The sequence below is a fragment of the Arachis hypogaea genome, chromosome 18, assembly GCF_003086295.3.
Source record: "Arachis hypogaea cultivar Tifrunner chromosome 18, arahy.Tifrunner.gnm2.J5K5, whole genome shotgun sequence".
In the NCBI taxonomy this organism is placed as follows: domain Eukaryota; kingdom Viridiplantae; phylum Streptophyta; class Magnoliopsida; order Fabales; family Fabaceae; genus Arachis; species Arachis hypogaea.
This window is the reverse complement of record NC_092053.1, coordinates 80,656,826-80,728,914: the sequence shown is the minus strand read 5'-3', so window position 1 is coordinate 80,728,914 and position 72,089 is coordinate 80,656,826. Positions and strand designations below refer to the sequence as shown.

At 35.3% G+C, this 72,089-nt stretch overlaps 3 non-coding genes across 3 annotated transcripts; 1 reads left to right on the top strand and 2 right to left on the bottom strand.

Annotated features, from left to right (window-relative positions):
• Positions 1 to 37,551: 37,551 nt before the first annotated feature.
• LOC112773758 (small nucleolar RNA R71) lies at positions 37,552 to 37,659 on the bottom strand. The gene has a single exon (XR_003188291.1). It is a non-coding gene; the product is annotated as a small nucleolar RNA R71 (small nucleolar RNA).
• Positions 37,660 to 45,730: 8,071 nt separating this feature from the next.
• LOC112774936 (small nucleolar RNA R71) lies at positions 45,731 to 45,838 on the bottom strand. The gene has a single exon (XR_003189389.1). It is a non-coding gene; the product is annotated as a small nucleolar RNA R71 (small nucleolar RNA).
• Positions 45,839 to 57,910: 12,072 nt separating this feature from the next.
• On the top strand, positions 57,911 to 58,018 carry LOC112773924 (small nucleolar RNA R71). The gene has a single exon (XR_003188445.1). It is a non-coding gene; the product is annotated as a small nucleolar RNA R71 (small nucleolar RNA).
• Positions 58,019 to 72,089: the final 14,071 nt, after the last annotated feature.

The window sequence follows — 72,089 nt, the reverse complement described above, 5'->3', positions numbered from 1 at the left end:
GAATTAATGCAAAGTACTACTGTTTTTCTATTCAACTCAAGTCTATTTCTTCTCCAAGATATTCATTCGCACCCAAGAACATGATGAATGTGATGATTATATGACACTCATCACCATTCTCACCTATGAACGCGTGACTGACAACCACTTCCGTTCTACATGCAAACAAGCTTGAATGTGTATCTCTTGGGTTTCTAATCTAGGATTGGAACCTTCGTGGTATAGGCTAGAATTATTGGCGGCCATTCCTGAGATTCGGAACGTCTAAACCTTGTCTGTGGTATTCCGAGTAGGATCTGGGAAGGGATGACTGTGACGAGCTTCAAACTCGCGATTGTTGGGCGTATGACAGACGCAAAAGGATCAATAGATCCTATTCCAACATGATCGAGAACCGACAGATGATTAGCCGTGCGGTGACAGCGTGCGTAGAACATTTTCACTTAGAAGACGGGAAGTAGCCATTGACAACGGTGATGCCCAACATAAAGCTTGCCATGGAAAGGAGTATGAATGATTGGAAGAAGGCAATAGGAAAGCAGAGGTTCAGGAGGAACAAAGCATCTTCATACGCTTATCTGAAATTCCAACCAAAGAATTACATAAGTATCTCTATCTTTATTTTATGTTTTATTTACCTTTTAATTATCAATCCTCCATAACCATTTGAATCTGCCTGACTGAGATTTACAAGATGACCATAGCTTGCTTCAAGCTGATAGTCTTCGTGGGATCGACCCTTACTCATGTAAGGTATTACTTGGACGACCCAGTGCACTTGCTGGTTAGTTGTGCGGAATTGTGACAAAGTGTGATTCACGTTTGAGAGCTCCAAGTCCTTTGGCGCCATTGTTGAGGATCACAATTTCGTGCACCAGGAACATAAATTCAAGAGTTGTAATCTGAGAAAGATGCACATATGTTGCAAAATGCGAAGCAGAAGAATCAAATCGCATAACTAGCTTGCTACGAATCATAGCACTCAAGGTTTCAAATTGCTTAAGAATTAAGGATTATGCATTGCATTAGGACAAATTCAAGATCAGATCAAAAGGTATAGGATTTATGAAGAAGTGTACAAAAAATAATAAAGATGGATAGTCAAGTTTGGTTTTATAAAGAATTGAAACAAGGGATGGAAGAGATGAAAAATAAATGAATAAACAGTATGCCTGTCGTGTGGCACGGTAAGAGTACATATTTTGATGCAAACTAATCAAGAAAGAACATCTAACGTCTTCAAAGACTTGAGAATCATTTTATGCGAAAACAAGTTCAAAAAGCCAAATCAAAGAACACATGGTTCATAAAGAGGAATATGAGCAATATCAAGGATGAATGTTTCAAATATATCAAGTAAATAGTTAGGATTACAATCGAGCAGAGATATGCAGGAGTGATAAGAAATGGTTGAAATATAGTCAAATCATCTTCCAAAAGGGAAACCATTAGTTTTAAGTTGGCCAGACTTAATACCATCAAGTATGTAATGGTAGACTAACAGCATTAATCAACAGATAGTCATGAACTCAAATTCTTGTCATTAAGGCAAGTCCAATTGCATGACAGACACTCAGAGTATGAAGTGAAGCATAGTCAGTCCATTTCCCAAGGCTCTACAGGAAGGACTGCTCTGATACCATATTGTAACGATCCAACTTCCAACACTTCATGATCGTACCAAAAGTAAGGCGTTTCTAACCTAATTCCTTTATTATCTATTTAATATTGAGCCTTTACGCAATAGTCTGTCGACAATTCTTCTAAAAAGTTAAACCTTCTCTGTCACGACCAAATATCGCATATTCACATACTTAATATTAATAATACATTATAATATTACATACAAAACCAACTACAAAACCTACCCCTCTGAATAAAACTTCAACTAACAAGGCGAGGAAAGAAAATTAAAATCTAACAACAACTCAACTTGCAAACATATTGATGGGTGGAAAACAAATTTCCAACACCTAAACTTATCGGCAAGTGTACCGGGTTGCATCAAGTAGTAATTACTCACAAGAGTGAGGTCGATTCCACAAGGATTGATGGATTGAGCAATTTTAGTTAGATGGTTGATTTAGTTAAGCAAACAGTTGATGATTTGAGTGAATTGTGACCAACAGAAGATAAATTGCATGAAACTAAAAGGGAGAGGGATAATTGACAGTAAATTAAAGAGCAGAAGAAGTAAAAGAGCTGAATCTTAAAGTGCAAGTAATATAAATGACTGAAACTTAAATTGCAAGAATTGTAAATAGCTGAAGCTTATAGTGCAAGAAATGTAAATTGCTTGAATAATAAAGGGGTGTGGGATGATGGGATTCAGATTTTAACAACAAAAAGTAAAGAAGATGAAGTCAGTGCAGTAAATCTAAACAGAATTGGAGAATTGTAGTGAAGAAAAAAACAGAAAGTAAATTCAACTCAATTGCAAGAGCTCAGAGGCTCAATGAGACTAGAAAACAAGTCTAGATCTCAATTTCTTCCTTGATCCAATAGAGAGCAATTTGCAGAAGAAAGGAAGATGAAAACAGTAAAGGAAACTCAGATTTGATTTTCGGAACAATTGAGAAGAGAGGTAAAAGATGATTCTCAAACTTAGAATCAATGAAGCTCTTCAATCTCAATTCAAATTCCAAAACAGAAAACAAAAGTAGCAAAAGAAATGAAAATGAAGACAGAAAGCTAAATCCAATTTCCAATCCTTAGAATTATGCAGAAGAAAACAAAGATGAATTGTAGATCAATGATTAAAACAGATTTCCTTCAATCTCAATCCAAAATTCAGAAACAAAAAACAAGAAATGTAAAAGAAAGAACTAGGAAGAAAAGAACTAAGCTCTCAATCCCAATTCAACAATTCAAAGCTAAAATAAAACTCATAATAAAAGAAAATTTAAAAGTGAAAGTCAAGGTTAAAAAAAAAGTCCTCTCTAAATCAAACTAAGTCCTATTTATACACTTTCTATTTTTGATCTTCAAAATTTGGAGTGGGCATTTCATTTGGTGAAGAATTTGATCCAATTTGGCTTTTTAATTAAAATTGGAACCATGGTGCACCTCCAGGGAACCGTTCGGTTAACTAAACCAACTGAGCGCTACCCATTGCCTTTCCTTGGCTTATTTTGGTTCGTGCATGGCTCCAGGGAAGCGTTGAGTTATGTTACTTAACTGAGCGCCCAAACCTTGTTTCCTTGGCCTTCCAATTTATTGCGTGCCAAGCTCCCTTGGGCAGCCTTCATAGCGCTAAGTTAACAAAGTTAACTGAGCACCCCTTTTGCTTGCATAAGGCTCTAGCTTCGAATCCTTGTGAGGCCATCTTGGCTCCTTAATTGATGCAACTAGCGCTCAGTTAACAAGCTTCCTTGAGCGCCCTTTTATTTTGGTGAGAGCTTCCTTGTTCAAATCTTGGTGGATGCAATTCGGTGCCAAATTATTTCCATGGTGGAGAGTAGCGCTGAGTGAAGGTTTGTAGCGCTTCATGCCTTGTTTGTGCGCGCCTCCCATTTCGAATCCTGGCTAAGCCATTTAGCATTTTCTTTTGTGCCAAGCCTTGTTTGTGTAGTGCCATGCCCCCATTTCGAATCCTGGTTCCACCCTTCCTTAATATTGATATTATGCTTTGATTTCTTTCATGGGGAGCCCGATAAAGGTAACAAAGTTAACTGAGCGCTACATGTTTTCTTGCTTCCTTGGGCGCTCAGTTAACTCTCTTCACGTAGCGCCATGCCTTTGCTTCCTTGGTTGATGCGCTTTGATTCTCCACTAGCGCTCAGTTAAGTAATTTAACTGAGCGCCCTTGCCTTCTTTATGCGTAACGCTTTTGTTTCTTTAGGTCACGCTTTCCAAAGCGTGGCCTAAGGTTCAAAGTGTGCTTTAACTTCAGAAGCGTGCCGAAAATCTCTTTTTTCACCATTTCTTCACCTACAAGTAATCAAAACAACTAATCAAAGCTTCAATAATTCACAAGGTCTACAAATCATTCAGAAACTAACTAATTCTAGCTTAAACCTCATGATTTAGTGTCAAATAAAGGATGGTTGATTGATTCAACAAACCCATGTAAAACCACTCCAAATTACTTACTTCTAATGCAAGAAAGTGCATAAAACCTAATGAAACAAGTGAAAACTGCTTGAAAAGCTAGCATAAGATGACTTGTCATCACATATTCTTCTATACTCATGCAGCTTCACAATAAGCCTTCGTGCCTGTAGCTGAAATGGGTGGAAATATGGGGTAAGAACTGTGGAGTTCTTAGTAGGGCCGGGGTAGTTAGTTAAGTTCATTTTAATACTATACCCAGTCAACAGCAACAACCAATAAACATAACAAACATAATAATTAAAGAACATAGAAAATCAAGCACAACACATACACAATCATAGAAAACAAGGTTCACTGGAAATATGCACAAACAATTATGATGCATGTTTATCCCTGGTGCAGTTAATGAGCTCATTTGTCAGTTTTGACCTGCACCCGATGAATCCAACTTGCATGTCGGATAAGGTATTCCGGCGACATAACCTCTGCAAGTTTCTACTTCTTGTAGGCACTGATTCTCCAGCTGAAGCATGTGACCCCTTCTCCTGGAAGCCATTCCATATTTACGAGCGTCCCCACACAATCATTCACATACAAAGCCTACGGCATGTTAACATTTATCCTTCGGCACCATAATCATACTATCGTTACCCTCTCGTGACCTTTCCATAATCACATGTGCCAATTCATCTTCTTTCTTTTTTCAGTCTTTGACTTATTTATCCTTAATACTTCAAACTATCTTTACACTATTCTCTCACCATCCACTAAGTTTTTTGTGGAAAAAAGAATCATAACGTTCTTTAATTAAGTCAGTGTTCTCTAAAACTTTTAAGATTACTCTGTTTACTACTCTCTGTTTTATTCTTCATAATACATATAATAATATTCTTATAAAATAATATCTTTGATAAATAATAATTATAATAATAATTTACTCTAATGTAAATGAGTAATTTTAAATAAATATTTAAAATAATATTTATAATACTCTTAAAACTTATTTTATAAAACCTTATTTTCAAACTTTTATTAATTACTTTCTAAACCACGAACTCCTTAATATTTTATTTTTGACCTCAATATTTTACAGAATTATATTTAAACCTTCACTCTTTATTTCATATTTATAAAAATAACCCTGAACTATTATAAAATACCCGTTTTACCCCTGAACTTTATTTATTACCCAAATTATCCAAAAAACTTATATAATTATAATATTAAACTCAATCTTTTCATAAAAATAAATTTATATCCCCCAAAAATAATTCTTCATATGATTGTTTCTTCTCTTCGCAAAGAACCGAATCCCTTCTTATTTTCTTTTAAAAATATATATTTAAATCTTAATCCATTTTTGAGTTTTATGATTACTGATTCGCCGTAACTCTTAACCACTTAAGCCTCATCAAATTTTACTTAATTTTTAACATTGTAACAGCCTAAATTTCATCAATGCATCACGGTTTAGGCTGCTCCTCCCTGGCCGAACCATCATCAATCACCAATTATCAAAGTTTCACAAAAATTCAACATAATCTCAAGTAAATTCAATCAATAATCAATTACAATATTAGTTCACTTATCAAATATAAATTTAATCGTTGAAAATTTACTAAAACCTACCTCCGTACGAAATCAAAACAACGAAAACTCTGGAGAAGCTTTTTGATTGAGCTGCTGAAGAAGAAAACATCAAAAATCGTCTGTGTCTCCTAGAACTCCAATTGGCCGAACTTTAGGGGAAGGGGAGCTACGTCACCGTCAAATTCTACCAAACAAAAGTAATGCCAGCATGTAGAGGAGGAAGATACAAAAGTTTTATCGGATTAAATTTTTTATTGGAGTTACGGATCCCAAGAAATCGGAGCCAAAAGGTTCACGGTTATAGAGGTTCTCTCTTCCTCACTCTTGGTTTCTTTCTTTTCTTCTTTTATTTTCAAGTTCAGTTCGGTGGTGAATGAAAGAAAATGAAGATAACTAAAGGCTAAATGGTGATGATTATTGATTTGTGGTAGTTGATAAACCACTATTTTATGGTTTATCTTGTGCTTAATTGAGTGGATTTTATCAACTCTTTACCCACTTATTCATACTATTTGCATGGTTTTACATTTGCCTTCCTAATTATGTGCTTTGATTGAAAACATGCTTCTTTGGCCTTAAGTTCCCTATGTTTAAATCCTCTCTTATTACCATTAGATGTCTTGATATGTGTGTTAAGTGATTTCAGAGATTATAGGGCAGGAATGGCTCAGAGGATGGAAAGGAAGCATGCAAAAGTGGAAGGAATACAAGAAGTTAGAGAAATAGCTAAGCTGTCCAGCCTGACCTCTTCGCACTCAAACGACTATAACTTTAGCTACAGAGGTTCAAACGACGCGGTTCTAGTTGCGTTGGAAAGCTAACGTCCGGGGCTTCAATTTAATATATAATATACCATAGTTTTCCTGACTCTAGGCGACACGAACACATGCTCCATGCGGCCACATTGCAGTGACGAAAAATCAGCGTGTTTGAATTCACAACCAGCAAATTCTGGGCTGTTTTCGACCCAGTTTTTGGCCCAGAAAACACAGATTAGAGGCTATAAAGTGGGGGAATGCATCCATTCATAATCAAGCTTTCACATTCACAATTTTAGGAGTAGATGTAGTTTTTTAGAGGATTATTAGGATTTAGTTTTAGGATTTATGATTATTTCTTATTCATCACAGGTTCAATGTTCCTTTTATTTATTTTCCTAATTTGATTTATGAACTTTTCCATGTTACATGTGATATCTTTATTAGTGCTAATTGAGGTATTTCAGATTTATGATTGTTCTCTCTTTTATTTATGATATAAATAATTTGAATTTTTCCCTTTTGGCTTTGGTTGAGTCATTGGAGACACTTGAGTTATCAAACTCATTGTTGATTGAAAATTGGAATTCTTCAAGAATTAATTCGAGTTCTAATAACTCTAACTTTTCCCAAGGAAAGACTAGGACTTGAGGAATCAGAATTAATTCATCCACTTAACTTACCTTCATAGTTAGAGGTTAACAAGGTGGGAGAAAAATCCAATTCTCATTACAATTGATAAGGATAACCAGGATAGGACTTCCAATTTTAATACCTTGCCAAGAGTTTATTATTACTATTTTTCTTATTGTTCAACATACTGCTTCCTTACTTTCAAAACCCCCAATTTACAAACTCATAACCAATAATAAGAACATACCTCCCTGCAATTCCTTCAGAAGACGACCCGAGGTTTAAATACTCGGTTATCAATTTTAAAGGGGTTTGTTACTTGTGACAACCAAATGTTTGTAAGAAAGGTTGATTGCTTGGTTTAGTAACTATACTTGCAACGAGAGTTTACTATAACTTCTAAACCATCAATCTTCAGTTCTTCAGTAGTAAAGCGTTAGTAGGTGTCATGGATATATATGCTTACAAGCCACGTTTCATTTTCTTTCTTTGTTCCCTTAATGGCTTCGGCCAATTTAATGGAACTAATGGCAACGATAGTGATTAATGATAATATAGTGGCTAGGTGTCAAGTTCTGGAACTACTGAGTCAGCGGTTCAAGTTATAAATATCATAAATGAATAATTATGAAAACTGAATATATTAAAACACAAATAATATATATATATATATATATATAGGTTTAAATATACATGAGTAACTAATATAAATGACATTAGTAACTTAAGAACGAAAGATATTTGAAGAAGTATTAGCAATTCTAAACTCATAAAAAACTACTAATAATTTCTTGTATCGGCAAATATCGGACTTGATAATAATAATAACATTATTATCTATGCTCTATTATAATTATAGCATATAAAATAAATTAATAACATAATAATAAAATTATATTATCATTTATTTTACTTCGAAACTCGGAATTGACTCATCGAAATAAAACTAATTGCTAAAAATAACATTTTTTGAAAAACATCGTGTTGGCATAAAAATTGAGGTTGTTACAATCTGGCACATCAAGACATATATTTGGGCCATATCCACCTCAAACGTTGACTTGGGGTCACTCTTTTTGTGATTTTTCAAAATTTTGCATATCTATGAGGGGTGGTGATAGGGTTAATTTTGTTGTTTTTCAGATGTCTTGCAGTCTCTTTCAACTCAGGATTGAAATAAAGAAAATTTATGCATTCAATCATGGATTTTAATAGAATTTGCTCATCTCGAATATTATTGTTACATCTTTTTCTGTCTTGCTAGTTTCAGATACAATAGATGTAATTTAAAACAAAAATACATTGAAATTTAAAATAGGACAGTATTATTGTGAGGTCTTATATGCCTCTAAATTAGCCATAACTCTCCTAAGGTATAATTCAAATAATAATGATAGGAAATGTAACACCCCAATTAAGCCAAGCCTTACCTCTAGCCGTAAGGCAAGGGTTAACCAAAGGTTACGACAATTCTAAGGCTTATACATATTTATATAGAAAGAATAATATAATCTAGAAGCCCAATGAAGGAATAAAGCTCAAAAACAGGATTTGAAAAGCGCAAAACGCATAAACGGAGTAACTAACCTAAAGCACAAGAAATAGATACAATTTATATCAAAATATCATAGTATAATATCATAAGGATCTAACCACGACTCGCAGAGTTTAAGCCGGCTAGCCATATATAGACCATACATGAAACCAGACAGTAAAAACAGCTTATACAAATTTTGTCCTCTCAAATAAAAGCCTTTAGGCAAAACAAAATACAAAAGTGAGAGTACAAGTTAAAAATAACCAAGATGACAACAAAATAGAATAAGATCCTCCGCTCTGCTACCATCACCCAACTCACTGCGGCAGGTCGCGACCTACATCTGAAAAACAACAACAACGTATGGAATGAGAACCGGAGGTTCTCAGTATGGTAACAGTGCCCAATGATGTAAGATGTAAGGCTCCGGGACGCCGAAGGCAATCCTAGAACTTCACATCACATACTGATATTCAAGCTTAGAACAAAATACATACAAGAACTTAAACCATAAAACAGGGTTATCTAATCTTAAGGGAATTCTAACTAAACTAGCCACACCGCTGTATCCCACAGTCCTCGCCAACCTACCCACCGTGTGATCCCATCGCCATCGCCTACCTAACCTCCTCAGCACCAGACAATCACAATATAAATGCAAGCAAGTAAAACACAAGTAGAAGCATATAGAGCAAGTAGTTCAAGTAAGCAAATAGGCATGTTATTCATTTAGGCATACAATTACAAGTCAGCAAAGCATACAAACAGATAGAAAATGCACATGATGAATGTCTATCCTATTGGCTCGTGATATCACTTGTCGGTCCACAAATGCCAACCCGACACATCCTTTCGGATGTCACTTTCTGCCACACCCACGAATATAGTATCGGTCACACTCTATTGACCCACGGATATAGTGTCGGGCACACGCTATTCACCCACGGTTATAGTGCCGGGCACACTTGCATGCATAACCCAAGGATATAGTGCCTGGCACATTCTTGCATCAGAAAAGATTATCAATCATAAGTCAATCTCAGGGACATAATTCCCTGTACACTGTCATACTCAACCCAAGGATATAGTTCCTGGCACACTCTCATTATTCAACAAGATCATCATCCCAAGGATATAGTGCCTGGCATACTTTCCACATTCAACAAATCCATCGACAACCCCAAATCATCACCAGTCATTATCATTCCTCATCTCACTTCTCCTTTAATTATCCATTTTCAACATTCCAAGGATATAGTGCCTGGCACACTTTACCTCAATAAACATCAAGCTCATAATACCCATCATCAGTTCTTAATTCCATTCCGAACTCATTAGTTCCTCAATTTCTCAATGAACTCGCCAAGTTCACTACTCTTCCTTCTCTCTCAACCACACTCATCCTCCATACCCCAGAAACCTAGACCTCCGTCTGCTAACTTTTCAAAATAATCACCAACTAAAACCCTTAGCTTATCTCTCATATTCCCATACTCAATATTACGCCCAAAAGCCTTAAAATGGTGTTATAGAAGCTTACAACCTTGTTGGGAAGGTGAAATAGTTGAAAACAAAGTTTAAAATTATGAAACAAGGAGTGTGCATCCGCACAGCGGTGTGCGTGCGCACGCCCAGGAAGATTTTGAAAGTGTGCGTATGCACAGGGGTGTGCGTACGCACAGGTACGAAAATTCACAAGCCTGTTCAATCGCACATGCTGTGCGAGCGCCCCCAACAGATGACCCTTCCCGACTTGTGTGTGCACACAGGGCTGTGCGTCCGCACAGGTCGTAATTCTTCATTGATGTGCACGCGCAAAACCTAGGCTAGCGCTGCCACTAGAGCCCCTTCCCCTGCTTGTGCGTACACACAAGTCTGTGCGTCCGCATAGAATAACATTTTTACAGGGTTGTGCGAGCGCACAAGGCTGTGTGTGCGCACATATCAGAAAATCTTGAGATTCTGCAACTTAGCAGAATTTTAGATTTTCTATACCAACTTTGAATGTTCATAACTTCCTCTACAAAATTCCAAATTTCACAAACTTTATATTGATTAAAAGGATTTTCAAAGATCTTTAATTCTAGATTAGTTTCATCAGATTTTGAAAACTGAGGCAAAAGTTATGATCAGACAAAGTTCACCAAAAATCCACTTTTACCAAGAATCTCAAAACCTCAACATTACCAACATTTCCAACCAAAACCACTTAAAAATCCTAATTTCTATCATCACCTACCCTTTATAGCATATTATACCATTTCCAACCGCCAAACCTCAACTATATGATACCAAAGTCAATCCTCCACCAACACTTTCCTCAATCCTAATTCAATCATTATCCAATATCAAAATCAACCCTATTTCATCCCAATTACAATCTCTCACACCATCCTTACCAATTTCAACATCATAAATTCATCAACATATTCCAAAATCATCAACTCATCATAATTCACATCATGTATCAACAATCTTAACACTCACCTTCATTATACCCACAACATCACTAATTATCATCAATTACCAACCACATCAACAACAATAAATCACATATCCAACATCAAACATCATAATCCCTCAATACCACCCATCATTATCAAATTCACATATTTCTCATCAACTTTCATAATCATTAAATACCAACAACCTCATCAAATCATATAATCAATATTACTAGTATTTGAATTCGTTTCACACAACACCACCACTTCATTTATCAATCCTCATTAACAGCACCAATCATCAACACTCAATAACACCAACAATTCCAAATACATCATCAACCACAATAATCCAATACAACCCACAATTATCATCCATTCACATATAAATATTCATACAACAACAATATTCAATCCTATCTTAGGGCCAACTAGCCTAAGTGTCCATGAACATTACATATTATATAAAAGAAACACCAAAACCATACATTGGCCAATTTCCAAACGCACCAAACACCAAAACGAAGCCACCAAGCTTGATCCAAGGCCTCAACCAACTTCAACCAACATCAAAGCTCAAACTAACAACACATATATATACCAACATCAAAACCTAAGAAACATAAAACAACTAAACACAAGGGTTTAGTGAAACCTTACCTTATCCAACGTGAGTAGGGTAAAATTCAACAATTACTCGCTACTAGAGATCACCTAAACAACCAAAACCACAAAATCTACCCAAAACCATAACCCCAAAACGCAGAATTCTAGGGCTTGAAACTGGGAAGTGAGACACAATTTCTTACCAGGTTTGCTTTGATAATAACGTAGAGCTCAACAAGAGCTTCGCGTAGCCGCAAACGGCTCGTCAATCGGAGCTCCGTAGCTCAAGTTATGGCTCCCGGAAGTGCAGGATGAATAGTGCTCCCATGGCTTCTCTTCTCTCTTCTCTCATAACCGAACTCTCTCTCTCTCTTTAATGAAAATGAGCTGAAAGCTCATTAAAGGAGACTTATATAAGTTGGGCTTAACTTGGGCGAGGTCCAACCCGTTAGCATTTTTAGCTCATTCGGCCCAACTTTGGGCCAAACCTTTAACACTAACGCCCGATTTTCCATTCCTAATATTTCTCTAAGGTTTTTGACTGTTTTTCACTTTTCTCGCACAATACCGGGCAGACTTGAACCGGTTCAACTGGTTTAACTGCCGGTTCGTAGTTTTTCACAGTTTTTCGCAGATACCACATTTCTGACTCGGAAAGACCTACTGAGTCCAAAAATCATATTTAAATCCCCAAATTCTCATTCTAATTTTTCGAAACTTAATTTGGGCATTTAAATTATTTTATTCGTAAAAAACGCGGTTCTTACAGAAAAAATAATAATAAAAATAATGAATTTAGTGTAGACCCTTACCCATGGCTATTAGTAGTTGCCGTTGAACAGAGCAATTCTCCTTCTATTATTTTTCCTCTTTGTTCTGACTCCTTTCTTTTAAGATGCCATCACTTTCTTAATCCATTTGTCAATATAGGATCATTATTATGATTACTTACTACAGACATAAAAGCATAATTATCAGAATCGAACAGATGATCGAACCAACCAAGCTAATATATTTCTGCTTTACTGGTTCAATCGATGACTTACTAGTTAAACTGGTATAATCGGTTACACGTAAATAAAATATATAATAGTCAAAAATATAAAATTAAAATTTAAAATACATGTCTTCACTAATATTTTAAGAATAATCAAGTGTCATTAAATTATAATTGACAAGTTACAATCTAGTTATTATTAAATAATTATATAAACTTCTAGTATTTTTTATAACACAATTTTTAAGTTTATTGTTACATTAAATAACTTTTTTTATTTTAAAAACTAAATAATTAGTTTAATTTTATTATATCATTAGATACTATATGTATTTATTGAAAAAAATAATATTAATAAATCATATAATCATAAAAATAATTATTATGTTGTAATTAATAAAAATATTTGATATTTTTTATTTATACATGTTTAATAATATTTATATTTATATTAATAATTAGAATAATAATATTTATATTTATATTAATAATTACGAATAAAAATATATTATATAATTTTATTATATAATCAATAATTAACATATAGAATAGTGTGAACCAACATAGTTTAGTTGGAGAGGAAGCATGTATTACCAAAGAGGATTTAGGTTCAAATCATATTTTCATCAATTTTTTATAACTATGCATGAAAGTCTCTAAATTATTAAAATTCTTATATTAATCATTCCAATTTAACACATAAAATCAAAATTTGGAAATCAATTTGATAATAAACTATGCAGCATTATCATTGGTTCTTCACAAGGAAATGTATCAATAAATATACATGCATGTCAGAAAATGTGGACAAATTGAATATACTATGAAAGAATTTCTCATTCATATTAAACAATGAAAGGAAACAATAAAAGAATATGAATATACACGCAAAGAAAAAAATACAATCAAAGAACTTCTTATTCATATTAAACAATGAAGGAAAAGTATATGGAATCAAGAGGTTACCAGTAAAAAACTAAACAAAATCACATTAATTTATATTAATAATTAATTTAAAATTTTTTAAATTCAAAATTTAAAAAATTTAAAATTGATTAAGTAAACCTAATTAAAACCTACAAAAATTTTTCTCTTCTCTCTCACATTAACCTACCCACCTCCAACAATTACACATACAGACCTCTTTCACCGTCAAGCTCTCTCCGCCTCCCCACCGCGACCCACTCCTCCGATCGCTTCCGTTTCTAGCCGGAACTGTCTTTACCAGATTGAAAGCTCGTGATGATATCTCAGTAATATCTGCACTACTAAATCCATGTGTATAACGAGCAAGAGCCAAAATATCGACGTCTTTTGAGATTGGTGACTTCCTCAAGCATGCCTTAAAGATCTGGAGACGTGAACTCTCATCTGGTAAAGGAATGTATATCAATTGGTCAAGACGTCCTGGCCGAAGCAATGTAGGGTCTATAATGTCAGGTCTGTTTGTTGCTCCAATGATGAACACTATTTTCTTATCAGACATTCCATCCATCTCTGTTAGTAGTTGGTTCAACACTCTATCAGCACCGCCGAAATCTCCTCTTGAACTTCCTCGCTGCAGATCCGAAATGTCAAAGCCTTAGAAAAATAATTAGTGGCAATTTTTGTGAAATATAAAAAAAATATTCATTTAATATGAAAAAAAATATCTTAATACTTAACAAAAGAAATATCCAGTTATATTTTAGCAAAAATAATTAAATATCTATAAAATTTAAAAAAAATATGAAATTCTTAAAGAAATAGAGACATTCACATTTGTAATAACAAGAAATTCGAAAAATATATAAAAGAACATCCATTTTGTATAAAAAAGAAACATTCTGATACTTAACAGAAAAAACATCCATATATATTAATTCATAGAGATTTTGGATTCACCCAAAGGTATTTTGGCTGGCTTTTGGCTAATCCCCTTTTGGTTCCCTAACATTGTTCAACAATGAAAGGATACAATAAAAGAATATGAATATAAATGCAAAGAAAAAAGATATCAAAGAACTGCTCATCATTCTATTCGTTAACTAACTCATACTCTTCTTGATATTACAAAGTACTTGATAACTCCAAAATTGTACCCTTACGTGGAACACATCAAGAGTTAAACCTCCCACCCCAAAAGAAAAGAAAAAAAACTATGAAAAAGGGGAAAGAGATGTATATAATGTTGCCAATATACACATTAACTTATTTATTTTAACTGTTTTTTGTTTTCTCTTTTGCTGTGATACGTTGTAATTATACAGTGGAGGCCTCCAAGATAGCTGGATAGGAACAATAAGTCACTGACCACCCATGCGTGAATTCTTGAGGTACCATATAGTCATAACAAGCTTTTGTCTTTCACCTTCTACTTCTACAAATTTTAGACTCATTTCAGAGTATTTTTTTGTATCTCTTTTAGATCATTTTCCATCTTGTTTCTTTCCTTCTACAACGATAATTTGGTTAACATGTTGCTACAAAGGTTGCCATCCCTATTCTCCACTATAGACATATTTGCTTCTTTCTTTGAGGAATTTGCATCACTACCATGACAATAAAATGATCAACAATTACACAATTCAGTTGCAAGACCAGTACTAACAACTAACAAGGTAAAAAGAAGGGTATTAAAGGAAAAGTGAAAAATTAGCCAGACCTTGTGGATAATGACAATGCAGGAGCAACACCGTTTTGTCTAGCCACAAATGCAGGATCATTAGGAGGATCAACTATAACACACTTATCCTCGACAACTTGGTTGAAGTGTGTGCCAATGTATATAATTCGTTACCATTAGAAATCAACAATTTGATTAAAGCTTAATCCAATACCAAACAACAATATGAAGAAACTTTCATCCACTAAGACAGATCATGAATAAAACTATAGTTGATAACTAAGGCTAAAATTTTTCTTTAATAATGTCAAATTACTCAATTGTTGCTTTGTGTTTGTAATCAATATACCTTTTGCAGTGCAATGTTCTTACTGAACTCCTCCACCTTGTCTTCTAGTTCCTCAATTTTGGACTGCAGTTCCCTTTCCTTCTTAAAAAAAGTGAAAGTTGACATTTCCAATGTAGTTTTCTTTAACTAGGAGCTTATCAAGAGCCATGGCACTGAAACTAACTTCAATTCCAAAAGTAATCCACTTTCATCCATTAGAAATAATAATCATTGCCAACAAGTTATTATCAGAGAAAAGCATATGATGAAACTTTGAATGATGATAAAAGAAAAAATAAAAGAAAGAAGTTTACAACTTCAATTGAGTTGAAAAAGGGCATAATAGAAGATAGGTGCACAAGCCAAACCCTAAACCCTAATCCTTACGCGAAAAGGATTGCAACAGAACAAATTGAGAAACACGAGCACCATGAAGCTGGTGGCAGATTAAATAAAAATTCACCCAATCACAAATTGAAACAAAACAATCATCATCATCAACATACGTTAATTATAAAATGCACAGAATTGAAATTGTGAAAGTATAAAACTTTGAAGAGTAGGGAGAGTCATGACGCCAAGGAGGATTCCCTTGATAATTGTGTCAACTTGGATAGTAGAAGAGCACCGAGAGTCATGGTGTCGAGGAGGCATCTGGAACGAATTCACGAGAATTCGGTGGATTGAGAGAAAAAAAAAAACAATAAGATTCGCAAGAATTTGGATGAAACCGAGAAATTGAATAGAAACATGGAGGTACTTGGTTTGAAAGAGAGAAGAGGAAGAAGCGGCAGGGTGGTCTTCCATTGTTGATAGGTTTTTTTGCTGGAAAAGTTCTTCTGGTAGCAACTAAGCTGAAATGAGGGCTTGATTATTGAATTTGTCAAATTTTATTATTGGGACAAATTTAAAATATTGAAAGACTTGTTATTTTTTAGTATAAATTTTAATAAATTATTTATAGATTAAATATAAACTATTAGATCTTTTATCAATCTAATCTAATGCTTCAAATTTTATGATGCATCAGATAAACTCCAAAAACTTAGACTGATTTTAGACTGACCTCCTAATGGGACTATACTTATCTTCATTTTTTTTAATGATTTTCCTTATATCGTTTTCTTTCATATAAATAGGAACAAGGCCTAATGTTAACCAAATGCATAAGTACTATTTATTTTGGTATCTAAAATTAAACAAATAAATCAATTTGATCCTTAATTAATTTTTTAAAATGATTAAATATGTCTTTACATTTAAAAATACGACTCTAATTAGTTTTTAGTAAATTTGTGTTTAATGACCCTTAATATAGTGACAGTTAAATGCTATTATAGCACTGTTCTCAGAGGCGGATTTAAGGGGACTTGCATGGGCCGTGGTCTCCCTAAATTTTTAAAACTTAAAAATATATTTAACATAATATGTAAAACTTTTAATAATATACCTTCTAGTTCAATAGTTAAAGGGAAACATTTTATACTCCAACACATGGATTCAAATCCCATTTCATGCATTTTAAATTTATTTTTTTTATTCTTTCAATTTTTTTTTATTTTTATTTTTTTTTTTGTAATTTTTCTATCTATTATTATATAAAAATACTTTAGTTTTTATAATAATTCCTAATTGAATGTAATAAAAAAAATATATACATAAAAATAAATTAGATTAAATTTTATTTTTTATGATATTAAAATTAAAATATATTAAGTGAATTATTTATTAATATGAATATATCTTATATATTATATTCATTAATTTATTTTAAATATATATATATATATATATATATATTAAAAGTATTAGAGAAACAAATTTTATTATTTATGTTATATCTTTTATAATATGGATAAAAATTAGAATTTTATGAAAAAAAACTTTGATATAAATAATTTTTTTAAAATTAATTTTAGTTTAAAATAATATTAAAACAAGTGTATTAACCCGTGCCATGCACGTGATAAGATTGAAATTATAATTTTAAATTATTTTTTTAAGATTAATTTAAATAATAATAATTTGATTAATAAAAATATAATATCTTATGTATTATTTATTTTTTTTAATCTAGTGTTAAATATATTAACTCTAAAATAGTTATTAATTAGTTTTAGTAATCTACTTTCTTCAATAAATCAAACATATATACTCAATGTGACCATAAATAACTTAATAATACTTAGATCCACTAACAAATTTTTATATGTTGTTTTACTGTTAAGTAAGAACATATCAAAATTAGCTCAAAATAAATAATAAATTATTAGAAAATTCTAATGCACAAAATTCTCTAATAAACAATAAATAATTTAAATCTACTAAAAATAACTCAACACTTTTCTTTGATGCCTACAAAATATATACCTGAAATAATATTATATCAATATTAGTATACAGTTTTACAATCATCGACCGTATTTACTATACATGACTCCTTCTTAAAAGTTATTCTACACACATGTGCAGTCAGAAGATAAATTATTGGATTTTATTTTAATTTTCTAAATTTTTATAGTTATGCATTATTCATTAAATGCTAATTGTAATAAAAATACTATGATACCCAATTATCTTATTTTAATTTCACACTACAATATTAAAATAATGTCATACCCAATTATCTTATTTTAATTTATTTCTTAGATTTATATATCATAAAAATTAAATCAAATAATTAATATACATAATTTTAAATTGTTTGATACTTAAATATCTATTCAAATCAATTAGTTGATATAATTAATTCATCATCATGAATTATCTTTAATGAGTTAAACAAAATAAAGCAGAAGCATGCTACGTTGATTCTATCATTAAAGGTAAAAATTCGATTTTTATATAATAGAATAGAAATAGAATAGATAATATAATAGAAATATTTTTAAGAATTAATCAAATCAATTAGTCAATACAAATAATTAGTATAATTAATTTTATTTGATTTATTGAATTCAAAAAATAAATTAAAAAATAATTGATTGAATTAATTAGTTGATATAATTAATTTATTATAATTGATTGGATTTAATGAATTAAAAAAAATAAATAGAAAAATATAGGAGACAATGATTTTTTTTAACTAAATTAACATGTATTTATTGTATTTAATCAGTATAAGTAACAAATCATCTATGTTATTATTTACTTTATAAATTAATGAATTAAAATAGTTGATATAATAAATTACAATTATTTGATTGATATAAATTATAATAAATCGTGTGATATTTAAATACCTAATCAAATCAATTAGTTGATATAATTAATTTACTGTAATAAATTGTATTTAATGAGTTATAAAAAATAAATTAAAAAACACGCTAAGAAGTATGCCATGCCCATCATGAAGTGCAAAAATTCAATTTTTATATAATAAAAATATACATTCTTATATATGTTATAGAAATATGATTTGATTCCATTAACTTGCTTATTTTTTTTAACTTGCCACCTATATTCAGCATGGAATTTTAATTTTTCTAAAATAAATTTAGAAGAGAGAATAGTACTTTTATTTTGGAGAAAAAATAAATTCATGAAGAATTGACACCTCGCTTTCATTAGTTGATAATGCATTAAATATTAATTTTATATAATTATAATAAATATATTTTCCTAAATTAGTATAATCATACATTATTCATTAAATGTTAATTGTAATATAAATATAATAAAGATACTTTTCTAAAATAAATTTAGAAGAGAGAATAGTTCTTTCATTTTAGAAGAAAAATGAATTTATGAAAAATTGACACCTCACTTCAATTAGTTAGGGAAAAATACAATTTTAGTATATTAAATAGAAGTATATTATTATTATTATTATTATTATTATTATTATTATAATTAAAAATATTTTTGATTGATAATTGATAAGTAGTTTAATAATGTATTAAATATGGATTTTATGTAATTATAATAAAGATATTTTCCTAAATTAGTATTGTAATACCCGGTCTAACTGAAATTAATTAAATAATAAGTTAAATAGGAGCGAATACGGTTGAAAGATTTGGCAATTTGAATTTGATGATCTAAATATGATATTTGGATTCAGTGAATTTTTCTGAGTTGGAAGACATAGTTTTCTGCGTAAAAGCGCGCAGTGGAATTTTGACTGGCAGTACCGGCTGAGACCTGTCTAGTACTGCAGCTGAGAAAATTGATTATGAGTAAGTAGGATTAAGAAATGAGGAATTATAATTAGGGGAGGTAGAAATATTTGAAGTGCGATTTAGAGCGCTAATCTTAAAGGTTTTGGTCCAAAATTGGGCCAACGGACAAAAATAAGTGAACCGGGCCTAAGTGGGCCCAAGACCCAACATATATAAACATTAGTTATGAGCATTTCAGCTCATTTTGCCCTAAAGAAGGGGTGTTGGGCGCTGAAATTGGGAAGAGAGAAGAGAAGAGAGAAAACCTAACTCTCTTTGATCTTCAAACCACCATAACTTGAGCTACGGAGCTCCGATTGACGAGCCGTTTGCAGCCACGCGTCGCTCTTCTCATCCTCTACAATTCTATCTAAGTTTTGTGGTGAGTATTCCATTCATCTCTGCCCAGTTTTCGAAATTCCCCACTGTTACACGTTTTTGGGTAATTAGTGTTGAAATCTTGTGATTTTGGGTGTTTAGGGATACTCCAACATGGATTCTAAGTGGGTTCTATCCCTACTTCATATGGGCTGAGGTAAGAAGTGCTCAAACCCTTGTGACTTGTCATTTTTATGAGCCCTAGGTTGATGTATGTATGTGATATTGGTTATGTTAGTGTATTTGGTGATGTTGGTACACAATTGGGAGATTGGTATTGTTTGAGGAGCTTTGGTGAGGCTTGGAGCTAAGGTTGGTGAAGACTTCCAAAGAAGAGGCTCAATTGGTTTGGCTACAAGAGGTACGGTTTAAGTTTCATTTAAGTACCGTGTGTTGTGATGAGAATTCCTAGGCTAGATGCCCCTAGGATTAAGTTTGGATTGTGTAAATGGTTGGTGCTAATATGCATAGTTGGTATGTAATGTGAATTAATGATTTGGGTTGAGAATTGTGTGGCCTTGTATGCTTGATGTATTGAGAATTTGATGTACTGGGTAATGAGTATTGATTTTTGGTTTATGCATTTAAATTATGATATTGGGCCGGAGGCCGTGGATTTTGGGCCGGAGGCCGAAAAAAGGTGAGAAAGGTAAGTTGATGTGTGCATTGTATGATGACACAAGTGATTGGATGAATTTCAGATAATGAATATATGAATGATTAGGTTGGTTATTGAATAATAAGGTTTGAGGAGTTGAGGTGTGGGATTTGGTAAATTTGGGTGCAATTATATAGATGAGGTATGTTTGGATTTGGTTGAGATATATAATAAGGTCATATATGTGATTATGATTATTGACGCCTTGATGGTATGATGATGCATTAGAGATATGTTTGTCGTGATATATGCTTGAGGAATGATTAAGGTTGATTTGTGGGTAAAGCCATGTGATAGTGAGTACGATATTGATTATGTATAATGATGGTTGATTGGAAATAGTGTTGTTGAAATTTGGCATGAGAAAGAGTATATGATATGTAAATGTGTTTGAGTTTGAGTTTGAGAAAGTGTCAACGTGCGAGTTGAGGAGGCTTGATGTTGATTTTGGTATATTTTGATTGATTTCAAAGAAAAGGCTGAAATTGGCATGTTTTGATTGATTTTGAAAAGAGTTGAAAATGGCTTGTTTTGAAAATGGCACTTTGTGGTTTTGTATGGAAACATGGTTTTGGGGCATACTTTGACTGGACATAACCTGGACTACGGATCTCTGTTTTCTGCTAAATCTGTTTAGAAATGAAATTGGATCCGGGATGTCCATACCGTTCGAAGAACGGGTGAAAAATGATTTAAAATGAGAAAGTTATGTCCGTCGGAAGATTGGGGGTTGAATCTGTAAATTCTGCTAAAAATTTTCCAAGTTAAAAGCTGCAGAATTTACAGATTCAACCCCCAATCTTCCGACGGACATAACTTTCTCATTTTAAATCATTTTTCACCCGTTCTTCGAACGGCATGGACATCCCGGATCCAATTTCATTTCTAAATAGATTTGGCAGAAAACAGAGATCCGTAGTCCAGGTTATGTCCAGTCAAAGTATGCCCCAAAACCATGTTTCCATACAAAACCACAAAGTGCCATTTTCAAAACAAGCCATTTTCAACTCTTTTCAAAATCAATCAAAACATGCCAATTTCAGCCTTTTCTTTGAAATCAATCAAAATATACCAAAATCAACATCAAGCCTCCTCAACTCGCACGTTGACACTTTCTCAAACTCAAACTCAAACACATTTACATATCATATACTCTTTCTCATGCCAAATTTCAACAACACTATTTCCAATCAACCATCATTATACATAATCAATATCGTACTCACTATCACGTGGCTTTACCCACAAATCAACCTTAATCATTCCTCAAGCATATATCACGACAAACATATCTCTAATGCATCATCATACCATCAAGGCATCAATAATCATAATCACATATATGACCTTATTATATATCTCAACCAAATCCAAACATACCTCATCTATATAATTGCACCCAAATTTACCAAATCCCACACCTCAACTCCTCAAACCTTATTATTCAATAACCAACCTAATCATTCATATATTCATTATCTGAAATTCATCCAATCACTTGTGTCATCATACAATGCACACATCAACTTACCTTTCTCACCTTTTTTCGGCCTCCGGCCCAAAATCCACGGCCTCCGGCCCAATATCATAATTTAAATGCATAAACCACAAATCAATACTCATTACCCAGTACATCAAATTCTCAATACATCAAGCATACAAGGCCACACAATTCTCAACCCAAATCATTAATTCACATTACATACCAACTATGCATATTAGCACCAACCATTTACACAATCCAAACTTAATCCTAGGGGCATCTAGCCTAGGAATTCTCATCACAACACACGGTACTTAAATGAAACTTAAACCGTACCTCTTGTAGCCAAACCAATTGAGCCTCTTCTTTGGAAGTCTTCACCAACCTTAGCTCCAAGCCTCACCAAAGCTCCTCAAACAATACCAATCTCCCAATTGTGCACCAACATCACCAAATACACTAACATAACCAATATCACATACATACATCAACCTAGGGCTCATAAAAATAACAAGTCACAAGGGTTTGAGCACTTCTTACCTCAGCCCATATGAAGTAGGGATAGAACCCACTTAGAATCCATGTTGGAGTATCCCTAAACACCCAAAATCACAAGATTTCAACACTAATTACCCAAAAACGTGTAACAGTGGGGAATTTCAAAAACTGGACAGAGATGAATGGAATACTCACCACAAAACTTAGATAGAATTGTAGAGGATGAGAAGAGCGACGCGTGGCCGCAAACGGCTCGTCAATCGGAGCTCCGTAGCTCAAGTTATGGTGGTTTGAAGATCAAAGAGAGTTAGGTTTTCTCTCTTCTCTTCTCTCTTCCCAATTTCAGCGCCCAACACCCCTTCTTTAGGGCAAAATGAGCTGAAATGCTCATAACTAATGTTTATATATGTTGGGTCTTGGGCCCACTTAGGCCCGGTTCACTTATTTTTGTCCGTTGGCCCAATTTTGGACCAAAACCTTTAAGATTAGCGCTCTAAATCGCACTTCAAATATTTCTACCTCCCCTAATTATAATTCCTTATTTCTTAATCCTACTTACTCATAATCAATTTTCTCAGCTGCAGTACTAGACAGGTCTCAGCCGGTACTGCCAGTCAAAATTTCACTGCGCGCTTTTACGCAGAAAACTATGTCTTCCAACTCAGAAAAATTCACTGAATCCAAATATCATATTTAGATCATCAAATTCAAATTGCCAAATCTTCCAACCGTATTCGCTCCTATTTAACTTATTATTTAATTAATTTCAGTTAGACCGGGTATTACAAGTATAATTATGCATTATTTATTAAATGCATTCATTTTGGAGGGAAAATGAATTCAGGAGGAATTCACACCTCACTCTCATTAGTTGAGAAAAAACTCAATTTTAATATATTAAGTAGATTATATAAATAGAAATACTTGTTAAGTATATATAAAAGAGGAGATATATAATATAATTATTATATATGTAACAGATATAAATTGTTATAATTATAGAGACTTACTATAATTATATTAAATTTAATTATGAATATAAATAAATAAAAGTGATAATAATTAATATTATTTTTTTCTTTTTTTACGTTTAATATTTACAGTAAATATAAAAAATATTAAAAAAAAATAGATACTGACTTTATTTTATTTTATTTTACATCATGAATTTCTTTACTCAAATTAATGGAGGAAAAAAAATCTTTATGATTATATATCAATCTCAATCACAATAAATAAGATGAATGGGTTGAACAATTAACAAATTTAATGGGTAAATATTATTTTCCATTTATAAAAAAAATAAGGTAACATGCATGCGTATATTAATATATGAAGAATATATACTCACAGCTTTAAAATCTTCAAGAATATTTGATTGTATTATCCTTCAAGCCAAAAAATTCATCCTTTATTTTTTATTAAATATTTATATTAATTCAATTAAATGAGTGTTTTAATAAAAAAATAGTTATTATTATTATTATTAAATAATAACGATAATTATCGTTATTAATATTAAATTGGTTATATATATATATATATATATATATATATATATATATATATATTTATTGTTGCTTCTACAATCATGTAATAATATTTCTTTTCATTTGTTAATTAATTAAACTTGGTTATTTATATTAAATATATTTAATGATTATTAAAAATTAATCATATAATTATCATTATTAATAACAAATTATTAATAACTAATTTATATTTTTCTAAAATATAATTTTCTATCTTATTATTATTATTATTGTTATTATTATTATTATTATTATTATTATTATTATATAGGTTACCATTAAGATAATAACTTGTCACTAATAAAATTTTAGGATAATGAATAAAAAATAGAATTATATCAATATAATTAAAATCAATATAATTAAAATAGTTAAAAATATTTCTGATTGATAATTAGGTTAATAATGTATTAATTATTGATTTTATATAATTATAATAGAGATATTTTTTTAAATTAGTATAATTATGAATTATTCATTAAATGTTAAGTATAATATTGTTATATAATTATAATTAAGATAATTTTCTGAAATAAATTTAAAAGAGATTAGTATAATTATAATAAAGAGATTATTTTAAATTAGTATAATTATGTATCATGCATTCATTAAATACTAATTATAATATAATTATATCAATTAAAGATCATTTTTAAAAATAAATTTAAAAGAGAGAAATAGTGCAATCATTTTGGAGGAAAAATGGATTCACGAGAAAATGACACATCACCATCATAAGTTGGGAAAAAATCCAGTTTTAATATATTAAGGAGATTGGTATAAATTATAATAAATTATGTAACATTTAAAAAAAATAAAATGAATAAGAAGAAAATAAAAATAAATAGAATAGATAGAAGACTACAATAAAATAAATTGAATGTGAGAGTTTTTTTTGGTACATTTCATATTACATCTGTTTCAATAATAATAATAATAATAATAATAATAATAATAATAATAATAATAATAATAATAATAATAATAAATAAAAATATGTGAACTTGATATCTAAGAAAAAATGATGAGATAAAATCATAATACAATTCTAAAGTAAAAGCTTAAATTAGAACATAATATCATTACACAACACATATTAAAAGTAATTTCACACTACAATATACCACAAACAGGTAAATGACTTAAATTTAAATACCAAACATTATTTATTTATGCATACATGATAACACCATGGTCTATAAATACTTCATAGATAACATATCTTATATAGCTCCGAATGATGAGTACGAAAGTTGGAGAGTGTGGTAGTTTGTATCTACGATAGTTGCCTTCGTGTAACGACGCCTAAAAGGAAGAAAAAGAATTGTTATAAAAGCTATCAAAAGAAAGAGTAATTGGTAAACGAATGATATTTTCTTCTAGCATACATGGTCTTTTATAGTGGTAAAACAAAAATGGAAGGAATTAAATTTTATATTTTTATATTAAGAATAGAATTTGATATTTATCCTAATAAAATTATTATTATTATCAATATAAATGGGTTAACAACTTGCCACTAATAAAATCATTGGATAATGAATAAGAATTAGAAGGATATAAATATAATTAAAATGAATATAATTAAAATGTTTGAAAATATTTTCGATTGATAATTAGTTTAATAATGTATTAAATATTAATTTTATATAATTATAATAAAGATATTTTTTTAAATTATTATAATTATGTATTATTCATTAAAATAATTAATAATATTTTTGATTAATAATTGATAAATAGTTTAATAATGCATTAAATATTGATTTTATATAATTATAATAAAGATATTTTCCTAAATTAATATAATTATAATGCATTCATTTTGGAGGGAAAATGGGTTCACGAGAAAGTGACACCTCACTTTCATTAGTTAAGAGAAAACCCAATTTTAGTATATTAAGTAGATATACAATTATTTTTTTTATTAAAGCTTTTAATTTTAATATGGTACTTTTAATTTTTTATTTCCGGCTCCCTCTTTATAAGATTTCTGAATTCTCCACGGACTGGTCTTAAAATATATTAAAGAAAATAAATTGATTTATTCAACCAATTTAAAATTTCAGAGACTACGACCAGCATAGCATTTCTTATGTGTGTATCTCTTTTTCTTTCATTTATGGTGCATATTATAACATTATAAATCATGCTAGCGTCATATATTTCTTAACTAATTTGTTATGAATAAAAATAAAAAATAAATTCAATTTTATTAAGATAAAATAAAGATTTAGAATTTTGCAACTTTAATTAAAAATAAATTTATATGTAAGCATTTTTTACACTCAAGAGTCAAGATCAACTTAAGTGCATTGCAGATTAAAAAGAGCTTTAGAAGTCATTAAAGTTTATTATTTTTAATTATTATTTAGTTATTAATTTAATTTTTTTAATATAATTTCTTTAATTTAATAATCTAATAGTATATTTTATCTTATATTTTTAAATATTAATAACTAAATAATAACAAAAAATAACAAATTTTAGTAGTCCTTTATTATTCCTCTTTTTTGTCATATATAAGCCAATCAAATAGAGATATCCATTGGTTTAATCCAGAAACACTAGTACTGGGAGAAAATACAAAAACACTTATAATGGTAACGACTGACATGTAGCTTCCAAAAATATAATTGCAAAAATCTAAACAAAAGATACAAAATAAAAAATGGTGAAAAGATATATAGAAAAATATTGGAGTTGTCAAAAATAGAGGGGCCAATTCTATGATAACCAAGATTTTGAAAATTAAATCGGTTGTTGAACTATTTTAATTATTGATTTATTGGTTTATTAGTTCAATCGATGCAACCGTAGTTCAATCGAAAAAATTGTTTTATAAAACATTATAAATAAAATTTAAATAAACACACTAAAATATAATTATAGTCTAATATAAATTTAAAATATCATTCAAATTAAAAGTATTACATAAACCACAATGTTATGATCTCATTCAAATACAAACTCAAATCAAATAACAAAAAAAATAAAAAAAAAAAACAACCAAACATAAAATGTCAACATCCAAATTTATCACCAATCATCAAAATCTGCCATAAACCACAATGTTATTGATACTAATTAATACTGCATGCCATTAATACTGGATGGAGTCATAAATTAACGAATGGAATAATATATATCCTCCTGCTTTCAATTTGCTTATTCATTCCATAATATAGTATATATCTCTTCACCAATTTTGTAATTTATCATCCAGTAAAGGAAAATTACATTCCAGTGAATCCATAAAGATCTCAAACTTGTCAAATTTAAAAAATTTAACAAATACGGTTATATGTGTGAACTGTTCCCTTAATTATCTACACTGATTTACACATGAAGACAGAGATATTATTAACACTTTTTTTGGGGGAATAATTAATTTAAATATCAGATTGCAACCGTACTAAACGTAATGAATCAAGGGGAGTGCTTAAATGCCATTTGCTTTGCTTCTTATTCACTGGTCTTCCTTTCCTTCTGTGGACTCTGACATCAGCTATACCCCATGTGCAACACTTAGTTTCCATGTCAAAGGATTCAAGTCTGAAGAGCCCATCAACTTTTGCAGATAAATTATTAGAATCATTAACAATGGAGTAATTCACATACATAGGCCGGTCGTTGAATCGATCCAGATAGGTTGGAATCCGAACTATTCTTTCAACACTTGGAGAAGACACTTAAAGTAACTCAAAGTCAGATTTGTTAAGATAATAATCATAGAACCAACGAACAAGAAACTTTGATTAAGCCACTAGTGGAAATGATGCACCACTATTCTGTGGTACATCTTGTGCTTAATTGAGTGGATTTTATCCACTATTCTCACACTTGTTCATGTAAATTGCATGATTTTATGTTTTCCTTCCTAATTCTGTGCTTTGATTGAAACATTGCTTCTTTGGCCTTAATTTTGCTATGTTTAATCCCCTCTTATTACCATTTGGTGCCTTGATATGTGTGTTAAGTGATTTCAGGGTTTATAGGGTAGGAATGGCTTAAAGGATGGAAAGGAAGCATGCAAAAGTGGAAGGAATACAAGAAACTGAAGGAACTGCTAAAGCTGTCCAGCCTGACCTTCTGGTACTAAATTGACCATAACTTGAGCTACAGAGGTCCAAATGAGGCGGTTCTAGTTGTGTTGGAAAGCTAACATCCGGGGATTTGCAACGATATATAATTTGCCATTGCTGCCATGAAGATAGATGACGCGCATGTGTGGATCACGCGCACGCGTGACTTGGCAAAAATCTAATCCACGCTCACGCGTGACTTTGCCGCATACTTGACGTATCAGAAATTGCTGGAGGCAATTTCCAGGCTGTTTTTGACCCAGTTTTCGGCCCAGAAAACACAGATTAGACGCTATAAAGTGGGGGAATCGATTCATTCATTTATACAACATTCATAATTCACAATTTTAGGTTTTAGATGTAGTTTTTTAGAGAGAGAGGCTCTCTCCTCTCTCTTAGGTTTTAGAATTAGGACTTCTCTTAGAGTATGTTTATTTCCTCCTCAATTTTAGGTTCAATGTTCCTCAATTTAGTTTCTCTTCTACTTTTATTTATTCTAATGCTTTCACTTGTTAATTACTTATTTAGCCAAATTGGCTTATGAACCCTTCATGTTAGATTTGAATTTACGTTTAAATGCAATTTGAGGTATTTCAGATTTATGATTGCTTTCTTCTATTTATGATATAAATAATTTAGATTCCCCCCCCTTTGCTTTGGTTTAGTAATTGGTTACACCTGAGTTATCAAACTCAGAGGTTGATTGAAAATTGGAATTTGCTGATTGATTTGGATCCCTCTAAAGCTAGTTTTTTCATAGGAGTTGACTAGGACTTGAGGAATCAAGTTAATTAGTCCACTTGAATTTTCTTTATTTAGTAAGGGTTAGGTAAGTGGGAGCAATAATAATTCTCATCACACCTGATAAGGATAACTAGGATGGGATTTCCAGTTCTCATACCTTGCAATGGTTTTCATGATAATTAATTTACTTTATTATTAATTTATTTTTCTTGTCATTTAAATTACTTGTTCCTTATTTCAAAAACCCAACGATACTTTTCCATAACCAATAATAAATCATACTTCCCTGCAATTCCTTGAGAGACGACCCGAAGTTTAAATACTTCGGCTAAAAATTTTATTGGATTTTGTTACTTGTGACAACCAAACTTTTGTACGAAAGAAATTCTTGTCGGTATAGAAACTATACTTACAACGGAAATTTATTTGTGAAAATTCTAGATCGCGCGAGAGTTTCGCTCGTCAGGAACTAATATGGTAACATAGGGCTTCAAGTTTTGATTGTGATAGTCTCGCATTATATGTATTCAACATAGAACAAACTGCTATTAAGTTAGTTGAAATTGTATCTCCAATACAATTTAATCCAATTACAATATCACAGCAACCCACATCAAGGTTCACACATTAACTAAAAACGATTATTCACAATTATTCAACAATTATTCAAATCAGTAACAACAAAGTTCATGTCACTACAAGAAAAACACCCATTCAGGTACACTTGAAAAGTGTAGCCAAAAATGAAAAAAAAATGATGCCTTAGAAAAAGGCTATGCTTTTTAGGCTTCGGAGACACTTTTGTAGGCGATGCCTATACTAGTGTTGCCTATTCTCAGGCTACGCTTTTCTGTATCAAAAGCTACGCTTCTGGCCTTTGAGAATAGGGTACGCTTTTTAAGTGATGCTGTTCAGGACCTAAGGCTACGCTTTTCATCACTAATGGTTACCATAATTCTAAAGAATAGGCTACACTTTTCAGGGCTACTGCATCACTTTATAAATGTAGCAAATAGTATACCTATAACTACTTTATATAAGTGTAGCCTTTTGTCTCTCATTTTTTTTTAAATTTCTGTTTATATATATATAAACAAAAATTTCTAACAATTTTTTTTATCTAAAATCTAATATTTGAGAATATAATTATATATATAATCCCGTATTTTTAATTAAATTAGTTAATTATTATAAAATAAAAATGAATACATATATAATAATACCATACAATAATCTTTAAATAATAAAAATTATACTGAAACAAAATATAATTATATAATGAACCAAAAATATTGGGAAGATCATAATTTTGAGTATTCATACATCTCAAACTAGAATAAGTATACTCATATAATGCACTTAGAGTTTACTACTAATAAACTAGGAAAAACTAAAATATTATATCATATAAATGTATCTTAGCTTCTAATAACAGACATCATCATCAACCATACATCTTTCAATTTCCATCTTTGTCAATAAACCATCATGATAAGCATCTCAATCTTCACTCGCATCTTCAGAATTATCTTGCATAATTATATAGAAAAATAATTATAATTTGAAAAAGTACAACAAGAAAAAAGTAATTAACATATTAATAACACATACAATATCCGAGCGGCATAGGATAATTAAAACTACTCTTCTTTTCATATCACCAAAAACATAAAATAAGAAACAAAGCACATTCAACATGAATCTAATAATCCCCTTTGATAATGCCATAAAAAAATTTAGATTACATGGACTTAAATCTAACTCAGCACATTTAACATATTTTCCATTTTTTTAGTAACACCTACCCACCAACATTACAAACTGCAACAATTTTATGACTCATCAATCACATACATGCATATATTACATAAAGACACCTTATATTACTAAGTATCTATATCTTTTATATATATCATTTGATTCATGAACTCCATAATTTTCCCCCTACTAGCTTTATTTAAAGAAATCTACCCCATGGTCGGAACCATTTATCCTCCTTGTATACCACTTTCATATGTTGAAAAATATAGATTTTATTCTTTGTTTTGTTTCTCAAAAATAGTAATTTCCAACTAATGTGATTTTTTCCTTCAATCCATTTAACAATATTTTTATAATTAATTATCATTTGCTATGGCACCAACTTTTTTTAACAAAAATTGAATTGCATCTTCTCATTTTTGGAATATAACCTCTCCAGTCATGTTTGCTCTTGTAACATCACCCCTAAAGTGCTTTATCTCCCCAGTTAATAGTCAAATAACCTTCAACTACAAAACAATTTAAACTCTGTTGTCTCTGTTTATACTCTTAGTTGTTTTAAGTTTTATGAGACTTTAATCGATAAAATTCATAGACTTGTCCTATAGTTTTTGTAGGGTCAAGAGAGAATGAAAAAAAGAATGCAGTGGGTTAATTGAGAGATAATTAGCACACCAAAAGTTTAAGGTGAATTGAACTTTGATTTAAAAGTGTTTAATATGACCCTCTTTAAAAAATAGAACTAGAGATTGTAAACTAAGTAGCACTCACTTTCTTTAAAGTATACCAAAGTAAGTATTTTAGGTATTGTACATTCCTAAAGGCTGACATTGGAATAGGAGATTGGAGGAGTTTGCTAGAAGGTAAGAAAATAATCAAGTTAAGTCAAAACATACAAGACTCTTGGATCAAATGGCAGGGGATTGTGTGTGTGTAAGGCCCAAATGAAGGTGAAAAAGTAATTAATAATGGCATCCAAGGACGAGAAATTAAAGAAGGTGAAACTACTTTATGAGATATTCATTAAGCTTATTTGAATGGCATTACTTAGCATTCTAAATTCAATAACCTATTGACTATTGTAGCTCAAATCTGGAACAAGCAAATTATCAAATAGTTGGATTAAAAAAATTTTAATTTGTATAGTATCTATTCTCAAGCAATCTGATAACAGCCCAAAATTCAAATCTAAAGCATGAATCTCACGAGGAAAAAAGAAGAAGAATCCAAAGTATAAAAAATCAACAAGTTTTGAAGCAATGCACAAACCAAATAGAGTCCATACTCTGGTTTTTTCTTCAGAACACCAACTATAACATAGTATAATTTCTCAGGTGATAACATATTCTAAAGAGTTGAAGTCACAATTCAGAAACAACTATATGAGATATTCATTAAGCTTATTTGAATGGCATTACTTAGCATTCTAAATTCAATAACCTATTGACTATTGTAGCTCAAATCAGGAACAAGCAAATGATCAAACAGTTGGAATAAAAAAAATTAAATTCGCATAGTATCTATACTAATTAAATCTGACCACAGCCCAAAATTTAAATCCAAACCATGAATCTTGCAAGGAAAAAAAAAGAAGAATTCAAATCAGAAAAAACTAACAAGTTTTGAAACCAACTTGCATGCATCTAATCACTTCATGGGAAGTCAACAATGCATGTTAAAAAATTCTAAACTCAATCCACCAAATTGCTCAAGAAATGGTAATTGTAGATATGGATGCAAGTTAGATTCAGAATTCAATTATGTAATTTACAAAATTCGCATGATTAAATTTTTCAGAGAAACTCCATTTCACTCTCTGCTTTTGAACTGCTTCAGCTCATCAATTTGCTTCAGCATAAAACATCTACATTCAAATATTCCATTAGAAAAAATATATAATAAAAAAAAATACAAAATCGGCCACCAGATGTCTGAATAAGTTCATTTGATCAAGAAAAAAACAAAGTCAGATGAATTTTCAAAGTAACAACAACTCCAATCAGTAAGTAAAATAAATAAAAGGATACAAATTTAAGTTTTAATCATTTTTCAAGCCGTTAAATGATCCAAAAATGAAATGGGCGATAAAGTTGATCACAGAAAAGTATGAACTGAATCGAAATGTAGCTGAAAAAATCAGAAGCTAAGACAATAGAAGAACGGACCTAGGGTTTGTGGTGAACGAACGTACAAGAATGGATTCTCCTACGCCGCAGTTCATCAATTCATGAGTTCACAGATTATTGTACCAAACCCCTAAATTGAAACCCTAAAATCGGAACTATATTTTCTCAAATTTCAGAAACTAAATGAACCTCACAGCTTTATAATTTGCAATATCTGCAAACCATGGTGCTTCCTGAATGGCAAAAAGTTGCTCATCCGAAAAGGTCTCGGAGATCTCAGTAGGAGGGAGGGACGCCCCTGCTACTAGTTCTATCCAGGACAAGTAATCAGCTACCTGGTTCTCTGTCCCTTTTCTGTCTCTTATTTCTATATCAAACTCTTGTAGAAGCAACACCCATCTTATGAGCCTGGGTTTTGAATCCTGCTTTGTGAGTAGATATTTAAGAGCAGCATGGTCAGTATACGATGAGCGGATAATTTATACGCTTTTTGGCATTATTTTTAGTATGTTTTTAGTAGAATCTAGTTACTTTTAGGGATGTTTTTATTAGTTTTTATGTTAAATTCACATTTCTGGACTTTACTATGAGTTTGTGTATTTTTCTGTGATTTCAAGTATTTTCTGGCTGAAATTGAGGGACTTGAGCAAAAATCAGATTCAGAGGTAGAAGAAGGACTGCTGATGCTGTTGGATTCTGACCTCCCTGCACTCAAAGTGGACTTTCTAGAGCTACAAAACTCAAAATGGTGCGCTTCCAATTGCGTTAGAAAGTAGACATCCAGCGCTTTCCAGAAATATATAATAGTCCATCTTTTGGCCGAGTTTAGACGACGTAAAAGGGCATTGAACGCCAGTTCTATGCTGCTGTCTGGAGTTAAACGCCAGAAACACGTCACAAACCAGAGTTGAACACCAGAAACACGTTACAACCTGGCGTTCAACTCCAAAAGAAGCCTCTGCACGTGAAAAGCTAAAGCTCAGCCCAAGCACACACCAAGTGGGCCCTGAAAGTGGATTTATGCATCAATGACTTACTTCTGTAAACCCTATTAGCTAGTTTATTATAAATAGAACTTTTTACTATTGTATTAGACATCCTGGATTGTATTTTTGATCCTGTGATTACGTTTTAGGGGCTGGCCATTCGGCCATGCCTAAACCTTTTACTTATGTATTTTCAAACAGTAGAGTTTCTACACTCCATAGATTAAGGTGTAGAGCTCTGCTGTTCCTCATGAATTAATGCAAAGTACTACTGTTTTTCTATTCAATTCAACTTATTCCGCTTCTAAGACATTCATTCGCACTTCAACATGAATGTGATGAATGTGACAATCATCATCATTCCCCCACGAACGCGTGCCTGACAACCACTTCCGTTCCACCTTAGATTGGATGATTATCTCTTGGATCTCTTAATCAGAATCTTCGTGGTATAAGCTAGATTGATGGCGGCATTCATGAGAATCTGGAAGGTCTAAACCTTGTCTGTGGTATTCCGAGTAGGATTCTGTGATTGAATGACTGTGACGAACTTCAAACTCGCGAGTGCTGGGCGTAGTGACAGACGCAAAAAGAGGGTGAATCCTATTCCAGTATGATCGAGAACCTCAGATGATTAGCCGTGCTGTGACAGAGCATTTGGACCATTTTCACAAGAGGATAGGATGCAGCCATTGACCACGGTGATGCCTCCAGATGATTAGCCATGCAGTGACAGCGCATCGGACCATTTTCACAGAGAGGATGAAAAGTAGCCATTGACAATGGTGATGTCCTTACATAAAGCCAGCCATGGAAAGGAGTAGGACTGATTGGATGAAGACAGCAGGAAAGCAGAAGTTCAGAGGGACGAAAGCATCTCTATACCTTTATCTGAAATTTTCACCAATGATATACATAAGTATTTCCATCTTTATTTTCTGTCTATTTATTATTTATTTTCAAAAACTCCAAAATCAATTATTATCCGCCTGACTGAGATTTACAAGATGACCATAGCTTGCTTTATACCAACAATCTCTGTGGGATCGACCCTTACTCACGTAAGGTTTTATTACTTGGACGACCTAGTGCACTTGCTGGTTAGTTGTATCGAAGTTGTGAATGAAAAACGATTTATTAAGACGTGCGTACAGAGTTTTTGGCGCCGTTGCCTGAGATCACAATTTCGTGCACCAAGTTTTTGGCGCCGTTGTCGGGGATTGTTCGAGTTTGGACAACTGACGGTTCATCGTGTTGCTCAGATTAGGTAATTTTCTTTTTGTTTTATTTTCAAAAAAAATTTTTCAAAAAAATCTTTCAAAAAAAATTTTTTTCCTTTTGTTTTCAAAAATTATTCTATGGCTTCAAAACTTTCAAGAATGAATTCTAGAGTTTCATGGTAACATGTTGAATCCTATCTGGCTGTAAAGCCATATCCAAACTGCTTTGGGATTGGTCTTCAACTAATCACTTCAATGCATGTAATAGCATACTAAAGCTTGGCTGGCTATTAAGCCATGCCTAACCCTCAGATTGGAGCTTTAGACTAAGAGTACAAGATTCCTAGAATTCATGTTAAAAATTTTGAAATCCTTATTTTCTTTTTCCTATATGTTTTTTCGAAAATAATATACAAAAATAAAAAAACAAATTAATAAAATTATAAAAATTAAAAAAAATATTTTGTGTTTCTTGTTTGAGTCTTGAGTCAATTTTTAAGTTTGGTGTCAATGGCATACTCATCTTGCATTTTTTCGAAAATTGCATTCATGCATTGCATTCATCATGATCTTCGAGTTGTTCTTGATAAAACCTTCTTGATTGATCTTCATATTATATTATTTTGTGTTGTATGATGTTTTTCATATGCATTCTTGAAATCTTAGTGTCTAAGCATTAAAGATTTCTAAGTTTGGTGTCTTGCATGTTTTCTTTGCATCAAAAATTTTTCAAAAATAAGCTCTTGGTGTTCATCTTGATCTTCAAAGTGTTCTTGGTGTTCATCTTGACATTCATAGTGTTCTTGCATTCATCACATGTTTTGATCTAAAATTTTCATGCATTGAGCATTTTCATTGTTTTTCTCTCACATCATTAAAAATTCAAAAAAAAAAATATCTTTCCCTTTTTCTCTCATAAATTTCGAAAATTTGGATTGACTTTTTCAAAACTTTTTAAAATTCAATTGTTTCTTATGAGTCAAATCAAATTTTCAATTTAAAAATCTTATCTTTTTTAAAATCTTTTTCAAAAATCAAATCTTTTTCATTTTTTTATTTATTTTCGAAAATTTTAAAAATATTTTTCAAAAATCTTTTTCTTAATTTTATATCATATTTTCGAAAATATCATCAACAATTAATGTTTTGATTCAAAAATTTCAAGTTTGTTACTTGCTTGCTAAGAAAGATTCAAACTTTAAGTACTAGAATCATATCTTGTGTTTTCTTGTGAATCAAGTCATTAATTGTGATTTTAAAAATCAAATCTTTTTCAAAACTAATTTCAATCATATCTTTTCAAAAATATCTTTTTATCTTATCTTTTTCAAAATCATATCTTTTTCAAAAATTTGATTTTAAAATATCTTTTCTAACTTCTTATCTTCTTATCTTTTCAAAATTGATTTTCAAATTTGTTTCAACTAACTAACTAACTTTTTGTTTGTTTCTTATCTTTTTCAAAACTACCTAACTAACTCTCTCTCTCTAATTTTCGAAAATATCTTCCCTCTTTTTCAAAAATTCTTTTTAATTAACTAATTGTTTCAAATTTTAATTTTAATTTTCGAAAATCACTAACCATTTTTCAAAAAATAATTTTCGAAATTCCTCTTTCTCTCTCATCTCCTTCTATTTATTTATTCATCTATTAACACTTCTCTCCCATCCAAAAATTCGAACACTACCTCCCTCTCTGTGTTCGAGTTTTTTTTTCTTCCCTTCTTTACATTACATTCTTTTCTTCTTCTACTCACACAGGGGAACCTCTATACCTGGGTAAAAAAAGGATCCCTATTATTATTATTATTATTATTTTGTTCCCTCTTTTTCATATGAGCAGGAGCAAGGACAAGAATATTCTTGTTGAAGCAGATCCAGAACTTGAAAGAACTCTGAAGAGAAAACTAAGAGAAACTAAATTACAACAATCCAGCAAGCACCTTTCAGAAATTTTCGAACAAGAAGAGGAGATGGCAGCCGAAAATAATAATAATGCAAGGAGGATGCTTCGTGACTTTACTGCACCTAATTCCAATTTACATGGAAGAAGCATCTCCATCCCTACCATTGGAGCAAACAACTTTGAGCTGAAACCTCAATTAGTTTCTCTGATGTAGCAGAACTGCAAGTTCCATGGACTTCCATCTGAAGATCCTTTTCGATTCTTAACTGAATTTTTGCAGATCTGTGATACTGTTAAGACTAATGGAGTAGATCCTGAAGTCTACAGGCTCATGCTTTTCCTTTTTGCTGTGAGAGACAGAGCTAGAATATGGTTGGATTCTCAACCTAAAGATAGCCTGAACTCTTGGGATAAGCTGGTCAAGGCTTTCTTAGCCAAGTTCTTTCCTCCTCAAAAGCTGAGTAAGCTTAGAGTGGATGTTCAAACCTTCAGATGGAAAGAAGGTGAATCCCTTTATGAAGCTTGGGAGAGATACAAGGAACTGACCAAAAAGTGTCCTTTTGACATGCTTTCAGAATGGACCATCTTGGATATATTCTATGATGGTCTGTCTGAATTAGCTAAGATGTCATTGGATACTTCTGTAGGTGGATCCATTCACCTAAAGAAAATGCCTGCAGAAGCTCAAGAACTCATTGACATGGTTGCTAATAACCAGTTCATGTACACTTCTGAGAGGAATTCTGTGAGTAATGGGACGTCTCAGAAGAAGGGAGTTCTTGAAATTGATACTCTGAATGCCATATTGGCTCAGAATAAAATATTGACTCAGCAAGTCAATATGATTTCTCAGAGTCTGAATGGAATGCAAGCTGCATCCAACAGTACTCAAGAGGCATCTTCTGAAGAAGAAGCTAATGATCCTGAGAACCTTGCAATAGTAGAGGTAAATTACATGGGTGAACCATATGGAAACACCTATAATCCCTCATAGAGAAATCACCCAAATCTCTCATGGAAGGATCATCAAAAGTCTCAACAAGGCTTTAATAATGGTGGAAGAAACAGGTTTAGCAATAACAAGCCTTTTCCATCATCCACTCAGCAACAGACAGAGAACTCTGAACAAAATACCTCTAATTTAGCAAACTTAGTCTCTGATCTATCCAAGGCCACTGTAAGTTTCATAAATAAAACAAGGTCCTCCATTAGAAATTTGGAGGCACAAGTGGGCCTGCTGAGTAAGAAGATCACTGAAACCCCTCCTAGTACTCTCCCAAGCCATACAGAAGAGAATCTAAAATGAGAGTGCAAGGCCATTGAATTAATTACCATGGCCGAACCTGTAAGGGAGGTTGAGGACGTGAATCCCAAGGAGGAAGACCTCCTGGGACGTCCAGTGATCAATAAGGAGTTTCCCTCTGAGGAACCAAAGGACTCTAAGGCTCATCTAGAGACCATAGAGATTCCATTGAACCTCCTTACGCCCTTCATGAGCTCTGATGAGTATTCTTCTTCTGAAAAGAATGAGGATGCTACTGAAGAGCAATTTACCAAGTTCCTTGGTGCAATCATGAAGCTGAATGCCAATTTATTTGGTAATGAGACTTGGGGAAATGAACCTCCCCTGTTCTCTAATGAACTAAATGCATTGGATCAACTGAGATTGCCTCAGAAGAAACAGGATCCTGGAAAGTTCCTAATACCTTGTACCATAGGCACCATGACCTTTGAGAAGGCTCTATATGACCTTGGGTCAGGAATAAACCTCATGCCACTCTCTGTAATGGAGAAGTTGGGAATCTTTGAGGTACAAGCTGCTAGAATCTCACTAGAGATGGTAGATAACTCAAGAAAAGAGGCTTATGGACAAGTAGAGGACATGTTAGTAAAGGTTGAAGGCCTTTACATCCCTGCTGATTTCATAATCCTAGATACTGGGAAGGATGAGGATGAATCCATCATCCTTGGAGGACCCTTCCTAGCCACAGCAAGAGCTGTGATTGATGTTGACAGAGGTGAACTAGTCCTTCAAGTGAATGAGGATTCCCTTGTGTTTCAAACTCAAGGTTTTCCTTCTGTGAACATGGAAAAGAGGCACAGTAAGCTTCTCTCAAAACAGAGTCAACCAGAGCCCCCACAGTCAAACTTTAAGTTTGGTGTTGGGAGGCCACAACCAAACTCTAAGTTTGGTGTTGACCTCCCATATCCAAACTCTAAGTTTGGTGTTGGGAAGTTTCAACAAAGCTCTGAACATCTGCGAGGCTCCATGAGAGCCCACTGTCAAGCTATTGACATTAAAGAAACGCTTGTTGGGAGGCAACCCAATTTTTACTTATCTAATTTATTTTCATTCTTGTTGTTCTTTCATGTTTTATTAGGTTCATGATCATGTGGAGTCACAAAATAAATAGAAAAATTGAAAACAGAATCAAAAATAGTAGAAGAAAAATCACACCCTGGAGGAGGATCTTACTGGCGTTTAAAAGCCAGTAAGGAGCATCTGTCTGGCGTTCAACTCCAGAAACAAGCAGCATCCTGGCGTTCAGACGCCAGAAATGCACAGTAAGGAAAGCTGGCGCTGAACGCCAGAAACAAGCATCTGGCTGGCGTTCAACGCCAGAAATATGCTGCATCTGGGCGCTGAACGCCCAGAACAAGTATCAATTCGGCGTTTAAACGCCAGAATTGTATGCAAGGGCGTTTTACATGCCTAATGGGTGCAGGGATGTAAATCCTTGACACCTCAGGATCTGTGGACACCACAGGATCATCTCAGGATCTGTGAATCTCACTGGATCCCAACCCACCTCACCCTCTCTCTCTCCATTCATGGTCATCCCTTCTGTTTTCCATTCACCACTCACATCCATACACACATCCCTCCATCTCCTCCATACCATCTTTTTCTTCTTTTCTTTCTCCTTTTACTCGAGGGCGAGCAACATTCTAAGTTTGGTGTGGTAAAAGCATAAGCTTTTTTTTTCATTACCATTGATGGCACCTAAGACCGGAGAAACCTCTAGAAAAGGGGAAGGGAAGACAAAGGCTTCCACCTCTGAGCCATGGGAGATGGAAAGATTCATCTCACAAGCCCATCACTTAGAAAGGGATGGAGCAAACAAGAGAGCATATTCATGGGGCTCAAGAGACGCATGAAGCTCATCACCATGAGATCCCGGAGATGCCTCAATTGCATTTTCCTCCACAAAACTATTGGGAGCAAATCAACACCTCCCTAGGAGAATTAAGTTCCAACATGGGACAATTAAGGGTGGAACATCAAGAGCACCCCATCATCCTTCATGAAATTAGAGAAGATCAAAAAGCAATGAGGGAGGAGCAACAAAGACAAGGAAGAGACATAGAAGAGCTCAAGGACATCTTTGGTTCCTCAAGAAGGAAACACCACCATCACTAAGGTGGATTCATTCCTTGTTCTTAAATTCTCTGTTTTTCGTTTTCTTTATGTTAAGTGCTTATCCATGTTTGTGTCTTATTACATGATCATTAGTAATTAGTAACTATGTCTTAAAGTTATGAATGTCCTATGAATCCATCACCTCTCTTAAATGAAAAAGTGTTTTAATTCAAAAGAACAAGAAGTACATGAGTTTTGAATTTATCCTTGAACTTAGTTTAATTATATTGATGTGGTGACAATACTTTTTGTTTTCTGAATGAATGCTTGAACAGTGCATATGTCTTTTGAAGTTGTTGTTTAAGAATGTTAAATATGTTGGCTCTTGAAAGAATGATGACAAGGAGACATGTTATTTGATAATCTGAAAAATCATAAAAATGATTCTTGAAGCAAGAAAAAGCAGTGAATACAAAAGCTTGCAGAAAAAAATAGAAAAAAAAATAATAAATAGCGAAAAAAAAAGGAAGAAAAAGCAAGCAGAAAAAGCCAAAAGCTCTTAAAACCAAAAGGCAAGAGCAAAAAGCCAATAACCCTTAAAACCAAAAGGCAAGGGTAAGAAAAAGGATCCCAAGGCTTTGAGCATCAGTGGATAGGAGGGCCTAAAGGAATAAAATCCTGGCCTAAGCGGCTAAACCAAGCTGTCCCTAACCATGTGCTTGTGGCGTGAAGGTGTCAAGTGAAAACTTGAGACTGAGCGATTAAAGTCAAGGTCCAAAGAAAAAGAAGAGTGTGCTTAAGAACTCTGGACACCTCTAATTGGGGACTTTAGCAAAGCTGAGTCACAATCTGAAAAGGTTCACCCAGTTATGTGTCTGTGGCATTTATGTATCCGGTGGTAATACTGGAAAACAAAGTGCTTAGGGCCACGGCCAAGACTCATAAAGTAGCTGTGTTCAAGAATCAACATACTGAACTAGGAGAATCAATAACACTATCTGAACTCTGAGTTCCTATAGATGCCAATCATTCTGAACCTCAATGGATAAAGTGAGATGCCAAAACTATTCAAGAGGCAAAAAGCTACAAGTCCCGCTCATCTAATTGGAGCTATGTTTCATTGATAGTTTGGAATTTATAGTATATTCTCTTCTTTTTATCCTATTTGATTTTCAGTTGCTTGGGGACAAGCAACAATTTAAGTTTGATGTTGTGATGAGCGGATAATTTATACGCTTTTTGGCATTATTTTTAGTATGTTTTTAGTAGAATCTAGTTACTTTTAGGGATGTTTTTATTAGTTTTTATGTTAAATTCACATTTCTGGACTTTACTATGAGTTTTTATGTTTTTCTGTGATTTCAGGTATTTTTTGGCTGAAATTGAGGGACTTGAGCAAAAATCAGATTCAGAGGTAGAAGAAGGACTGCTGATGCTGTTGGATTCTGACCTCCCTGCACTCAAAGTGGATTTTCTGGAGCTACAGAACTCCAAATGGTGCGCTTCCAATTGCATTGGAAAGTAGACATTCAGGGATTTCCATCAATATATAATAGTTCATACTTTGGCCGAGTTTAGATGACGTAAAAGGGCGTTGAACGCCAGTTCTACGCTGCTGTCTGGAGTTAAACGCCAGAAACACGTCACAAACCAGAGTTGAACGCCAGAAACACGTTACAACCTGGCGTTCAACTCCAAAAGAAGCCTCTGCACGTGAAAAGCTAAAGCTCAGCCCAAGCACACACCAAGTGGGCCCCGGAAGTGGATTTATGCATCAATGACTTACTTCTGTAAACCCTAGTAGCTAGTTTATTATAAATAGAACTTTTTACTATTGTATTAGACATCCTGGATTGTATTTTTGATCCTGTGATCACGTTTTGGGGGCTAGCCATTCGGCCATGCCTGAACCTTCCACTTATGTATTTTCAAACGGTAGAGTTTCTACACTCCATAGATTAAGGTGTGGAGCTCTGCTGTTCCTCATGAATTAATGCAAAGTACTACTGTTTTTCTATTCAATTCAACTTATTCCGCTTCTAAGATATTCATTCGCACTTCAACATGAATGTGATGAACGTGACAATCATCATCATTCCCCCACGAACGCGTGCCTGACAACCACTTCCGTTCCACCTTAGATTGGATGATTATCTCTTGGATCTCTTAATCAGAATCTTCGTGGTATAAGCTAGATTGATGGCGGCATTCATGAGAATCCGGAAGGTCTAAACCTTGTCTGTGGTATTTCGAGTAGGATTCTGGGATTGAATGACTGTGACGAACTTCAAACTCGCGAGTGCTGGGCGTAGTGACAGACGCTAAAGGAGGGTGAATCCTATTCCAGTATGATCGAGAACCTCAGATGATTAGCCGTGCTGTGACAGAACATTTGGACCATTTTCACAAGAGGATAGGATGCAGCCATTGACCACAGTGATGCCTTCAGATGATTAGCCATGCAGTGACAGCGCATCGGACCATTTTCACAGAGAGGATGAAAAGTAGCCATTGACAATGGTGATGTACTTACATAAACCAGCCATGGAAAGGAGTAGGACTGATTGGATGAAGACAGCAGGAAAGCAGAAGTTCAGAGGGACGAAAGCATCTCTATACCTTTATCTAAAATTTTCACCAATGATATACATAAGTATTTCTATCTTTATTTTCTGTCTATTTATTATTTATTTTTGAAAACTCCATAATCAATTATTATCCGCCTTACTGAGATTTACAAGATGACCATAGCTTGCTTCATACCAACAATCTCCGTGGGATCGACTCTTACTCACGTAAGATTTTATTACTTGGACGACCCAGTGCACTTGCTGGTTAGTTGTATCGAAGTTATGAATGAAAAACGATTTATTAAGATGTGCGTACAGAGTTTTTGGCGCCGTTGCCTGAGATCACAATTTCGTGCACCAAGTTTTTGGCGCCGTTGCCGGGGATTGTTCGAGTTTGGACAACTGACGGTTCATCGTGTTACTCAGATTAGGTAATTTTCTTTTTGTTTTATTTTCAAAAAAAAACTTTTCAAAAAAATCTTTCAAAAAAAAATTTTTTCCTTTTGTTTTCATTAATTATTCTATGGCTTCAAAACTTTCAAGAATGAATTCTAGAGTTTCATGGTAACATGTTGAATCCCATCTGGCTGTAAAGCCATATCCAAACTGCTTTGGGATTGGTCTTCAACTAATCACTTCAATGCATGTAATAGCATACTAAAGCTTGGCTGGCTATTAAGCCATGCCTAACCCTCAAATTGGAGCTTTAGACTAAGAGTACAAGATTCCTGGAATTCATATTAAGAATTTTGAAATCCTTATTTTCTTTTTCCTATATGTTTTTTCGAAAATAATATACAAAAATAAAAAAAAATTAATAAAATCATAAAAATTAAACAAAAATATTTTGTGTTTCTTGTTTGAGTCTTGAGTCAATTTTTAAGTTTGGTGTCAATTGCATACTCATCTTGCATTTTTTCGAAAATTGCATTCATGCATTGCATTCATCATGATCTTCAAGTTGTTCTTGATAAAACCTTCTTGATTGATCTTCATATTATATTGTTTTGTGTTGTATGATATTTTTCATATGCATTCTTGAAATCTTAGTGTCTAAGCATTAAAGATTTCTAAGTTTGGTGTCTTGCATGTTTTCTTTGCATCAAAAATTTTTCAAAAATAAGCTCTTGGTGTTCATCTTGATCTTCAAAGTGTTCTTGGTGTTCATCTTGACATTCATAGTGTTCTTGCATTCATCACATGTTTTGATATAAAATTTCCATGCATTGAGCATTTTCATTGTTTTTCTCTCTCATCATTAAAAATTCAAAAAAAAATATCTTTCCCTTTTTCTCTCATAAATTTCGAAAATTTGGATTGACTTTTTCAAAAATTTTTAAAATTCAATTGTTTCTTATGAGTCAAATCAAATTTTCAATTTAAAAATCTTATCTTTTTCAAAAATCAAATATTTTTCATTTTTTTATTTATTTTCGAAAATTTTAAAAATATTTTTCAAAAATATTTTTCTTAATTTTATATCATATTTTCGAAAATATCATCAACAATTAATGTTTTAATTCAAAAATTTCAAGTTTGTTACTTGCTTGCTATGAAAGATTCAAACTTTAAGTTCTAGAATCATATCTTGTGATTTCTTGTGAATCAAATCTTTTTCAAAACTAATTTCAATAATATCTTTTCAAAAATATCTTTTTATCTTATCTTTTTCAAAATCATATCTTTTTCAAAAATTTGATTTTAAAATATCTTTTCTAACTTCTTATCTTCTTATCTTTTCAAAATTGATTTTCAAATTTGTTTCAACTAACTAACTAACTTTTTGTTTGTTTCTTATCTTTTTCAAAACTACCTAACAAACTCTCTCTCTCTAATTTTCAAAAATATCTTCCCTCTTTTTCAAAAATTCTTTTTAATTAACTAATTGTTTCAAATTTTAATTTTAATTTTCGAAAATCACTAACCATTTTTCAAAAAATAATTTTCGAAATTCCTCTTTCTCTCTCATCTCCTTCTATTTATTTATTCATCTACTAACACTTCTCTCCCATCCAAAAATTCGAACACTACCTCCCTCTCTGTGTTCAAGGTTTTTTTTTCTTCCCTTCTTTACATTACATTCTTTTCTTCTTCTACTCACACAGGGGAACCTTTATACCTGGGTAAAAAAAGGATCCTTATTATTATTATTGTTATTTTTGTTCCCTCTTTTTCATATGAGCAGGAGCAAGGACAAGAATATTCTTGTTGAAGCAGTTCCAGAACCTAAAAGGACTCTGAAGAGAAAACTAAGAGAAGCTAAATTACAACAATCCGGCAAGCACCTTTCAGAAATTTTCGAACAAGAAGAGGAGATGGCAGCCGAAAATAATAATAATGCAAGAAGGATGCTTGGTGACTTTACTGCACCTGATTCCAATTTACATGGAAGAAGCATCTCCATCCCTACCATTGGAGCAAACAACTTTGAGCTGAAACCTCAATTAGTTTCTCTGATGCAGCAGAATTGCAAGTTCCATGGACTTCCATCTGAAGATCCTTTTCAGTTCTTAACTGAATTTTTGCAGATCTGTGATACTGTTAAGACTAATGGAGTAGATCCTAAAGTCTACAGGCTCAAGCTTTTCCCTTTTGCTGTGAGAGACAGAGCTAGAATATGGTTGAATTCTCAACCTAAAGATAGCCTGAACTCTTGGGATAAGCTGGTCAAGGCTTTCTTAGCCAAGTTCTTTCCTCCTCAAAAGCTGAGTAAGCCTAGAGTGGATGTTCAAACCTTCAGACAGAAAGAAGGTGAATCCCTCTATGAAGCTTGGGAGAGATACAAGGAACTGACCAAAAAGTGTCCTTCTGACATGCTTTCAGAATGGACCATCTTGGATATATTCTATGATGGTCTATCTGAATTAGCTAAGATGTCATTGGATACTTCTGCAGGTGGATCCATTCACCTAAAGAAAACGCCTGCAGAAGCTCAAGAACTCATTGACATGGTTGCTAATAACCAGTTCATGTACACTTCTGAGTGGAATCCTGTGAGTAATGGGACGCCTCAGAAGAAGGGAGTTCTTGAAATTGATACTCTGAATGCCATATTGGCTCAGAATAAAATATTGACTCATCAAGTGAATATGATTTCTCAGAGTCTGAATGGAATGCAAGCTGCATCCAACAGTACTCAAGAGGCATCTTCTGAAGAAGAAGGTTATGATCCTGAGAACCCTGTAATAGCAGAGGTAAATTACATGGGTGAACCATATGGAAACACCTATAATCCCTCATGGAGAAATCACCCAAATCTCTCATGGAAGGATCATCAAAAGCCTCAACAAGGCTTTAATAATGGTGGAAGAAAAAGGTTTAGCAATAACAAGCCTTTTCCATCATCCACTCAGCAACAGACAGAGAACTCTGAACAAAATACCTCTAATTTAGCAAACTTAGTCTCTGATCTATCCAAGGCCACTGTAAGTTTCATTAATGAAATAGGGTCCTCCATTAGAAATTTGGAGGCACAAGTGGGTCAGCTGAGTAAGAAGATCACTGAAACCCCTTCTAGTACTCTCCCAAGCAATACAGAAGAGAATCCAAAAGGAGAGTGCAAGGCCATTGAATTAATTACCATGGCCGAACCTGTAAGGGAGGTTGAGGACGTGAATCCCAAGGAGGAAGACCTCCTGGGACGTCCAGTGATCAATAAGGAGTTTCCCTCTGAGGAACCAAAGGACTTTGAGGCTCATCTAGAGACCATAGAGATTCCATTGAACCTCCTTACGCCCTTCATGAGCTCTGATGAGTATTCTTCTTCTGAAGAGAATGAGGATGCTACTAAAGAGCAAGTTGCCAAGTTCCTTGGTGCAATCGTGAAGCTGAATGCCAATTTATTTGGTAATGAGACTTGGGGAGATGAACCTCCCCTGTTCACCAACGAACTAAATGCATTGGATCAACTGAGATTGCCTCAGAAGAAACAGGATCCTGGAAAGTTCCTATTACCTTGTACCATAGGCACCATGACCTTTGAGAAGGCTCTATGTGAACTTGGGTCAGGAATAAACCTCATGCCACTCTCTGTAAAGGAGAAGCTGGGAATCTTTGAGGTACAAGCTGCTAGAATCTCACTAGAAATGGTAGATAACTCAAGAAAAGAGGCTTATGGACAAGTAGAGGACATGTTAGTAAAGGTTGAAGGCCTTTACATCCCTACTGATTTCATAATCCTAGATACTGGGAAGGATGAGGATGAATCCATCATCCTTGGAGGACCCTTCCTAGCCACAGCAAGAGCTGTGATTGATGTTGACAGAGGTGAACTAGTCCTTCAAGTGAATGAGGACTCTCTTGTGTTTCAAACTCAAGGTTATCCTTCTGTGAACATGGAAAAGAGGCACAGTAAGCTTCTCTCAAAACAGAGTCAACCAGAGCCCCCACAGTCAAACTTTAAGTTTGGTGTTGGGAGGCCACAACCAAACTCTAAGTTTGGTGTTGAACTCCCATATCCAAACTCTAAGTTTGGTTTTGGGAAGTCTCAACAAAGCTCTGAACATCTGTGAGGCTCCATGAGAGCCCACTGTCAAGCTATTGACATTAAAGAAGCGCTTGTTGGGAGGCAACCCAATTTTTACTTATCTAATTTATTTTCATTCTTGTTGTTCTTTCATGTTTTATTAGGTTCATGATCATGTGGAGTCACAAAATAAATAGAAAAATTGAAAACAGAATCAAAAACAGCAAAAGAAAAATCACACCCTGGAGGAGGATCTTACTGGCGTTTAAACGCCAGTAAGGAGCATCTGTCTGGCGTTCAACACCAGAACGGAGCATGTTTCTGGCGTTGAACGCCAGAAACAAGCAGCATCATGGCGTTCAGACGCCAGAAATACACAGTAAGGAAAGCTGGCACTGAACGCCAAAAATATGCTGCATCTGGGCGCTGAACGCCCAGAACAAGCATCAATTCGGCGTTTAAACGCCAGAATTGTATGCAAGGGCATTTTACATGCCTAATGGGTGCAGGGATGTAAATCCTTGACACCTCAAGATCTGTGAATCTCACAGGATCCCAACTGACGTCAGGTTTTCTACCAGTAAAGAAATTCATAGAAACGGTTGTGTTGTAGATATAGTCTCTAAACCGGAAAAAATCCCTTCGTACAAACGTGTTGGGTGTCAGAAGTAACAAACCCCTTTAAAAATTGTTAACCGAGTATTCGAACCTTGGGTGGTCTTCTCAAGGAACTGCGAGGAAGTATGTTCTTATTATTGGTTATAGGGGTTGTAATCGGGGTTTAGAAGGTGAGAAGCAAGCAATTTAAATGACGAGTGAATTAAATGGCAATTAAAGATAAATAATAACTGTAAAGCAACTTTTAGCAAGGTAGAGAAATTAGAGGTCCAACATAGTTATCTCTCTCAGCAATAATGAAAGTTGAATCTAAACTCCACTTGGTCAACCTTTACCAGAGCAAAGGAAAGTCAAGGGACTAATTAAGTTGACCTTTGAATCCTAATTATTTCCTAAGAGAAGGTTGGAATTATTTAAGTTCAGCTCAATTAGCAAGATAACGATTATCAATTATGTTGAGTTTAATAACTGTTGAGTTACTAAATTCTTAACTAGAACTAAAAGGAAAGAAAAAGTAAAATTGCTGGAATAATAATAAAAATATCCTTAGATGGAAAGCAATGATAACTTAAGTCAAAGAGAACAATCATGAACTGAAAATACCTCAAATATCATTAATTTAAATAACTGTCTGTAACACGGAAGAATTCTTAGATCAAATTATAATAATCAATTCAAATGTTGGAATAAATAAATAGAAGTAGAAACTAAAAGAACATTAAACCTGGATCCAGAGTTACTCTTAAAACAAGAAGAAATCCTAAATCCTAAAAGAGAGAGAGAAGATCTCCCTCTCAACTAAATCTAAATCATTGAAAGGTGAAAATATGCGAGCTCTCCTTTGAATGAAAGCATTCCCACACTTTATAACCTCTGGTCTATGCTGTCTGTACTTGGATCTGGGCCAAAAAGGGCTTCAGAATTCGCTGAGGGCGTATTCTGTAATTTCTGATGCGTGGCCTCTGTCACGCGTCCGCGTGGGTCACGCGGTCGCGTCATTTGGAGCTTTTCCTTTCCACACGGTCGCGTCAGTCATGCGACCGCGTCATGTGCGCTCTACTCAAGGCGCGCGGTCGCGTCAGTCATATGGCCGCGTCGCTGCTGATTCGTGCTTGGCACGTGATCGCGTCATCCATGCGATCGCGTGAACACCAGTTTCTTTAAAGCTCCGTTTTGCTTCCTCCTTCTATTCTAGCATGTTTCCTTTTTCATCCTTTAAGTCGTTCAGCCTTAGAAAATCTGAAACTACTCAACACACTAATCACGGCATCGAATGGAAATAAAGGTAATTAAAATAATTAATTTTTAAAGCTTAGGAAACATGTTTTTCATTATATGACATAATAAGGAAGGGAAAGTAAAACTATGCAATTAATGTGAATAAGTAGGTGAAGAGTTGAATAAATCACTCTAATTAAGCACAAAAGAACTCATGAAATATGGGTTTATCAACCTCCCCACACTTAAACACTAGCATGTCCTCATGCTAAATCCAAGGTAAATAATTAAGGTTAAATTGATGGAATGTTATGAAATGCAACCTATGCTAAATGCATCTACCTAATGAGTCATGCAATTCTAATTCATCCACTCATATATAAAGCTTACATGTAGCTAAGTTAATTCACATTCTCAAGGAGTTGTGTGTATATATATAGCCAACCCTTAAATAATAAAGTACTTTAGCAATTAAGATGGGAAAGAAAGCATTTGTACAAACTTGCAAAACAATTGGTAAATTTTAAGCACAGATATATGTTGATGAGTTATTGAACCCTCACTGGATTTTGTGTTTACTCTCTAGTCACTCAGTGTTTATTGGGTTTATTCACTCTATTTTTCTTTTTATTCTTAGTTTCTACAGCTTTGTTTCTCATCTAACCAATCAACAATTATAGAACATAGTCATACCAAAAAGTCATGAGGTCTTAATTAAGGTTGTAATGGGGCCAAGGTAAGGGTAAGGATTTATGTATAGGGTTAAGTGAGCTAATAAGTGAATCCTTAATTAGACTAAGATCTCACCTAACATACATATCTAGCAAAGTAAAATTTCTTTACCTAATTTCCCATAATTTCCCACTTATTGTTACATGCTCATGTTTTACTTTTTTATTTTTATTCCATGTGCATTGTTTTCATTGGGGAATTTTTTTTTTAATGCACATGATAATTGAATCATTTAGATTTTCTCATGAGCATGCTTCCCAAATTGTATTTTATTCCTTTTTACTTTTCTACCTTTTTGTTTCTATTACCCATGTTCCCAAAAGGCTTCCCACATTTTACTCTATTCATAATTTGTCTATCTTAAGCTAACCAAGGATTCACTTGGGATTTTATTTTGTTTTTCTGCTTAAGGCTAGTAATTTGGCTAAATAGAATAAAGGGGTTTTAAAAGGCTCAAGGGGGCTAACAAGGGTGATGTAAAAAGTAGGCTAATTTGGGGTAAGTGAGCTAAAATCAAATGATGGCCTCAATCATTCTCTTGGTATGTATCTTATTCTATATTCTATAATTGGACATATAAATTAAAGCAAAGTAAAGAACATCAGAATAAAAAGAAATGTGACACACAGAAATGAAATTATGGTTTGAATGCAACCATACAATTTAAGCTCAAGACTCACAGGCTGTGTGTTCTCTAACTCAAGCATCATATATCATTCATATTGTATGCAGGTTTAGTTAAAAATTCCCATTATTCTCTTGAAAAAAATTATTTAGGGTAGCTTTTAAAGTTTTAATGTTCCTCCTTGATGAAATGTTGTCAACTAACATGTAATGCTATATATACAAGGTGTGGGTTATTTTGATTCTGTTAAAGTTCCTAGTTTACTTCCTTTTTATATTTTTCTATTTAAACTATACTATCTTATGCTAAAAAGGGTAAACTATACTAATTAATCCACTAATAAATCAGAATTGCAAACTAAACTAAATAACTAAAATGAACTAAATAACTAAGATATGAACTAAAGATGCAAAATGCAGAAAATAGAGTAAAATACACAAGTAGCAATGTATAAATACTCCGAAAATAACAATAAAAGAAAAATACAGAAAAATGTCCAAAATAAAAGAAAAAGTATGTAGTGGTTCACCAAAATAAACGCCAGAGATGGCGACCTCCCCACACTTAAAAATGAAACATCGTCCTCGATGCTCAATCAAGCCTGGTGTGAAGGAGTGTCATCACTGGTAGGGATGGCAGCTGGGGTCTCTGTGGCGTTAGTGGGCTGGAGGTCTGGCTGCTGTGGAGGTGGGACGGACTGGAGCGGGATCTCCGGATCTGCAGCCTCTATCTGGGGCATAACCTCCTGATGCGGGGCATCCTGCTCTGTGGCTGCCTGCTGATGAGTCTCCGCCTGGGAATGAGGCTCCTCATCGTGCTCATCCTCCTCCTCGTGCTTATCCTCTGATGGCTCTGAAGGGGTGTCGGGCTCTGAGGGGATGTTGGCGCCCTGTCTGATCATTAGCTTCAGATGGGAATAGAGTCGCCTGCTGCGGCGCTCTAATCTCTCATACCGGCGCCTGTTACGGCGCTCCATCTGATCAAGCTGGCGGAATAGACGGTGCACGAGGTTATAGACTGGCTCAGAGGCGGGTGGAGGTGCAGTGGTGGCATCAGGGGCAGCTGGGGCAGCTGTGGATGAAGAGGGACCAGCAGACGGAGGGGCTGTCTCATCAGTAGCAGTGACAGGTGGTGGTCTATAGCCCAAAGCAAGGAAGTTCCTGCTATGCGGGATGATCTTCCTGTAGTCCGCTGTGGGTGGTCTCTCATCGGCATCCTCCCAAGGCACATTAGCCTGACGGCCTAGCCGTGTAACCAGGTAAGGAAAGGGGAGGGTGCCTCGGACGTGGGCCCTGGCCATATAATGCCGGATAAAACGAGACAGATAAATGTCCTTACCCTCCAGCACACACCAAAGGAGGGTGATCATGGTAGCCGGGATCTCCGTCTCGTGAGTACTCGGCATCACAAAGTTACTCAAGATCTGATGCCAAAGCCGAGCCTCATCGTTCAAGTACACTCTCTTGATCCCTCTAGGCATAGTGGTGTTCTGACCCATCTCCCAAGGAACAGCAGGGTCGAGAGCTATTCTTGCCTTCACCAGCTTCCCATTCAAACTGCATCTGGCCCATTGGTGCACGAAATTGTGATCTCTGGTAATGGCTCCAAAGGCTTGGTGCTCTAATCTCAATTCATAATTTGTCACAACTTCGATACAACTAACCAGCAAGTGCACTGGGTCGTCCAAGTAATAAACCTTACATGAGTAACGGTCGATCCCACGGAGATTGTTGGTATGAAGCAAGCTATGGTCACCTTGTAAATCTCAGTCAGGCGGATATAAAATAGTTATGGAGTTTTCGAATTTAATATAATAAAATAAGGATAGAAATACTTATGTAAATCATTGGTGAGAATTTCAGATAAGCGTATGGAGATGCATTCATTCCTCTGAACCTCTGCTTTCTTGCTGTCTTCATCCAATCCGTCTTACTCCTTTCTATGGCTGGCTTTATGTAAGGATGTCACCGGTGCCAATGGCTACTTTCAATCCTCTCGGGAAAATGGTCCAAATGCTCTGTCACAGCACGGCTAATCGTTTGGAGGCATCACCCTTGTCGTTGGTTGCATCCTATTCCTCTCTGTGAAAATGGTCCGATGCGCTGTCACTGCATGGCTAATCATCTTGGAGGTTCTCGATCATACTGGAATAGAATTTACTATCCTTTTGCGTCTGTCACTACGCCCAGCACTCGCGAGTTTGGAGTTCATCACAGTCATTCAATCCCAGAGTCCTACTCGGAATACCACGGATAAGGTTTAGACTTTCCGGACTCTCATGAATGCCGCCATTAATCTAGCTTATACCACGAAGATCCTGATTAAGAGATCTAAGAGATACTCATTCAATCTAATATAGAACGGAAGTGGTTGTCAGGCACATGTTCATAGGGAATGATGATGATTGTCACGTTCATCACATTCAGGTTGAAGTGCGAATGAATATCTTAGAAGCGGAATAAGTTGAATTGAATAGAAAACAGTAGTACTTTGCATTAATCTTTGAGGAAAAGCAGAGCTCCACACCTTAATCTATGGAGTGTAGAAACTCTACCGTTGAAAATACATAAGTGATAATGGAGTTCATTGGTCTCAGCCCCAGAGGGGAACCGGAGTAACCAAGACTACGAATACAATGATAAAAAGTTCTATTTATAATAAACTAGTCACTAGGGTTTACAGAAGTAAGTAATTGATGCATAAATCCACTTCCAGGGCCCACTTGGTGTGTGCTTGGGCTGAGCTTGAAGTCTACACGTGGAGAGGTCATTCTTGGAGTTGAACGCCAGCTTTTGTGCCATTTTGGGCGTTGAACTCCACTTTGCAACTTGTTTCTGGCGTTGGACGCCAGAATTGGGCAGAGAGCTGGCGTTGAACGCCAGTTTGTGTTATCTAAACTCGAGCAAAGTATGGACTATTATATATTTCTGGAAAGCCCTGGATGTCTACTTTCCAAAGCAATTGAAAGCGCGCCATTTGGAGTTTAGTAGCTCCAGAAAATCCCTTTTGAGTGCAGGGAGGTCAGAATCCAACAACATCAGCAGTCCTTCTTCAACCTCTGAATCTGATTTTTGCTCAAGTCCCTCAATTTCAGCCAGAAAATACCTGAAATCATAGAAAAACACACAAACTCATAGTAAAGTCCAGAAATGTGAATTTAACATAAAAACTAATGAAAACATCCCTAAAAGTAACTAGATCCTACTAAAAACAATGCCAAAAAGCGTATAAATTATCCGCTCATCACAATACCAAACTTAAATTGTTGCTTGTCCCCAAGCAACTAAAAATCAAATAGGATAAAAAGAAGAGAATATACTATAAATTCCAAACTATCAATGAAATATAGCTTTAATCAGATGAGCGGGACTTGTAGCTTTTTGCCTCTTGAATAGTTTTGGCATCTCACTTTATCCATTGAGGTTCAGAATGATTGGCATCTATAGGAACTCAGAGTTCAGATAGTGTTATTGATTCTCCTAGTTCAGTATGATGATTCTTGAACACAGCTTCTTTATGAGTCTTGGCCGTGGCCCTAAGCACTTTGTTTTCCAGTATTACCACCGGATACATAAATGCCACAGACACATAATTGGGTGAACCTTTTCAGATTGTGACTCAGCTTTGCTAAAGTCCCCAATTAGAGTTGTCCAGGGTTCTTAAGCACACTCTTTTTTTTGCTTTGGACCTTGACTTTAACCGCTCAGTCTCAAGTTTTCACTTGACACCTTCACGCCACAAGCACATGGTTAGGGACAGCTTGGTTTAGCCGCTTAGGCCAGGATTTTATTCCTTTAGGCCCTCCTATCCACTGATACTCAAAGCCTTGGGATCCATTTTATTTACCCTTGCCTTTTGGTTTTAAGGGTTATTGGCTTTTTGCTCTTGCCTCTTGGTTTTAAGATCTTTTGGCTTTTTCTGCTTGCTTTTTCTTTTTCTTTCTAATTTTTTTTTCGCCTATTTTTTTTTCTGCAAGCTTTGTTCTTTGCTGCTTTTTCTTGATTCAAGAATCATTTTTATGATTTTTCAGATTATCAAATAACATGTCTCCTTGTCATCATTCTTTCAAGAGCCAACATATTTAACATTCTTAAACAACAACTTCAAAAGACATATGCACTGTACAAGCATTCATTCAGAAAACAAGAAGCATTGTCACCACATCAATATAATTAAACTAAGTTCATGGATAAATTCGAAACTCATGTACTTCTTGTTCTTTTGAATTAAAACATTTTTCATTTAAGAGAGGTGATGGATTCATAGGACATTCATAACTTTAAGACATAGTTACTAACTACTAATGATCATGTAATGAAGACACAAACATGGATAAGCACTTAACATAGAAAACGAAAAACAGAGAAAGTAAGAACAAGGAATGAGTCCACCTTAGTGATGGGTGCGTTTCTTTCTTGAGGAACCAATGATGTCCTTGAGCTCTTCTATGTCTCTTCCTTGTCTTTGTTGCTACTCCCTCATTGCTTTTTGATCTTCTCTAATTTCATGAAGGATGATGGAGTGTTCTTGATTTTCCACCCTTAATTGTCCCATGTTGGAACTTAATTCTCCTAGGGAGGTGTTGATTTGCTCCCAAAAATTCTGTGGAGGCAAGTGCATCCCTTGATGTATCTCAGGGATTTCTTGATGATGAGCTTCTTCATGTGCCTGTTGGGATTCATGAATGTGCTCTCTTGTTTGCTCCATCCTTTTCTTAGTGATGGGCTTGTAAGATGAATCTTTCCATCTCCCATGGCTCAGAGGTGGAAGCATTTGTCTTCCCTTTCCTCTTTCTTGAGGTTTCTCTGGCCTTAGGTGCCATTAATGGTAATGGAAAAACAAAAAGCTTATGCTTTTACCACACCAAACTTAGAATATTGCTCGCCCTCGAGCAAGAGAAGAAAGAATAGATGAAGAAGAAGAAGATATGGAGGAGATAGAGGGATGTGTATATGGATGTGAGTGGTGAATGGAAAATAGAAGGGATGACCATGAATGGAGAGAGACAGGGTGAGGTGGGTGGGGATCCTGTGAGATTCACAGATTCTGAGATGATCCTATGGGGTCTACAGATCCTGAGATGATCCTGTGGGGTCCACAGATCCTGAGGTGTTCAAGGAATTACAACCTTGCACTAAATTAGGCATGTAAAATGCCCTTGCACACAACTCTGGGCGTTCAGCGCCAGGTTGGTGCCCATTTTGGGCGTTCAACGCCCATTTGTTGCCCATTTCTGGCGTTGAACGGCAGAACCATGCTTGTTCTGGGCGTTCAGCGCCAGCTCTTCTCCAGGGTGCGATTCTGGCGTTTAGCGCCCAGATGCTGCCCATTTTGGGCGTTCAGCGCCCAGATGCTGCCCATTTTGGGCGTTCAGCGCCAGAACCATGCTCTGTTCTGGCGTTGAATGCCAGACAGGTGCTTCCTCCAGGGTATGATTTTTCTTCCGCTATTTTTGATTCTGTTTCTAAATTTTTCGTTTATTTTGTGACTCCACATGATCATGAACCTAAGAAAACATGAAAAACAAAAATAAAATTAGATAAATAAACATTGGGTTGCCTCCCAACAAGCACTTCTTTAATGTCAATAGCTTGACAGTGGGCTCTCATGGAGCCTCACAGATGTGCAGAGCTTTGTTGAGACCTCCCAACACCAAACTTAGAGTTTGGATATGGGGGTTTGGTTGACTCTGCTTTGAGAGAAGCTTTTTCTGCTTCCTCTCCATGGATGCAGAGAGAGATCTTTGAGTTGTAAACACAAGGTTGTCCTTATTTAATTGAAGGATCAATTCTTCTCTGTCCACATCAATCACAGCTCTTGCTGTGGCTAGGAAAGGTCTTCCTAGGATGATGGATTCATCCTCTTCCTTTCCAGTATCCAGGACTATAAAATCAGCAGGGATGTAAAGGCCTTCAACCTTACTAACACGTCCTCTACTTGTCCATAAGCCTGTTTTCTTGAATTGTCTGCCATCTCTAATGAGATTTTAGCAGCTTGCACCCCATAGATTCCCAGTTTCTCTATTACAGAGAGGGGCATGAGGTTTATTCCTGAACCAAGGTCACACAGAGCCTTAAAGATCATGGTGCCTATGGTACAAGGTATTATGAACTTTCCTGGATCCTGTCTCTTCTGAGGCAATGTCAGTTGATCCAGATCACTTAGTTCATTGGTGAACAAGGGAGGTTCATCTTTCCAAGTTTCAATACCAAATAATTTGGCATTTAGCTTCATGATTGCACCAAGGAACTTGGCAGCTTGCTCTTCAGTAACATCCTCATTCTCTTCAGAAGAGGAATACTCATCAGAGCTCATAAATGGCATAAGGAGGTTCAATGGAATCTCTATGGTCTCTAGATGAGTCTCAGATTCCTTAGGTTCCTCAGAGGGAAGCTCCTTATTGATCACTGGATGTCCCAGGAGGTCTTCCTCCTTGGGATTCATGTCCTTCTCCTCTCTTGTGGGTTTGGCCATGGTAATTAATTCAACGGCCTTGCACTCTCCTTTTGGATTCTCTTCTGTATTGCTTGGGAGAGTACTAGGAGGGATTTCAGTGATCCTTTTACTCAGCTGGCCCACTTGTGCTTCCAAATTTCTAATGGAAGACCTTGTTTCATTCATGAAACTCACAGTGGCCTTAGATAGATCAGAGACTAAATTTGCTAAGCTAGATGGATTCTGCTAAGAATTCTCTGTCTGTTGCTGAGTGGATGATGGAAAAGGCTTGCTATTGCTAAACCTGTTTCTTCCACCATTATTAAAGCTTTGTTGAGGCTTTTGATCCTTCCATGAGAGATTTGGGTGATTTCTCCATGATGCATTGTAGGTGTTTCCATATGGTTCACCTATGTATTTTAACTCTGCTATTGCAGGGTTCTCAGGATCATAAGCTTCTTCCTCAGAAGATGCCTCTTGAGTACTGTTGGATGCAGCTTACATTCCATTCAGACTCTGAGAAATCATATTGACTTGCTGAGTCAATATTTTATTCTAAGCCAATATGTCATTCAGAGTATCAATTTCAAGAACTCCCTTCTTCATAGGCGTCCCATTACTCACAGGATTCCTCTCCGAAGTGTACATAAACTGGTTATTAGCAACCATGTCAATGAGTTCTTGAGCTTCTGCGGGCGTTTCCTTTAGGTGAATGGATCCACATGCAGAAGTATCCAATGACATCTTTGATAGCTCAAATAAACCATCATAGAATATATCCAGGATGGTCCATTCTGAAAGCATGTCAGAAGGACACTTTTTGGTCAGCTGCTTGTATCTTTCCCAAGCTTCATAGAGGGATTCACCTTCTTTCTGTCTGAAGGTTTGAACATCAGCTCTAAGCTTGCTCAGCTTTTGAGGAGGAAAAAACTTGGCTAAGAAAGCCGTGACCAGCTTATCCCAAGAGTTCAGGCTGTCTTTGGGTTGAGAGTCCAACCATATTCTAGCTCTGTCTCTTACAGCAAAAGGGAAAAGCATGAGCCTGTAGACTTCAGGATCTACTCCATTAGCCTTAACAGTATCACAGATCTGCAAGAATTCAGTTAAGAACTGAAAAGGATCTTCAAATGGAAGTCCATGAAACTTGCAGTTCTGTTGCATCAGAGAAACTAGCTGAGGTTTCAGCTCAAAATTGTTTGCTCCAATGGTAGGAATGGAGATGCTTCTTCCATGTAAATTAGAATTAGGTGCAGTAAAGTCACCAAGCATTCTCCTTGCATTATTGTTGTTGGGTTCGGCTGCCATCTCCTTTACTTGTTCGAAATTTTCAATAAGGTTGTCTCTGGATTGTTGTAATTTAACTTATCTTAGTTTTCTCTTCAGAGTCCTTTCAGGTTCTGGATCAGCTTCAACAAGAATGCCTTTTTCTTTGTCCCTGCTCATAAGAAAGAGAAGAGAACAAGAAAAGAAGAGGAATCCTCTATGTCACAGTAAAGAGGTTCCTTATTGTTAGTAGAAGAAGAAAAGGAATAGGGGTGAAGAAGAATGAAGAATCCAAACACAAAGGTAAGGATAGGAGCAGTGATTTGAGATGAGGAGATGTTAGTAGATGAATAAATAAATAGAATAAGATGAGAGAGGGAGAATTTCGAAAATAATTTTTGAAAAAGTGTTAGTGATTTTCGAAAATGGTTTTTGAAAAAAATTAGAAATTTTCGAAGATTAAAATCAAAAATTAAAATAATTAGTTAATTAAAAAGAAATTTTGAAAAAGAGGGGAGATATTTTCGAAAATTAGAGAGAGAGAGTTAGTTAGGTAGTTTTGAAAAAGATGAGAAACAAACAAAGAGTTAGTTAGTTAGTTGAAACAAATTTTGAAAAGATAGGAAGTTAGGAGGTTAGAAAAGATATTTTGAAATCAAATTTTTGAAAGAGATAAGATAAGAAGATATTTTTGAAAAGATATGATTGAAATTATTTTTTGAAAAAGATTTGATTTAAAATCACAATTAATGACTTGATTCACAAGAAATCACAAGATATGATTCTAGAACTTGAAATTTTTGAATCAAAATATTAATTGGTGATGTTATTTTCGAAAATTATGTGATAAAGATAAGAAAAAGATTTTTGAAAAATATTTTTAAAATTTTCAAAAATAACTAAGAAAAATGAAAAAGATTTGATTTTTGAAAAAGATTTTGAAAAAGATAAGATTTTTAAATTGAAAATTTGATTTGACTCATAAGAAACAACTAGATTTTAAAATTTTTTGAAAAAGTCAACTCAAATTTTCGAATTTTATGAGAGGAAAAAGGAAAAGATATTTTTTTTTATTTTTGAATTTTTAATGATGAGAGAGAAAAACATGAAAATGATGCAATGCATGAAAATTTTTTTGATCAAAGTATGTGATGAATGCAAGAACACTATGAATGTCAAGATGAACACCAAGAACACTTTGAAGATCATGATGAACATCAAGAACATATTTTTGAAAATTTTTATATGCAAAGAAAACATGCAAGACACCAAACTTAGAAATTTTTCATGTATAGACACTATGAATGCAAAAATGCACATGAAAAACAAGAAAAGACACAAAACAAGAAAACATCAAGATCAAACAAGAAGACTTACCAAGAACAACTTGAAGATCATGAAGAACACTATGAATGCATGAATTTTTCGAAGAATGCAAGATGAATATGCAATTGACACCAAACTTTCAACTTGACTCAAGACTCAAACAAGAAACACAAAATATTTTTGATTTTTATGATTTTATAATTTTTTTTGTATTTTCTTTTAATTTTTTCGAAAATCATTTTGAAAAAAGAAAAATAAGGATTCCAAAATTTTTAATATGAATTCCAGGAATCTTATGCTCTTTAGTCTAAAGCTCCAATCAAAGGGTCAGGCATGGCTTAATAGCCAGCCAAGCTCTAGCATGTAAATTACATCCATTGAGGTGATTAGTTGAAGACCAGTCCCAAAGCAGTTTGGGTATGGCTTTACAGCCAGATAGGGTTCAACATGTTTCATGAAACACTAGAATTCATTCTTAAAAATTCTGAAGAAAAATATTTTTTTTGAAAACACATTTTTTCTTTTTTTTTTTTTTCGAAAACAAAGGAGAAATTTTTGAAAGATTTTTGAAAAACTTTTGAAAAGAAAACAAAAAGAAAGTCAGCTAATCTGAGCAACAAGATGAACCGTCAGTTGTCCAAACTCAAACAATCCCCGGCAACGGCGCCAAAAACTTGGTATGCGAAATTGTTACTTAGGTTGTGAATTATTGTTCGAAATTGATTCCCTGGCGATGGCACCAAAAACTTGGTGCACGAAATTGTGATCTCTGGTAATGGCTCCAAAGGCTTGGTGCTCTAATCTCAATTCATAATTTGTCACAACTTCGATACAACTAACCAGCAAGTGCACTGGGTCGTCCAAGTAATAAACCTTACGTGAGTAAGGGTCGATCCCACAGAGATTGTTAGTATGAAGCAAGCTATGGTCACCTTGTAAATCTCAGTCAGGCGGATATAAAATAGTTATGGAGTTTTCGAATTTAATATAATAAAATAAGGATAGAAATACTTATGTAAATCATTAGTGAGAATTTCAGATAAGCGTATGGAGATGCATTCATTCCTCTGAACCTCTGCTTTCCTGCTGTCTTCATCCAATCCGTCTTACTCCTTTCTATGGCTGGCTTTATGTAAGGATGTCACCGGTGCCAATGGCTACTTTCAATCCTCTCGGGAAAATGGTCCAAATGCTCTGTCACAGCACGGCTAATCGTCTGGAGGCATCACCCTTGTCGTTGGTTGCATCCTATTCCTCTCTGTGAAAATGGACTGATGCGCTGTCACTGCATGGCTAATCATCTTGGAGGTTCTCGATCATACTGGAATAGAATTTACTTTTTCGTCTGTCACTATGCCCAGCACTCGCGAGTTTGGAGTTCGTCACAGTCATTCAATCTCAGAGTCCTACTCGGAATACCACGGACAAGGTTTAGACTTTCCGGACTCTCATGAATGCCGCCATCAATCTAGCTTATACCACGAAGATTCTGATTAAGAGATCTAAGAGATACTCATTCAATCTAATGTAGAACGGAAGTGGTTGTCAGGCACGAGTTCATAGGGAATGATGATGATTGTCACGTTCATCACATTCAGGTTGAAGTGCGAATGAATATCTTAGAAGCGGAATAAGTTGAATTGAATAGAAAATAGTAGTACTTTGCATTAATCTTTGAGGAACAGCAGAGCTCCACACCTTAATCTATGGAGTGTAGAAACTCTACCATTGAAAATATATAAGTGATAATGGAGTTCATTGGTCTCGGCCCCAGAGGGGAACCGGAGTAACCAAGACTACGAATACAATGATAAAAAGTTCTATTTATAATAAACAAGTCACTAGGGTTTACAAAAGTAAGTAATTGATGCATAAATCCACTTCCGGAGCCCACTTGGTGTGTGCTTAGGCTGAGCTTAAAGTCTACACGTGGAGAGGTCATTCTTGGAGTTGAACGCCAGCTTTTGTGCCATTTTGGGCGTTGAACTCCACTTTGCAAATTGTTTCTGGCGCTGGACGCCAGAATTGGGCAGAGAGCTGGCGTTGAACGCCAGTTTGTGTCATCTAAACTCGGGCAAAGTATGGACTATTATATATTGCTGGAAAGCCCTGGATATCTAATTTTCAACGCAATTAGAAGCGTGCCATTTTGAGTTCAGTATCTCCAGAAAATCCATTTTGAGTGCAGGGAGGTCAGAATCCAACAGCATCAGCAGTCCTTCTTCAACCTCTGAATCTGATTTTTGCTCAAGTCCCTCAATTTCAGCCAGAAAATACCTGAAATCATAGAAAAACACACAAACTCATAGTAAAGTCCAGAAATGTGAATTTAACATAAAAACTAATGAAAACATCCCTAAAAGTAACTAGATCCTACTAAAAACATACTAAAAACAATGCCAAAAAGCGTATAAATTATCCGCTCATCACAACACCAAACTTAAATTGTTGCTTGTCCCCAAGCAAATGAAAATCAAATAGGATAAAAAGAAGAGAATATACTATAAATTCCAAACTATCAATGAAACATAGCTTCAATAAGATGAGCGGGACTTGTAGCTTTTTGCCTCTTGAATAGTTTTGGCATCTCATTTTATCCATTGAGGTTCATAATGATTGGCATCTATAGGAACTCAGAGTTCAGATAGTGTTATTGATTCTCCTAGTTCAGTATGATGATTCTTGAACACAGCTTCTTTATGAGTCTTGGCCGTGGCCCTAAGCACTTTGTTTTCTAGTATTACCACCGGATACATAAATGCCACAGACACATAACTGGGTGAACCTTTTCAGATTGTGACTCAGCTTTGCTAAAGTCCCCAATTAGAGGTGTCCAGGGTTCTTAAGCACACTCTTTTTTTGCTTTGGACCTTGACTTTAACCGCTCAGTCTCAAGTTTTCACTTGACACCTTCACGCCACAAGCACATGGTTAGGGACAACTTGGTTTAGCCGCTTAGGCCAGGATTTTATTCCTTTAGGCCCTCCTATCCACTGATGCTCAAAGCCTTGGGATCCTTTTTATTTACCCTTGCCTTTTGGTTTTAAGGGTTATTGGCTTTTTGCTCTTGCCTCTTGGTTTTAAGATCTTTTGGCTTTTTTTGCTTGCTTTTTTTTTTCTTTCTAATTTTTTTTCGCCTATTTTTTTTTCTACAAGCTTTGTTCTTTGCTGCTTTTTCTTGATTCAAGAATCATTTTTATATTTTTTCAGATTATCAAATAACATGTCTCCTTGTCATCATTCTTTCAAGAGCCAACATATTTAACATTCTTAAACAACAACTTCAAAAGACATATGCACTGTTCAAGCATTCATTCAGAAAACAAGAAGCATTGTCACCACATCAATATAATTAAACTAAGTTCAAGGATAAATTCGAAACTCATGTACTTCTTGTTCTTTTGAATTAAAACATTTTTCATTTAAGAGAGGTGATGGATTCATAGGACATTCATAACTTTAAGACATAGTTACTAACTACTAATGATCATGTAATGAAGACACAAACATGGATAAGCACTTAACATAGAAAACGAAAAACAGAGAAAGTAAGAACAAGGAATGAGTCAACCTTAGTGATGGGTGCGTTTCTTTCTTGAGGAACCAATGATGTCCTTGAGCTCTTCTATGTCTCTTCCTTGTCTTTGTTGCTCCTCCCTCATTGCTTTTTGATATTCTCTAATTTCATGAAGGATGATGGAGTATTCTTGATGTTCCACCCTTAATTGTCCTATGTTGGAACTTAATTCTCCTAGGGAGTTGTTGATTTGCTCCCAAAAATTCTGTGGAGGCAAGTGCATCCCTTGATGTATCTCAGGGATTTCTTGATGATGAGCTTCTTCATGTGCCTGTTGGGATTCATGAATGTGCTCTCTTGTTTGCTCCATCCTTTTCTTAGTGATGGGCTTGTGAGATGAATCTTTCCTTCTCCCATGGCTCAGAGGTGGAAGCATTTGTCTTCCCTTTCCTCTTTCTTGAGGTTTCTCTAGCCTTAGGTGCCATTAATGGTAATGGAAAAACAAAAATAAAGAGATGTGGAGGAGATAGAGGGATGTGTGTATGGATGTGAGTGGTGAATGGAAAACAGAAGGGATGACCATGAATGGAGAGAGAGAGGGTGAGGTGGGTGGGGATCCTGTGAGATTCACAGATCCTGAGATGATTCTGTGGGGTCCACAGATTCTGAGATGATCCTATGGGGTCCACAGATCCTGAGGTGTTCAAGGAATTACAACCTTGCACCAAATTAGGCATGTAAAATGCCCTTGCACACAACTCTGGGCGTTCAACGCCAGGTTGGTGCCCATTTTGGGCGTTCAACGCCCATTTGTTGCCTATTTCTGGCATTGAACGCCAGAACCATGTTTGTTCTGGGCGTTCAGTGCCAGCTCTTCTCCAGGGTGCAATTCTGGCGTTCAGCGCCCAGATGCTGCCCATTTTGGGCGTTCAGCGCCCAGATACTGCCCATTTTGGGCGTTCAGCACCAGAACCATGCTCTGTTCTGGCGTTGAACGCCAGACAGGTGCTTCCTCCAGGGTGTGATTTTTCTTCTGCTGTTTTTGATTCTGTTTCTAAATTTTTTGTTTATTTTGTGACTCCACATGATCATGAACCTAAGAAAACATGAAAAACAAAAATAAAATTAGATAAATAAACATTGGGTTGCTTCCCAACAAGCGCTTCTTTAATGTCAATAGCTTGACAGTGGGCTCTCATGGAGCCTCACAGATGTGCAGAGCTTTGTTGAGACCTCCCAACACCAAACTTAGAGTTTGAATATAGGGGTTTGGTTGACTCTGCTTTGAGAGAAGCTTTTTTTGCTTCCTCTCCATGGATGCAGAGAGAGATCCTTGAGTTGTAAACACAAGGTTGTCCTTATTTAATTGAAGGATCAATTCTCCTCTGTCCACATCAATCACAGCTCTTGCTGTGGCTAGGAAAGGTCTTCCTAGGATGATGGATTCATCCTCTTCCTTTCCAGTATCCAGGACTATAAAATCAGCAGGGATGTAAAGGCCTTCAACCTTTACTAACACGTCCTCTACTTGTCCATAAGCCTGTTTTCTTGAACTGTCTGCCATCTCTAATGAGATTTTAGCAGCTTGCACCCCATAGATTCCCAGTTTCTCTATTACAGAGAGGGGCATGAGGTTTATTCCTGAACCAAGGTCACACAGAGCCTTAAAGATCATGGTGCCTATGGTGCAGGGTATTATGAACTTTCCAGGATCCTGTCTCTTCTGAGGCAATGTCAGTTGATCCAGATCACTTAGTTCATTGGTGAACAAGGGAGGTTCATCTTCCCAAGTTTCAATACCAAATAATTTGGTATTTAGCTTCATGATTGCACCAAGGAACTTGACAGCTTGCTCTTCAGTAACATCCTCATTCTCTTCAGAAGAGGAATACTCATCAGAGCTCATGAATGGCATAAGGAGGTTCAATGGAATCTTTATGGTCTCTAGATGAGTCTCAGATTCCTTAGGTTCCTCAGAGGGAAGCTCCTTATTGATCACTGGACGTCCCAGGAGGTCTTCCTCCTTGGGATTCACGTCCTTCTCCTCTCTTGTGGGTTCGGCCATGGTAATTAATTCAACGGCCTTGCACTCTCCTTTTGGATTCTCTTCTGTATTGCTTGGGAGAGTACTAGGAGGGATTTCAGTGATCCTTTTACTCAGCTGGCCCACTTGTGCTTCCAAATATCTAATGGAAGACCCTGTTTCATTCATGAAACTCACAGTGGCCTTAGATAGATCAGAGACTAAATTTGCTAAGCTAGATGGATTCTGCTCAGAATTCTCTGTCTGTTGCTGAGTGGATGATGGAAAAGGCTTGCTATTGCTAAACCTGTTTCTTCTACCATTATTATAGCCTTGTTGAGGCTTTTGATCCTTCCATGAGAGATTTGGGTGATTTCTCCATGATGGATTGTAGGTGTTTCCATATGGTTCACCCATGTATTTTAACTCTGCAGTTTATGAACCAGGATAAGCATGGAAGTACTCATAATTGAACAAGCAGTTTATGAACCAGGAAATTAAAAAAATAAGAAGGTCTGCCCTAGCATTCATGTAGTGGTTTGGGTAAAGCAGAGCAAAACAGAATTCAGGAATGCCAAACCAAAACATGAATGAAAACAAAATTTAAAAAAATTTGGGCAGCATTCCGACTAAAATTGGATTGTCCCGGAAAATAAACAGCAATTTAATCAGTTCATATGAATAAAAAAAATCAAGCTACATGTACATAGATATAAAATAAACATAAAAACTCAATGTAAACAGCAGCAACATACAAGAAAGCAGCATATGAATCATGATTATAGCAGCAACAGATTTGCACATAGGATAAAACAGAAGTAAGAACAATGCAAGTAAACAGACCAAGATCCACTAACCACAGCCTAAGCTACCTAACAACCTAAAAATCCACTACAACATGCAAGTCTAACTATCCTAATTATGAACATAAACGGAATAAAAAATACAGAAAAGTGACGAACAGATAAGAAAAAAAATGGTTGCGTGTTGCGGAACCTGGTAAGCGGAAGGGGTCGAACAGGGAAGAAGGTGGCTGCGGTGGCGTCCGGCGCGGTGGTGATGCACAGCGACGCGGTGGTGGCGGCGGAGGGGGCAGTGGCGGCGAGGATTTGGGTTGGTGATAGAAGAAGGGAGGGGGGCTTGCGGGTGGGTGGCGGAGGGGTGTGCGACTGGGGTGCCGGCGGTGGGGGGCGGTGGTCGCGGAGGCAGTGGCGGAGAGAGGAGGGGAGAGGAGGAAGGGAGAAGAAGGGAGAGGAGGGGGTTAGGGCACGGCGTACGGGGTGGCAGCGTTGTTGGGGTGGTGGTGTGGCGGCTGGCCGGCGGTGGCTGGGAAGGAGAAGAAGAGAGAAGGAGAAGAGGGTTGGGGGTGAAAGGGGAGGGCTGCGCGACTGATAGGGTTCGCGGGCTGGGGGGTTATATTTTCGAATCCACGCGGCCGCGTGGGGCACGCGATCGCATGGCTGGGACGAGAATGGGAGTGACGCGATTGCGTGGAGTGCGCGATCGCATGAGAGGGGGGAAAGAAGGTTGACGCGATCGCATGGGTCGCGCGATCGCGTCGCTGGAATTCGTGCTAAACGCACGACTCCAGCGCCGTTTCAGCGCAACTCTCTGTCTCCTTTTGGGGTGATGTGCAATCCATGCGACGCGATCGCGTCGCTCACGCGGTCGCATGGGATTGATATTGTACATGTGACGCGATCGCATGGGGCATGCGATCACGTGGGCCAATTTGTGCGAAACACACAAGGGCCGCACGATTCCAGCCCAACTTTCTGTTCGTTGGATCCTTACGCCGATATATATATCATGCGGCCGCGTGGGTCACGCGGTCGTATGGGTGGTGTCTTTCGCGATATGACGCGATCGCATGGGGCATGCGGTCGCGCCATGCAACCACTTTTTTTTTTATGCACGAAAAGTGCAGAATGCAATGACTATCATGGATGCTTATACATGATTCCAGGTTTAATAAATTAAAAAGAAAAATGGAAAATGAAAGAAATTAACAAGAAATAAATTGAAAAAGAAGCGACCATACCATGGTGGGTTGTCTCCCACCTAGCACTTTTAGTTAAAGTCCTTAAGTTGGACTTTGGAAGAGTATCCTGTTATGGTGGCATGTGTTTAAATTCGTCCACAAATCTCCACCAGTGCTTAGAATGCCAATAGCCTTCGGGGTCCCAAACTAGGCATGTAAAGCTCCTGCGCAGCTTTAAACAGATATCCAGCCTCCCGGGATGACGAATGTCAGAACATAATCCATGATCCCAAGCTGTGTTTTTTGATCCGCCTCCGTTTTGATTTGTAAGTTTCCATTCGGGCGGGTTAAAAAGTAGAATCTCACCGTGGTGACCAAACGTCCTCCGTGATCCATGCAATTGAGCACGATACCAATCCGTGTACTTCGAGGTGAAGTGTGGAACTTTATTGAACCGGGTGCACCAGCTATGAATACGAGCCATTTCCCTCTTACTCTTAAAGCCGCAGAGAGCTCTAAGTTGGCCATCTGTTTCAAGCAAACCATATTCAAGTGAATAAGTAAAATTATAAGTTAAGGATTATACCCACTTGAAGCTTGTATTAGGTGGTAACGGCCTTGGGATAGGTGCTTTTGGTCGTTCTGCAAGTTCCGTTTCCTTGTGCTCTTCTGTGAATTCTTCCACTTCCTTGCAAAGATCTTCAATTGTATCTATATCCTGGTCAAAGTCTTCTATGTCTTCCTCATCACTCGAGTCATAGATTGGAGGTTGAGAGAAATCTACCTCCGCATCATCTTCATATTCACTTGGGGAAGATTCTTCGATCTCAGAGAATTCACTTGTGGACGCAAGTTCATCACTAGGAGCACTAGACTTGTGACTATCATCATCAAGGAAATTTGCTTCTTGGATTATTCCGTCTGATTCTTCGTAAACGACTTGCCTTGGAGATTGTACGGTATCCTCCTTAGCATAAACTGTGGCATCTTGGACGGAGTTTTCCTCAATTCTGGATTCCCAAGGAAGTTCAGCATCGCCTAGATCTTCAACCAACTCTTCTTCTTGAACAATGACAGCTTCTTCCACTTGTTCTAGTACGAATTCATTCTCTGTCTGGTCCACTGGAGTCTCTAGTATTTCTTTCATGCTACGCTCTTCATCAGGCTGTCCACATGGAGCTGTGGTTGATCCTGTATATTTGAGCGCCTAGTGACCCATTGAATTAGCGCTTGCTCCAGTTGTTGAATGGTTGTTTGAAATTTAATCATTGTTTCTTGCAGGCGATCCTTTGCTTCGCAGTTTGCCAGACTTGGACATGATACAAAGGAAAGTGGTGATGATTGGGAACGATTGGATTGGTATTGGGGTAAGGAAGGATCATATGATGGCGAATGGTGAAGAGAAGCTTGTGAGTGTGCTGGTTCGAGGTTATGTTGAAAGGATGGTTCATATGCACGGGGTGGGGCTTGTTGGTAGTTACAAGGTTGTCCACCATGTCTTTCAGCTGGGTATGCACGATAGAATGGTCTTTGTCCAGGATATCTCGGAGGGTGTTGCTGCCAAAAGGGTTGATTAGATCCTCTTGGTTCCATCCATCCTTGATTGGTCTGACCTTGATGCACATTCCTGCTGTTACTTCTATTTCCTTTAACAATATTAGAACCAAACTCAAAGCGAGAGGGGTGAGAGTTCATAGTAGCAAATAAAGATAAAAAGGGAAAACAACAATAATTATACAAGCAAAAGAAAAATATTTACAATAACCAATAATAAGGTACACGTTAGCAGTTCCCCGGCAACGGCGCCATTTTGACGTCGGGTTTTCTACCAGTAAAGAAATTCATAGAAACGGTTGTGTTGTAGATATAGTCTCTAAACCGGCAAAAATCCCTTCGTACAAACGTGTTGGGTGTCAGAAGTAACAAACCCCCTTAAAAATTGTTAACCGAGTATTCGAACCTCGGGTCGTCTTCTCAAGGAACTGCGAGGAAGTATGTTCTTGTTATTGGTTATAAGGGTTGTAATCGGGGTTTAGAAGATGAGAAGCAAGCAATTTAAATGACGAGTGAATTAAATGGCAATTAAAGATAAATAATAACTGTAAAGAAACTTTTAGCAAGGTAGAGAAATTAGAGGTCCAACATAGTTATCTCTCTCAGCAATAATGAAAGTTGAATCTAAACTCCACTTGGTCAACCTTTACCAGAGCAAAGGAAAGTCAAGGGACTAATTAAGTTGACCTTTGAATCCTAATTATTTCCTAAGAGAAGGTTGGGATTATTTAAGTTCAGCTCAATTAGCAAGATAACGATTATCAATTATGTTGAGTTTAATAACTGTTGAGTTACTAAATTCTTAACTAGAACTAAAAGGAAAGAAAAAGTAAAATTGCTGGAATAATAATAAAAATATCCTTAGATGGAAAGCAATGATAACTTAAGTCAAAGAGAACAATCATGAACTGAAAATACCACAAATATCATTAATTTAAATAACTATCTGTAGCACGGAAGAATTCTTAGATCAAATTATAATAATCAATTCAAATATTGGAATAAATAAATAGAAGTAGAAACTAAAAGAACATTAAACCTGGATCCATAGTGACTCTTAAAACAAGAAGAAATCCTAAATCCTAAAAGAGAGAGAGAAGATCTCCCTCTCAACTAAATCTAAATCATTAAAAGGTGAAAATATGTGAGCTCTCCTTTGAATGGAAGCATTCCCACACTTTATAACCTCTGGTCTATGCTGTCTGTACTTGGATCTGGGCCAAAAAGGGCTTCAAAATTCGCTGGGGGCGTATTCTGTAATTTCTGATGCGTGGCCTCTGTCACGCGTCCGCGTGGGTCATGCGGTCGCGTCATTTGGAGCTTTTCCTTTCCATGTGGTCGCGTCAGTCATGCGACCGCGTCATGTGCGCTCTACTCAAGGCGCGCGGTCGCGTCAGTCATGCGGCCGCGTCGCTGCTGATTCGTGCTTGGCACGCGATCGCGTCATCCATGCGATCACGTGAACACCAGTTTCTTTAAAGCTCTGTTTTGCTTCCTCCTTCCATTCTAGCATGTTTCCTTTTTCATCCTTTAAGTCGTTCAGCCTTAGAAAATCTGAAACTACTCAACACACTAATCACGGCATCGAATGGAAATAAAGGTAATTAAAATAATTAATTTTTAAAGCTTAGGAAACATGTTTTTCATTATATGACATAATAAGGAAGGGAAAGTAAAACTATGCAATTAATGTGAATAAGTAGGTGAAGAGTTGAATAAATCACTCTAATTAAGCACAAAAGAACTCATAAAATATGGGTTTATCACCAACCCACCTCACCCTCTCTCTCTCCATTCATAGTCATCCCTTCTGTTTTCCATTCACCACTCACATCCATACACACATCCCTGCATCTCCTCCATACCTTCTTCTTCTTCTTCTATTCTTTCTCCTTTTGCTCGAGGGCGAGCAACATTCTAAGTTTGGTGTGGTAAAAGCATAAGCTTTTTGTTTTTCCATTACCATTGATGGCACCTAAGACCGGGGAAACCTCTAGAAAAGGGGAAGGAAAGACAAAGGCTTCCACCTCCGAGCCATGGGAGATGGAAAGATTCATCTCACAAGCCCATCACTTAGAAAAGGATGGAGCAAAAAAGAGAGCCTATTCATGGGGCTCAAGAGACGCATGAAGCTCATCACCATGAGATCCCGGAGATGCCTCAATTGCATTTTCCTCCACAAAACTATTGGGAGCAAATCAACACCTCCTTAGGAGAATTAAGTTCCAACATGGGACAATTAAGGGTGGAACATCAAGAGCACCCCATCATCCTTCATGAAATTAGAGAAGATCAAAAAGCAATGAGGGAGGAGCAACAAAGACAAGGAAGAGACATAGAAGAGCTCAAGGACATCATTGGTTCCTCAAGAAGGAAACGCCACCATCACTAAGGTGGATTCATTCCTTGTTCTTAAATTCTCTGTTTTTCGTTTTCTTTATATTAAGTGCTTATCCATGTTTGTGTCTTATTACATGATCATTAGTAATTAGTAACTATGTCTTAAAGTTATGAATGTCCTATGAATCCATCACCTCTCTTAAATGAAAAAATTTTTTAATTCAAAAGAACAAGAAGTACATGAGTTTCGAATTTATCCTTGAAGTTAGTTTAATTATATTGATGTGGTGACAATACTTTTTGTTTTCTGAATGAATGCTTGAACAGTGCATATGTCTTTTGAAGTTGTTGTTTAAGAATGTTAAATATGTTGGCTCTTGAAAGAATGATGACAAGGAGACATGTTATTTGATAATCTGAAAAATCATAAAAATGATTCTTGAAGCAAGAAAAAGCAGTGAATACAAAAGCTTGCAGAAAAAAAATAGAAAAAAAAATAATAAATAGCGAAAAAAAAAGGAAGAAAAAGCAAGCAGAAAAAGCCAAAAGCTCTTAAAACCAAAAGGAAAGAGCAAAAAGCCAATAACCCTTAAAACCAAAAGGCAACGGTAAGAAAAAGGATCCCAAGGCTTTGAGCATCAGTGGATAGGAGGGCCTAAAGGAATAAAATTCTGGCCTAAGCGGCTAAACCAAGCTGTCCCTAACCATGTGCTTGTGGCGTGAAGGTGTCAAGTGAAAACTTGAGACTGAGCGGTTAAAGTCAAGGTCCAAAGCAAGAGAAGAGTGTGCTTAAGAACCCTGGACACCTCTAATTGGGGACTTTAGCAAAGCTGAGTCACAATCTGAAAAGGTTCACCCAGTTATGTGTCTGTGGCATTTATGTATCCGGTGGTAATACTGGAAAACAAAGTGCTTAGGGCCACGGCCAAGACTCATAAAGTAGCTGTGTTCAAGAATCAACATACTGAACTAG